Source organism: Cupressus sempervirens, chromosome 10 (assembly GCF_028749045.1).
Source record: "Cupressus sempervirens isolate cs-2001-9-10 chromosome 10, ASM2874904v1, whole genome shotgun sequence".
Lineage (NCBI taxonomy): Eukaryota > Viridiplantae > Streptophyta > Pinopsida > Cupressales > Cupressaceae > Cupressus > Cupressus sempervirens.
This window is the reverse complement of record NC_143127.1, coordinates 48,211,262-48,283,350: the sequence shown is the minus strand read 5'-3', so window position 1 is coordinate 48,283,350 and position 72,089 is coordinate 48,211,262.

Genomic DNA, 72,089 nt, shown 5'->3' with positions numbered 1-72,089 from the left:
AAAAGTCTATTTGTATTATGTCGGTTAATTTAGATGTTTCTAAATACAATTGAAGACCTCTATAAAAGAGGCACAATGTAATATTTTCTAGTATCAGGCAATGAAATCATTTTATAATTTCTATAAGTTCTTGTACTTTGTATTTTGTGTTTAATTATTATTGTGGATCCAATCCATCCACCCCTATCAATTACATGTTTGAAGTTATTAATATTATGTTGAGAGGTGACTATTCCATCATGCCTCTTCAAATGATCATCATGTACAATGAAAAGATCATATCATTTCAAGAAACATTGAATATAGATTTGAGAGTATACAATATAATAGATCCTTGTGAGTTTTCCTATTTAGAGCAATTGATTTTTAAAAGTAATCGAAGGTACAAACATTTATATTTATATAAGAGAAAACATCATCATAGAAGAATAATCAATTCAAGATAAATCAAAGATGTATTCATTAGTAGTGCATGAACGTAAAGATTGATTAGACACAACATGTACAATATCTATTAATTATTGTACCTAATAATTGTTGAAATGCATACAACATTGTCATCATATCAACCTATGTATTAGCATGGATCAATATCACATATCAAAGAACCATTCAGGTTATCACATTTCATTATCATATCAAGTAAAAAAAATTCCCTATTACATTCCTTTTATTAATGAAATGCTTGTAATATTAATAAAAAATGTTGTGAATTTAACCCATTTATTTCTTACTGTAGTAGACCCCCCTTTGGCATAGCAGCCTCGTGCTCCAAAAAAGATGATGAGGTGTCATATTATAAGATCAAAACCATAAGAGGAGGAGAATGCTGAAGATATTCATGATGTTCCTATTAGTATTTACCTTCAAAAATAAAAGAAAAAGATAAGAAAGAATTTATTATTGCATATTAATGAATTTTATGTCATGTTAATGAGTGTTATGTGATTATAATGATTGTTTTCTTAATGAGTTATTAATGAATGTTTTGTATTAATAAATTTTATGTCATGTTAATGAATGTTATGTGGTTATAATGACTAAATGTTATAGTTCATACATGGATGAATGGATGATTGACATGTGTAATTAGATGTTAATGAGTTTAGAGAGATTATGAGGGAGAGGGAGGGGCCAAATGAGCTTCCACCTTCACGTGGTTGACCTTGTTAAGTAGAGGAATATTAAAGTATTCTTAAGAATGTGTGAGGCTCAAACTAAATCAATCAACACCTTCCCATTTAGTTTTGACTACATAATTTGAAAGGTTAGATTAGACTAAGTCTTGATTTGAGGTACATCGTATTTTTGAATCAACAATCTATAATGAATTGACACCTCATCTAAGAAAAGAGTCACATCATCCCCCATCATCATCATTTTTAGATCAAGAAAAAGTCAAAGTTTAGTGCTTTGAATTAACTTTTGTAAATAAAAGTTAGAGGTAGTCCAACACAAGAACATCAACAAAAGCTTTCTATAGATCTAAACATGTATGTTTCCAAGACTAAAAATTAAAGTTATGATTGCAAATGGATAATTTTTTTAGTTATTCCACGAAATGTCATAATGCCAAACTTACCATAGGAGGCTATTATTTTACTAGCCTTATGTCATTCAAATGGCTCAAACCTTTGGTATTCATCAAGATGACTTTATAGGTTCTCCTATTGTGGTTTCATTTTTAGGTAAGGCATTTGGTTTAAGGGGATTGGATATAAATGATCCTTAACTATTGAGTTTCCTTGCACTGATGTATTAGAGTACTCAAGTTTAGAATCTTGTTCCTAATTATGAACAAAACTAATTGATTCTCTCATGTCAATTAAATTCTTATTACACTAACTGCACATCACATTTCTTAACAATGACTTTTGTCTAGGTTATTAAATTTGGATCTTTGTATTTCTATTGTTTAGCAGTTGACATTAGATATTGGTTGCCAATTATTTCTTTCTAAATTATGTTGCTTAGAGCTTCAAAAGGTGCCCTACCAAATATAGTGGTAGTTTTTCTTATAAGAAGCATTTATTGGTAGCAAGTTGTATTGTTGATCCTTGCATTTATTGCTAGCAAGTTGTATCATTTATAGGAACCAAGTGTGAAAACTTGTTAATTTTTTTACCACCACCAAAAAAATATCATGATTTAACATAAACACTTGTTGATAGAAATAGGGAATACTAAGGGGGGGTGGTGTTGAATCAGTATTCTAGAAACTTTACTCCAAAATTAGGTATTATTAATTGCCTTAACTTTCATATGAAAGAAAACTGATTATATTGAATAATAAACATAACCATGCAATAAGAGAACTCACCACACCATCTTTTTTTAACTAGGGAAACCTTGGCCAAGCAAAAACCCCACTAGAAATAATACCCACAAAATGATCCACTAATCAAAAGTATCTGGTTAAAGATATTGACCCTATTAAGAATCTATACATTTGTATAGTGGCCTTTTAAAAAGCCTCAAGCCTGTTAGAAGTTTCTTGAACCCTATTAGGAGTTGGTACATATACATATACAAAATGTTGTACAAGTTGAGCCCTCTTGCCAAACATGTAACTTACAATGTAATTCCTTGATACAAAAAGACAAATACAAAAATGTCTTGCTTGTTGCTAATGTCTCCAATATTTGATATAGCACTTGATGCTCTTCACAAAACTTGCAATCCTCTAGTTATACATCAAATTTTGCATCACATAAAGTTCACATATTCTTCCTCAGAAGCACAATTAACTTTGCATTTAAACGTTTTCCTTTATACCTTTGTAACTCTCAAAATATTGTCCAATCGACCTTCAAGCTTTCACACACTTGATAAAATATAAAATTAACTCTTTCCCTCTTAGAGTTAACATCTAGGATGTCATCCCTAATTAGTCAAGTAATTATTTTGTAAACAAAATAATTCCTTAACTCACAATTAACCTTTTCCTGGCATGCTCTGTTTTGTATGTATACTGTTGCAATTGGTAAAATTGTCATATCTTCTTCTATATAGACCGTACTAACTTGCACACTTGAACACGTCATCCTAACATCTTGTACTATCCTTATCTAACTACACATGTGCCCATAATGCCTCATTTAACTATACATTTCAAAATTGTATCTACTATGTCAAAAAACTATTATATACTTAGACAATTTTCTAAGTCTAATTGTTGAATCTTCATATGTATATTGTACCTTCTTTATACAAGATATATTTTTCTATAAATGAAAACTCCAACTTAAATACTTAGCCAAATTTCCAAAAATCTCCCCCTTTGGCATTGATGGCAACATATGGGAAAATTGGCTACATCCCAAAAATGTTGGTCAAAACTTTATAAAAAATTGGCCTTAACAAAATTTAGAAAACTTCAAAATTTGTGGATCATCATATTTTATGACCATCTTTCTTTATATCTTCTATTACATTTTAACTCCTTTTTTGACTATAATATTATTCATGATTACTCCTCCTCCTTTCTACATATATCAATACATCATACTATTACTCCTCATTACATTATACAATTTTTCTATATTACTCCCCCTTTGACATCAATGAAAAAGGTGTCAAAACTTATATACAAGTCAAAATTGTGGATCTATACCTATGTACTTAGGTAGATAGGCATGAAATAAAGTCATCAAAACTTGTCTTTAGGCTCTTAAAATTATTCTCCCATGAATCTTTTACTCCTTTAGATATGCTGAGAAGGGCACAAAGTCCATAAGATGCTACTTCCATTACATTCAGGTCTAAGTAGACAAAATTCTCAAAAGATTTCTTTGCCTTATGAAATTCCTCTATCTAATATTCCAGAGTTGTTATCTTCAAAGATAAATGTTCATTTATAAGTGAGAACTTGTTGGCTATCCTTTCTCTATTCATCTCAATAAGACTTATTTCAGTAGAATTCTTTCCTATCCATACCTCAATATCTTCAATCTTCTAGTCAGATTACTAAAGCTTATCTACCAATGCCCATAGTTCTTCAGGTTTTCTCTTTATCTCATCATCGCTATCCTTGGTAAACTTAAATGATACTTTGCACTTAGCACATAATGCTTTACCTTCTTGCTCACATCTTCTTAGCTTCTTGATTCATGTATCAAGAGCTCCAAGATCATTTGTGATTTTTTGACAAACAATGTCAAAGATTTGCACATCATTCTTTGTTTGAGCTTGAATGGATGTAATGTCAAACAAATTTGTGAACTTGTCATCAAAATCTTTTACTACAACTTTTTATTTGTCTTCCGAATTTGATTCTATCAAATTTACAATCAAGGTGCTCTAAAATTTCTCTATGATTTCCATCAAAGATCATTGCAAGCTATTCACCTTCCTATTTTTGTTAGTGATCTTACTTAGTGATGAGATTAGTTTAATCTAATAATCATCATTAGAACTTGTTAGTGTTAAAGGTGTGAGGGTTGTCTTAGAAGAACTAGGTACACTTTCCTTCTCTTTGACTTCCTCCTTTTTCTTCCTCTCCTCTTCCTCTTTTCTTTTCTTCTCTTCTTCCTTCTTCTTGTCTTCATCTTCCTTCCTCTTTTTATCTTCTTCTTTCTTCTTCTTCTTCTTCATTTCTTCCTCTTCCTTCCTTCTCTTCCTATTCCTTGTTTTTCTTTTCTTCTTCCTTTCTCTTGTTATCTTCTTCCTTTTTCTTTCTTTCTTCCTCTTCCTCTTTCTCTTCCTCCTTTATTCTTCTATGTTCTTCCTCTACCTTTCTCTTCTTTTCTTCTTCTCTCTTTTTTTCTTCTTCTTCTCTTTTTATTTTCTCTTCTTCTATCCTTTTTCTTCTTTCTCCCTTATCTTATTTTCTTCATTGTCTTCATCAAAGTTGGTGTAGCTAGTCAAATTGCCAATATTAGGGCCATAATACTTAGAAGTTTCAACAATCACCTTTTATCTATCAATCTATTAGCATAAATGTTGATAATATTCCTTTGGGGGAGTATCCTAGGAATTGGAAAGTATGTAGCATGATTGAATTTTTTTATTCATGACTATGTTTCTCATTGATGACAACATAGTATGGTTTCTATGAAGACTAAGAGAGTAGCAGAAAAAGATTGTGGTCGTTTGAACATACGTTTTGGTGTAGGCACACCTAGACAAGCCCTCATTTTGGTCTCTAGTTGGTGTGTATTTTTGGTATGTAATGACTCTACCCAAGTCATGGGTGTGAGTGAGTTTGGACCTTTTCAAGGTCATCTTTTTGGGTTCAAGTTGTTCCTAGGTAGTTGGTTTTGTTGTGTGTGAGAGTATAGCTTATGTTAGGTAGGCATAGGTCTAAGAACTTGAAAGTATGAGGAAAGTGTGATTTTAAACCATCTTGTCCTCCATGATGTTTTTTCATCCTCTTGCATGGGTTTGATATGAAAACATATCATTTGGGAGCTAGAATGGGAGAAGATGTCAAAAGATGTCAATTGTGCAAAAGTTATCAAGAAGGGAAAAAATTGCTTAAATTATGTAAAGTGAAACTCTAGAGGCTAAATCATGCCTCTACATCATTTATGGGTCAAAATAGATAGGTTTGGATGTTCCCAAGTGAAAGAGAGAAAATTTTCTTAAAGATGCAAAAAGTTGTCAAGGTTGTGCAACTTTTGAAAAAGTTGCTTAACAATTTTTTGGCAAAAAGTTGCAAAACACAAAGAAGAGGTTTATGGTTATTCCAAGTGCCTGCAACCTCTTTGGGAAGGTATAAAATCATCAAGTAAACATGTCCCAAGGGTTGGGAGTTGTACTTAGCAATTTTGTGCAATTGAATCCACGATTTTCTAGTTCAGTTTTTACAGTTTTTGGAGTTTTGACTACCTGTATGAAATAATGGATTGAAGCATTCAATCTGGTATTGAATCTTTTGTTTTTCATATCATTATAGTACTTTTCTATTCAGTTTGAAATTTTATAGGAGTTCATTTGATTAGGTTTTAAAACTCTTTTGTGGATACCCTATGTGTTGGTCTAGTTTTGACTACCTAAGCAATAATGACTCCCCCATGAGTTCCTATAGTGATTTCTTCATGGATTTAGGGGAAATGGGAGTAGAGACAATGTACATATTGTATATAATTTTTTCAGCCCTAGAAAGCATGGAAATATTTTTAAATGTGATGCCCTAGGCAAGTCTGTTATACTTGGTTAAGCAATCACAATATTGGGAGAGAGTTTTAGGGGTTTGAATGTATTGAAAACTTCAAACCAAGTGTTTCAGAATGAGGAGGGGTGAGTAGTGACAACACCTTCCAAAGGAAAAGGTTTCATGACAAGTTTTTTAGAGGGAAAGATCATGCCGTAATTAGACCTATCATCATTATTATGAAACCCTTAAATATAGGTTGAAATGTTTCTTTCTAGTGTACAAACATATTAGAGACCTGAGACTCACAAAATATTGGAGAGTTTCCAAAAGGGTACTCAAATCTAAAGTTTTTTTACCACATTATTCAAGGAAAATCAAGATTAAGGTCCAAAATCTCAAGTTGGAGGGCTAATTCTAGTAGTCCCATTTATGGCAATTTTGGCTTAGGAGTAAAGAACTTGATGATGACTTGTGAGATTGATGTCTATAATCCTAGGAGAAGTATTACACCACTTGTAAGAGCCCCTCCATCTATGAGGTTGATAAAATTGGTCAATAAATACTAAGGATGAAGGTCAGAAAGTGATTTTGAAGAGGTATTTAGAGAAAGAAGGAACTAAAACCATTGGTGTAACTAGGTAGTGAGTGGTGAGAGGATAAGATAGAGATCCTCTAGGGATTAGGGTAATAAAGGAACCCTAATAAGCTGAGAGAAAGCCTAAGAAAATCCTAGAAAGTAAGGACTAAAAGAGCAACCTAACCTAGCATTACATCATAGTGGTATTAGAGCAAGAAGATTTGGATTTGTGGGTATATATTTCAGCCTAGAGAATCAGTTGGAGAATCTAATAAGGTGACCAATATAGAATTGGACAAAGAGATGGGTAAGTATAAGGAGAGGAACATAATCCTTGAAGAAGCCTTGGAAGTAATGAAGACCAATTTGGAAGAAGTTGCTGAGGCAGTTAAGAAGAAAGACTAGGAAGGTGACAATAGGAATAAGGGTAAAGAAAATATGGATGAGGAAGATCTTAATCCTGAACTAGACCCTCATAAATGAAGAACCATTCCTAAAATTCATCAAGGCATTAGGGGAAAGGCCATAGAAGGAGTCCCTTTTTTTAGTAGAAAAATGGACCCTGAATTGGTAATCGAGTGGATTGAAGGAATGGAGAATCACTTTGAATATGAAGGTGTGAGTCAAGTACAAAAAGTCAAGGTAGCCAAGTCTAGGCTAAGGGAATTAATCCTAACATGGTGGAAGTGCCTCCAAGAAGAGAGGGAAAAAGTGGGAAAGAAGCCCATTTCCAATTGGAAAGCTAGGGTAACAAAGGTGGAGGAGCAATACCTACTAGAGGACTATGAGGTTCAGTTACACAAGAAGAGACAAAGTTTCAAACAAAAATACATGGATGTGGTAACCTATACTAAAGAATTTCAGAAGTTGTTCTTAAGCTCAAGAGTACAAGAAGATGAACCTATCAAAGTGGATAGGTATCTAGGAGGTTTAAAATTGAAAATACATGAATAAATTAGCCTATGGACTCCTACAAAAGTCCATAAATGCTTCCAACTTGCTTTTAAAGTGGAAGAAAAAAACAAGAAGAGGCAATATTCAAACTTCAAAGGTAGTTGTAAGGGAGGAGATGGAATAAATAAAAGAGGTTATGATGGAAGTAGATCAGATTCTAGGACCCAAGGAGACAACAAGATTAATGAGTAGTAGGAAGGCAATCTAGGAAGAGGAGATTTCACTAGGGGTAGAAGCTCTAACACTAGTTGGAGAGGAAGAAGCAACAACCAAGGGAGAGGATCCTACTTTGTCACCATGAAGTGCTATCATTTCCATCATCTAGGATACCCTATGTATAAGTGCCCTAAGAAAGGCTCAACTTCCCAAGGAGGCACAAAAAGGTCAATTATGTACACTAGGAATCTAGCAACAACAATAAACATTATGAGGTACCTCTAGAATCAGAGGAAGGGGAAAACCTAATGATAAGAAGAACCTTGATTAAAGAGCCAATCAAAGAAGAACCAAGTCAGAGGAGAGCACTCTTTAGGATCAAATGTAAGATCATGGGAAAGGTATGTAGAGTTATCATTGACTTGGACTAAACTGAAAACATAATCAGTGAAGAGGTAGTTAGCAAACTAAAGTTAAAAAGAATTCCCCATACCAGCCCTTATAAGGTCACATGCCTTGATAAAGGACAACACATTCTGGTTGGATAACAAGCATGGGTAGAGTTCACTATAGGAAGATACAAGGACATGGCACTATGTGATATTCTTCCCATGGATGCATGCCACCTTCTACTTGGAAGGCCATGGCAATTTGATAACCAAGCTATGCATGATGGAATTAAGAATGCCTACTCATTCAAGAAGGATGAGTTGAATTTCAAGATCCAATACTTGGTAGAAGGAGAGTTGAAGACTTTAGGTCCAAGCGTGCTCATGGTTTTTGAAAAAGAGTTCTTGGAGACATTAGAGGAAGGAGATGGAGTTTGGTTTGCATTGGTTTGAAAACCTAAAGATGAAGTTATTGCCAATAAAACAAAGATACCAAGGGAAGTAAAAGAATTGCTTGAGTACAAAGCTATTGTTAGCCACCTTACCTCCTAAGAGACTTGTTACCCAATAAATATAATTTTTCCCAAGAGCTACCCTACCTAACAAAGCTTCCTATAAGATGACTCCTCAAAAAAATGAAGAAATTGCCAAACAAATCCAAGAGCTTCTAAACTAAGGCCTAATTAGGAAAATCATTAGCCCATGTGTAGTCCCTATTGTCTTAGCACCAAAGAAGGGGGGAAATTGGAGACTTGTCATTGATTCTAGAGCCATAATAGGATCACCATTAGGTATAGGTTCCCAATACCTAGAATTGAAGACCTAATGATTGTTTAGGGTGAGCAAAGTACTTCACCAAGATAGACTTTAAAAGTGGTTACCATGAAATTAGGATCAATCAAGGAGATGAAAGGAAGACAACCTTCAAAACTACAAAAGGTTTGTATGAGTGGCTTGTGATATCATTTAGTTTATCCAATGCTCCATCTACCTTTATGAGGCTGATGAATGAGGTCTGAGAAAATTATATTGGTAAGTTTGTTGTTGTCTATTTAGATGAAATTTTAACTTTTAGTAAAACTAAAGAGGAGTATATCAAGCATTTACAAATATCTTCTAAGAAATTGCATGAAGAAAATCTAATGATTAATTTGGAGAAGTATGACCTCATGAAACAAGATTTAGTGTACCTTGGCTTTGTTTTGTCTCAAGGTAACCTAAAAATGGATTAGGACAAGGTGGATGTCATTCTAATTTGGCCTACTCCTAAGACTACATCAAATGTGAGAAGCTTCCATAGGTTGGCCTAGTATTATAGAAATTTTATCAAACATTTCAATGGTATATGTGCTCTTATGTTGGACACCATCAAGGGAGGTATGAAGGAAAAGTTTCAATAGACACCACAAGTTGATTAGGGGTTTGAGACACTCAAAGAGAAGATAGAAGAATTACCTAACCTATCACTTCCTAGCTTTGAAAAAAATTTCCAACTAGAATGTGATGCCAAAAATGTAACTATTAGAGTTGTCTTAAGCCAGAAAGGAAAGCCAATAGCTTTTCATAGTGAGAAACTTAATGATGCCAAGAGGAAGTACTCCTCTTATAACCTAGAGTTGTATGTTCTAGTATAGGCTCTAAGGAAGTGGTTGCACTATTTTCTTCCAAAATAATTTGTTGTACATTTAGACAACCAAGCTCTTAGTTTCCTAAATTCTTAGGACAAACTCAACAACAAGCATATGAAATGGGTAGAATATCTACAAGCCTGCATATTTACAATCAAGCACAAGAAGGGAGTGGAGAAAAAAGAATCCAATGATTTGAGTAGAAGACTCCTCATAGTCTAAGAGATTCAACTACAAATCATAGGTATTGAAATTTTCAAAGACTTATATGTTGATGATGAAAATTTTGCTCAAATTTACAAGGTGTGCAAGGAGTTTAAAAACAATTTTCATGGTGGGTTCTCTACTTATACATTGTAAAATGATCTATTGTTAAGGGAAGACAAGTTTGTGTCTGTAGGGGGTCAATGAGGGAGAATTTGATCCAAAGGAAGCACAATGGGGCACTTAGTGGCCATTTTGGAGTCAATAAGACCCAAACGTTAGTCACTAGGTTCTATTTTTGGCCTAGGATGACTAGAGACATTAAACAGTATATTGAGAGTTGCATAGTATGCCAAAAATCCAAGGGGACATCCTTAAATGCTAGTCTTTACCAGCCACTTCCAACCTGTAGCATACCATGGGAATGTGTAAGTATGGATTTTGTAGTTGGCCTACCTAAAACAAGGGAGGGGTATGATAGCATCTATTTGATTGTGGATAGGTTTAGTAAGATGGCTATCTTTGTATCTTGCAAAACTATACATGATGCTTTCCAAATTTCTAATTTTTTTCTTAGAGAAGTGGTTAGGATCCATGGACTACCTCTAAGTATTGTCTTAGAAAGGGACACCAAATTCATGAGCCACTTTTGGAAGACACTATGGAGAAGGCTTGAGACTAACTTGTCTTTTGGGTCTGCCTATCACCCAAAGACTGATGGCCAAACAAAAGTGACCAATAGGAGTCTTGGTAACCTACTGAGGTGTCTCACAAAAGAGTATGTTCATATATGGGACCAACTCATTGGATAGGCTGAGTATGCTTACAATGATACAGTAAACAGATCAACATGTAAGAGTCCTTTTGAAATAGTTTATGGTTTCCATCCTAGAGGAATTTTTGAGTTAAGAGAGTTGAAGGATGGAGTACAAGGTAGTGGGTATGCTGAGGAATTTTCCCAATCGATGAGGGAATTCCATGAAATGTGAGAAAGACACTAATTGACAATGCTAACAAGTTGAAGCAAAAGGTGGGTACCTCAAAGAAAGAAGTATAATTTTAGACAGGGGATCTTGTGATGGTGCATCTAGAAAAACAAATATTTCCAAAAGGGACACCACACAAACTCCAAATGAGAAGGTTAGGTCCTTGCAACATACTTGCCAAGTATGGCCATAATGCTTACAAGGTGCCACTTCCATTAGACTGTCCCCCATTTTCAATGTTGTAGATTTCGTTTTTTACAAAGGACCTACACATGATGCTAATCAAGATCTTCAAGAGGTCACCCAAGATGTAGCATACCTCCACCTAAGCCCTCCTCCACCTCTACAAGTAGATAGGATCAACTCTAGGGTCTATAAAATGACTAGGAATAAGGACTACTTGGAACATCTTGTCAAATGGCTAGGCAAAGATGATGTTGATGCTACCTAGATCAGAGAAACAACCTTTAAAAGAGTAGGCATTAATACCAACCTACTAAATAACAAGGATGGATTAAATTCTTTTTTTTTTAGGAATTATGGTGTAGGGACACCTCGAAAAGCCCTTGTTTTGGTCTCTAGTTGGTGTGGAATTTTGACATGAACTGACTCTATCCAAGTCAGGGGTGTGAGTGAGTTTGGACCTTTTCAAGCTTATTTTTTGGGTTACAGTTGTTCCTAGGTAATTGGTTTTGTTTAGTATGGGAGTATAGCTTATGTTAGGGAGGCATAGGTCTAGGACCTTGAAAGTATGAGGAAAGTGTGGTTTTAAGCCATATTTTCCTCCATGATGTGTTTTCATCCTCTTGCATGGGTTTGATCTCAAAACATGTCATTTGGGAGCTAGAATGGGAGATGTCAAAGGATGTCAATTGTGCAACAATTGTGCAAAAGTTGTCAAGAAGGAAAACATGGCTTAAATCATGTCAAGTGATACCATAGAGGCTAAATCATTCCTATACATCATTTATGGGTCAAAATAGATAGGTTTGGAAGTTCCCAAGTGAAGGAGAGAAAAGTTGCTCAAAGATGCAAAAAGTTGTCAAGGTTGTGCAACTTTTTGGCAAAAAGTTGCAAAACACAAAGAAGAGGTTTGTGTTGATTCCAAATACCTAAAAAATCTTTGGGAAGGTATAAAATCATCAAGTAAACACATCCCAAGGGTTGGGAGTTGTACTTAGCAATTTTGTGCAATTGAATCCACAATTTTCCTATTCAACTTTTACAGTTTTTGGAGTTTTGAATGCCTATATAGAATAATGGATTGAAGCATTAAATCTAGTGTTGAATCTTTGTTGTTCATATCATTACAATACTTTTCTATTCAGGTTGAAATTTTATAGGATTTCATTTTATTAGGTTTTAAAATTCTTTTGTGGATACCCTATGTATTGGTCCAGTTTTGACTACCTAAGCAATAATGACTACCCCATGAGTTCCTACCATGACTTCTTCATGGGTTTAGGGGACATGGTAGTAGAGCCAATTTCTATATTGTATATAAGTTTTGGGGCACTAGAAAGCATGGCAAGCTTTTAAAAAGTGATTCCCTAGGCAAGTCTTCTATACTTGGTTAGGTGATCACAGTATTGGCAAAGAGTTTTAGGGGTTTGAATGTATTGGAGACTTCAAACCAAGTGTTTTAGAATGAGGAGGGGTGAGTAGTGACAACACATGCCAAAGGAAAAGGTTTCATGGTAAGTTTTATAGAGGTAAAGATCATGCCCTAGTCAGACCTGTCATCCTTATTGTGAAACCCTTAAATATAGGCTGAAAAGTTGTTTTCTAGTGTACGTACAACTTAGAGTCCTAAGACCCAAAAAATCTTGCAGATTTTCCAAAAGGGTACTCGAATGTAAATTTTTTTTGCCACTTTATTCATGTAAAATCAAGATTAAGGTCCAAAAACCCAAGTTGGAGGGCTAATTCTAGTAGCCCTATTTGTGGCAATTTTGACTTAGGAGTAAAGAACTTGATGATGACTTGTGAGATTGATGTCCATAAGTCTAGGAGAAGTCATACACCACTTTTAAGAACTCCTTCCTCTGCAAGGTTGATAAAATTGGTCAAGAAATACTAAGGAAGAAGGTTAGCAAGTGAGTTTGAAGAGGTATTTGGAGAAAGAAGGAACTAAAATCATTGGTGTAATTAGCTAGTGAGTGGTGAGAGGATAGGATAGAGATCCTCTATAGATTAGGGTAAGGAAGGAACCCTAATAGGCTAAGAGAAATCCTAAGCTAGTCCTAGAAAGTAAGGACTAAAAGAGCAACCTAACCTAGCATTACATCAGGTTTGATGTTCAAGTGAAGCATAATTAAGGATGTGTTCTACATTGAGTCCTGATGACAAGGTTAAGTGTACATAAAGTAAGTTGAAGAAGTACAGAAGATATGCTTGATTTAGAGAGAGAAGTATGGACACAGACTACCTAATAAGAATTTTTTGATAATTGGATTGTATATCCTAACAGAGATAGAATTGGTATATGTGAAGTTATACAGTGACAAAGGATAGTCTGATGATGACATCAGTGAGTGTGCAAGGTTTGGAGTGGCACGTGTGAGAATTTTTAAAGACTATGTGCCAACAATGTTGTGTGATTGTGAAATAATTAATTATCTTAATGTGGTCCTAATATAATTAATTGGGAAAGCCTCAAGCTTGACTCAAGGAATTTCTTGGAGGACTTGGTATAAAGGAATGTATTTTTCTCGATTAATAAATGTGTATCAAGTGTGCGAACAAGAGAAGAGTGTTTGGTAAATGCGAGTAAGCAATCCAAGAGATTATTGGATATGAAGTTGTTGATCTGGTATCGAGATCAGAAGGAACATAAGTCCATTTGACAGGACAAAGGAAGAGGAAGGAAAATTACAGTTCACTTCTATTATTCTATAAGGAATAATACATAGGTCATTAGGATAGTGGGTTCATTGGTCTTTCCCTTGAAGCTATTTGGATAGTGGGTCCATCTGCTTTCTACAACTCCTAACATTGTTGGCATAACTCCTAATAGGGTTGGAATCTCCTAACAAGGATTCAAAGGCTCCTAATAGGGACTAATATGTACTAAATATTTTTATTGACTCTTATTAGGGTCCATCCTCTAACAAGGAATATTTATATTAGTACATCATTTTGTGGGTACCATCCCCACCGAGGTTTTCCCTCTAATAAAGGGTTTCCCTAGTTAACATATCTTGTGTTATTGTATATGAGTATCTTGTTATGGTTGTTGATAATATTGCTCATATGGTTAAGGATTAATAAGGTTGATAATTTTCATAATAGTTGGATAACTTTTTCACACCCCCACCCCCCCTTTTTTATATTGGTGGAATTTGTATTCTAATAATTGGCATCAGAGCTTCAGGTCCTCAAAGATAAAGCTTAACATCTTTGTGAGATAAATGGCAAGTCACTTTAGAAAATAAAGTCCTAAGTTTAATGGAGTTAACTATGAAATATGGAAGGAGAAATGAAGACTCATATTCTATGCCTGGGTCTAGGATATTGGCTTTTGAAAAAGAATGATAAAGATATTGTAAAAGAAGAGAACCTTGAAGAATGCACCAAAGCAAAAAGAGATTTGTTTATGTGTAATATGTGAGCAAGAGAAGCCTTATTGAAAACTCTTCATGAAAATGAATATAGTCAAGTAAAGTCACTAGAAACATCTTATAATATTTTTAAAGCTTTAGAATCTACTTTTGAAGGAGATAAACATACACAAAGAGTAAGATTACAAAATTGGAGATGCTTGTTTCAAGATGCTAAAATGATGGAAGATGAATCTCTAAGAAGCTATGTTGGTAGGATATCTAATATTGTTGCACAAATAAAATCAAGCAATGGATCCAAGGAAGAACATGAAATTGTATGAAAGATTTTGAAAACTTTGACACCACCATTCAAGCAAGTAGCACAGATGATTGAACTACTAATACCCTGTATTGAGAATTTACTAGGGAGACTTTTCTTGGAAGATTGGAAGTAGTAGAAGAAAGTTTGAGACAATTAGAAGAATTGACAAGAGTGGAGACAAATTTTAGTGCCTTAAGAAGTCATCTATGCTTATCTAGATGTACAAGACCCCATGGAGATTATGCTAGCAATAGCAGATCATGATCTAAAGATGATAGAAATATTGAAGGAGGTATGTCCTTTCTTGTAAGAAGAGGACCCATTGGTAAGAAAATCTTTAAATGCTATACTTGTAATGAAATTGGTCATTATGCTTCTAAGTGTCCTAAAAGAAGGAAAACATATAAGAGAAATTTTAAGCCTAGAAGGCCTAGAGATTGTTTGTATGCAAATAAGGATGATGAATCTAAGGAAAGAATTTAGAGTGAAAGTGATGATGAACTAGGATTTGTAGCCATAAAAGAAGATGAGCTTGATAAATAAATTAGAGAAGAAAAGGCTCTAGTTTCTCAAGTTGAAAAGAAATTTGATTAGATTATTAATAGTGTATGTTCACATCATATGACTAGTGATATGAACAAGTTTGTTAAATTTAAAAATCATGATGGAGGCATTTTTAGAGTTGGAAACAATGCAACCTATCACATCACAGGGATATGATCTATTACTCTTGATGGAAGACTAACACTGATGATAATTTTTTGAGTGTTGGACAACTAGTGGATAAAGGTTATTAGTTGTAGTTCATAGAGAAGAGTTGTATTATCAAAAATAAGGATGGTAAGCTAATTTGAACAGGTACAAGATCCAGAGGTAATGTTTTTCAATTTAATCCTACAAAGATGACATGTTTGGTTGGAAAAGTGGATAAAGGTTGGTTATAACATAGAAGGTTTTATCATATAAAATTTTATAGCATAGTGAAGGTTAGCACCACATTTGTAGTTAGATATTTTCATAAGATCATGAAGCATACTAATGTTGTTTGTAAAGAAGTTATTATGGCTAAGAAGAAGAAGGTATCATTGCCAAGTAAGTAGTTCACTACTATAGAGAAGTTGGAGATTGTTCATACAGATTTGAGTGGCCTTACCAAAATGAAAGGATTGTATGGAGAAATGTATTTTATGAATTTTGTTGATGATTTCACTATAATGATGTGGGTAGCATTTCTTAAAGAAAAATATGAAGCATTTTAGAAGTTTAAGATATTCAAGAATAGAGTTAAGAATGAATGTAGTATTACGATTAAATGTTGAGATCGTATAGAGGTGGAGAGTTTACTTCTAAAGAGTTTAACATATTCTATGAAGAAAATGGAATCAAGAGACAATTATCATCACCCAAGACCCTTGAGCAGAATGGGATAGCAGAAAGGAGAATATACCAGTATTAGATGCATCAAGAGAAATAATTTTTGAGAATGATGTATCCAAGAAATTTTGGAGAGAAGAAGTCAATACAACAGTATACACCATGAACAAAGTATAGATCAAAAAAGGTATGAATATGACTCCTTATGAATTGTGGTTAGGTCATACACCATAGGTGAAGTATTTTAGAATTTTTGGAAGTAAGTGTTACATAAAGAGAGATGATGGCATTGGTAAGTTTGATCCAAGAAGTGATGAAGGTATTTTCTTTGGTTATTCATTGAAAAGAAAAGCTTATAGACATTTTAATAATATAAATAAGAATATTTTTGAGTGTGCAAATGTGAAAGTAGATTAAAAGTTTGGAATTAAGGAGAAAAATATGGCTTACAATTATAATGAGGAAGAAGATAGTCCTACAATTGTTAGAGAAAATATGGAAGTATTCTTTGAGATTAACAATGACTTGCAAAATGATGTACAAATTATTGAGCAAAGAGGAGAACAATGATTTGAACCAAGAGAAGAGATAAGAGTTGAGATAGAAACTCCTACACCTAACAAGAACTTGGCAAAGAATCACTTGTTGGGCCCATTTGCCGTTGCACCAAAAGCCATGACTGTTAGTGAACATGGAACACCACATAATTAACCACCTGTGGGCAGGGGAGCGCGTCGCATCACCCAAAAATCTCCCCCTCGACGCGCATACCAGGTGCTTACGCGGGTCAGGAAGGCACCGGGGAGATTCGAACCCATGACCAGGCCAAAACCAGGCTTTGATACCAATTGTTGGGCCCATTTACCGTTGCACCAAAAGCCATGACTATTAGTGAACATGGAACACCACATAATTAACCACCTGTGGGCAGGGGAGCGCGTCGCATCACCCAACATCACCCACTAGAGGAGATTATTGGAAGCAAAGACAAAGGAGTACTAACAAGAAATAGAGTAAATTAGGAATTATGTCTGATTTCTCAAGTGGAACCTAAGAGTGTAGATGAGGAATGAAAAGATGATCATTGGATTCAAGCAATGAAGGAGGAACTAGATCAGATTGTGAAAAATGAGACATGGGAATTGGTTCCTAAGCCTAAAGACAAGAATGTTATAGGAACTAAATGGGTATTTAGAAACAAGATGAATGAACATGGTTAAGTTGTGAGAAGGAAAGATAGACTGGTATGCAAAGGTTATTCATAGTAAGAAGGAATAGATTATGAAGAGACATATGCCCATGTACCCAAAATGGAAGTAGTGAGAATGTTTTTGGATTATGCAGCAAATAAGAAGTTCAAAGTGTATCAGATGGATGTCAAATCAGCTTTTCTAAATGGAGAACTTGAAGAAGAGGTTTACATTGAGAATCTTGAAGGATTTCATTTGACAGTAGACAAGGATATTGTATGTAGATTGAAGAAAACTCTATATGGTCTAAAGAAAGAATCTAGAACCTAGTATGTAAGGTTGGATAAGTATTTGACAAAACTTGGATTTTCTAAAGGTATGAAAAATGCTAACTTATATTTGAAAGAAATTGAGAATGGCTTATTGATTATTGTGATATTTATTAATGAAATAATATTTGGAGGTAATGATGAGGCAAGTGATAAGTTTGTTGAAGAAATGAAGAATGAATTTGAGATGAGTATGATTGGTGAGATGAATTTTTTCTTAGGTTTATAGATTGTGCAAAATAATGATGGTATTTTCATTTCACAAGATAAGTATCTAAAAGACTTGTTGAAAAGATTTGGTTTGGAAAGTTGTAATTTTGTTGGTACACCAATGATAACTAGTCACAAGTTATCTAGCAAAGATGAGACACCTATAGTTGAGCAGAAGAAACACAAATCAATGATTGGAGGTTTGTAATATCTTACTCACACCAAACTAGATATAGCAAATGCAGTTGGGATTGTAGCTAGATTTCAAGCTGATTCTAAGGAATATCATTAAGAAATAGTAAAAAGGATATTCAAATATTTTAAGGGAACATTTGATTATGGGATCTTGTATGATAGATCAAGTAATTTTACTTTATGTGCTTATACTAATGTGGATTGTGCAAGCGATATGGATGATTGAAAAAACACTAGTGGTGGAGTATTTTTCCTTGGAGGAAGATTGGTTTATTAGCTAAGTAGGAAACAATATTGCATTTTATAGAGTTGAACTAAAGAAGAGTATGTAGCAACATCAAATAATTGTAATTAGGACATGTGGATGAAGCAGATGTTGAAGGATATTGGGATAGAATTTTTAGATCCTATCATTATACATTGTGACAACACAAGTACAATGAGTATGCCTAAGAATCTTGTATTGCATTCTAAGACTAAGCATATATCTATTAAGTATCATATTTTGAGAGAGAAAGTTGCAAAGAAAGAGATCAAATTGGAGTATGTTAGTGAAAAATATTAGATTGAAAATACTTTTACAAATCCTTTTCCTAAAGATACATTTGCATACTTGAGAAGTATTCTTGGGGTCATACCCCTACTTACTTCTAAGTAGATGATGTAGATACTGCATCAGTCCAGTCATACAAAGCACTATTTTTTGAATGGATTGAATGTTGATGTTTCCTATACGGGGGAGTATATGAGATGAGTAGATTCATCAAGGAATCTTGCTAATTTTTCATGAATAGTGTCTTTGAACACTAGAGAAAGTTGAATACTTGGAGAAGATGATTGACATAATGAAGCCTTTGTCATTGATGTCGATGGGGAAGAGAAGTGTGCATGAAAAACATCTCCTAAGTATGAATGGGGAGAATAGAAGCATGCATGGAAAAACATCTCCTAAGTATGTATGGGGGAGAAGATCCTCTAATAGGGGAGAGATTAATGTATGGGGGAAATATTGAGATATCCTATGTATAAGAGAAAGTATTATGTCAATAAGGAGTAACATTGAATGCGGGAGAAGCTAAGAGTTGTTTAGTGTGTGAAGAAATCATGTGAGTTGTTTAGTGTGAACAAATGATGTCAATCCTATAGAAAGAGCTACTAAGTAGAGTAGTATTCTAGAGGATTTCAAATTTGATTAATGAAGAGGATTTGAAAAGTTGAGAAAAATGACAGTTGCAACAGAGAGTTGTTTTGGTATTCTTGGAACTTAGATGTTTTTCATCTATGTTGTCATCAATGCCAAAGGGGGAGATTCTTAGCATGAATGTTGATGTTATTCCTTTGGAAGAGTATCGTAAGCATTGGAAAGCATGTAGCATGATTGACATGTTGCATTCATGACTATGTTTGTCATTGATGACAACATAGTATGGTTTCTATGAAGACTAGTAGAGTAGTAGACAAAGATCATTGTCATACGAATAGAGGTTTTATGTTTAGGTGAGGCACAATTAAGGATGTGTTCTACACTAATTCCCAATGATGAGGTTATGTGTGCATAAAGTAAGTCAAAGATGTACAAAATATATGATTGATTTACAGAGAGTAGTATAGAGATAGAGTACTTGATAAGTAGTTTTTGATGATTGGATTGTATCTCCTAATAGAGATAGAATTAGGATATGAAAATTTATACAGTGACAGAGGACAGTCTGATGATAATTTCACTTAGTGTGCAAGGTCTGTAGTCACATGCATGAGAAGTTATAAACACTATAAGCTAAACGTTTTGTATGATTGCAAAATAATTAATTGTCTTAATGTGGTTCTACTATAATTAATTAGAAAATTCTCAAGGCCGACTCAAGGAATTTTTTTGAGGACTTTGTATAAAGGAAAGTGTTTTCCTTGATTTAGAAGCATGTATATCAAGTTTGCAAACAAGAGCAGAGTGTTTTTTAAATGTGAGTAAGCAATCCAAGGGATTATTGGAAGCAAAGTTGGTGATCTAGTATCAAGATCAGAAGGAGAAGTCTAGTTGATAAGATAGAAGAAGAGGAAGGAAAATTATAGTTCATTTCTATTATTCTATGAGGAATAATATGAAGATCATTTGGATAGTGGGTTCATTGGTCTTTCTCCTGAAGCTGTTTGGATAGTGGGCCCATCTACCTTCTACAAATCCTAATAGGGTTGGCACAACTCCTAATAGGGACTAATATGTACTAAATGTTTTTATTGACTCTTAACAGGGTTCATCCTCTAACAAGAAATATTTATATTAGTACATCATTTTGTTGGTACCATTCCCATTAGGATTTTCCCTCTTATTAAGGGTTTCCTGTCATGTCCCCTTTTCAAATAATTAAAAATAATAATCTTTGCTAAGGCAGGCAGGCCCAAAAAGGTGAAGTTTTGGAAAAAGAGGATAATCTTTGGAAGCTAATGGACTAATAAATGAATATTATTTTTAAAATATTTTTTATTAACCCCTCTTAGACATGAGTTAGGGTTATACCCTCTTTTAAGGGGTTTGGAGGCATTTTGGGCTGATTCCAGAACTTGATTTTTGCTCATTTCTTTGTTATTCTTTAGAGGCTGCCAAACTTGTGGGGAAGGAGACCCAAGAATGGGAGTTTGTAGGTTTCCAGGGAGACCCAATAATGGGAGTTTTCAGGTTTCTAGGAAGGCTAAGGATGGGAGTTTGAAGCCATTCCATGTGCATGCTCATGCAGAGTTTGCCTTTGTGCTGAACAGTGCAGATTTGTGAGTTTTCGGGTGTATTTTTTGTAAGAGTTTGGTGTTTTCGGTTGAGTATTTCATATCAGTTTGGGTTGCTGCTCTATATCAGACTTTTAAATGTTAAAATAGATCTGAAAATATGTATTTGGATATGATTATACTTCTGTGATAGATTATTAAGTTTTTGTGGTAATTTCGAGCTATTTTGTGCTATTTTTGGGAGGCCGATGAGCATTGTTTTTGTCCTCCGTTTGGGAGCTATTGTGTGCATGTTATAAAGATCTAGAAATTTAATTTTATAGGCTGTTATTCTGCTCAAATTTCTGTAAAAATTTCCACTTTCAGATTTATTAATAATAGGTGAAGCTGTGAAGCTTTTTGCACTATTTCTGGCATACCCGATTTGGGGTTTATTGAGAAATTGGTGGATCTTTGAAATATTGGTTGTTTGATCTTAAAGATCTGATTAGAGGTTGGAAATATCATAAAAAACTAGTAAATGGACATTTCAGTGGTATCAAAGCCATGATCTTGCCAGCTTGAGGGTTTGTAGAAGTTTGCATGTCAGTTTTGACAACTACCCAGATCTCGCATGTCAGTTTTGACAACTACCCAGATCTTGCGTGTCAGTTTTGAAAATTACTTAGATCTTGCATGTCATAATTTATGGTTGCATGTTGCTTCTAATGAGTTTCATGTCAAAATCTATGGTTGCATGCTACTTCTAATCATTTGCATGTTAGTTCTTGGTGTATTTGGTGGTTGCATGTTGCTTCTAATCAGCTGCATGTGGAAATCTATGGTTGCATGCTACTTCTAATCAATTGCATGTTAGTTCTTGGTGTTTGAAGAAGTTATAACCTATTGGGGTTACACTCTACTTTATCAACAATGGACAGGTATAGTACAGAGTCTCAGAGGACACGATCTTGGACAATTGATATCCAGAGTCAGAATAGTAGAAAGGATGGTTATTTAGACATTCGAGATAAACTTAAGAAAATAAGCCATGACATGTCTGAATAGTTGGTTGAGCACCACTGTATAATGAATGACATGTTTTCCAACCCAACTAAGGTGGATAAGTTGACTGGATTTCTATTTGGCAGATTTTCTCACACGACAGATGACACAATTACCAAGAACTTGCATGAGGATTTTGAGAAACTAGCTTATAGCCAAGAAAAGGTCTCAAATTCTACTCTACCACAGGAGGTAGTGGGTTTAGATGATGATTATGAGGATTTTGTTGTGCATGATGGTGAGATACTTGGTAGAGATGAGCAGACATTGAGCATTCATGACTTTGCTGAGAAAGAGTACCAGGCACAGTTAGATGCTTCATCACATGAGGTTGAGGCAGGTAGTACTCCACATGATTTGTCCAGCCAGCTGAAGGTGAACAAAGATAGTATTGTGACTTCATTATCTCATCATGACAGTATGCAGGATATGATAGAGGATCACATTCAGATGATTCAGTTATAGGGTAGACATAAGGGAGTTCAGGCAAAGTCTCCTTGTGTTGACTTACAAGTGATTAGGGAAGGAATGAGAACGATGAAGTTGAGTTATTTACATCTTCTATCAGATCGTGACCATCTTCTTAGCCTTGTTGGAGACTATTCAGATGCCTTGAGAAGGAAGGAGGAGGAAGTTGACAGGCTTTCTCACGAGCTTGAGGACACTCGAGCTTCTTTGGTGAATACTCCATTGGCATTACAAGACTGGGAGAGACATGGGGATAAGCATGGCATGGAATTGAGATTAGTTTCATCTTGCACTCCTAATACTCAGCTTTCTGCAAATGGTAGATCATATGTGGACATTGATAATGTTGCGAGTTCATCTTGCATTCACATCTAGGATATAGGGATAATGTCAGACAGGTATGTGGAATTAGTTGGTATTGGTCATATTACTCAAGTGAGGATTTTGCTTGAGTTACCAGCTGATTCTAGTTTATAGATATGGACTCAAGATTGTTGTATTGGCATTTGGGATTCAATTGACTGGAGATCTTTAACACCTTTTGGTAGCAGTGTTCGTTTGGGTGCTATCATGGATTTGATTAGCAGATTGCATGGTGTTGTTTTTTCTTGTGCTAACAGCTTGTTTGATGTTGGTATTAGTTTTTATACACTGGTGTTGGGCTTTGTTCATATATCCAATTGACCATACTTGCTAGAATGTGTTGATGATATTTCATATTTGGCAGTGTGTACAGATGAGTCCCAGGATCATATTGGCATTGATGACATCCAGGAGGATGCAGTGGGCAGTTTTGAAGACTTAGTTTCCTTGGGTATAGAGGAGTTGGATAGTAGTGCTAATGTTTTTGATACTCTGTATGTTGATATGAGCTTTAGATTTGATTCACAGGATATGGATTGTAATACTCTAGAGACTAGTGACTTTGAGGATACTCCTTTAGACAGTGCATCAGAGGAGGTTTGTAGGAGATAGTCAAGCCAGTACCATCATGTGTCTAATCAGTTGAGAGTTAGTAACCGAGACATTGCTATCACTTGCCAGCATTTTGATGTTGCTCATCAGTTGTTAGCAGTTTATGGATGGGGTTCTCCTAATAGTGATGAGCAGGAAGGCAGTTATCTTTCCTTGACAAAGATCCACTCTTTATGGGAGGCTATTCAAATTTTGAGACAGAATTATATGCAGTTGGTAGCTGATAGAGATTATCTTATGGAGTGGGGTAGTACAACATATGATGCATTGTTTGGCCAAGGAAGATGAGGTGAGTGAGCTTACTGAGCAGCTTGAGGTGACTTTTGAGATTCTTGAGAGTACATAGTTGGCTTTCAAGGAGTCATAGTTTCATTTGGCTAAGGTGACCATGGAGTTAGAGTGATTACAGTCTTTACCTGATTCTATTCAGTCACAAGCTATGGTGTTTGGTGATCCGAGGATGTCCATGGCCGAGATTGTCAGAGACAGTGGAGATGGTGATGCATCCATCCTTGATACTAACATTGGCATATCAAGTTCATTCCCACTAGAGTCAGGTTCAGTTGAGTTGGGTGTTGTAGCAAATTGTTGTATGCCTGACATGGTGGTGGCCTCTAGTACTAATGGCACAGAGACTAGAGATGTATCAAAGATCATGTGTGATGTTGGTGAGTCAGCAGTTGGCATGGTTCCTCCTAGTAATACTACTCCCTTGGTGATATCTTCAGAGGTAGTAGTCAATTCCAACTTGGTTAGTGATCGATTGCAGTTAGTTACATCTGGATTGTAGTCTAAGCCACTGACTAAGATTGGCACATTATATCAGCATTACATTGTGAGGTATCCTCATCAATTTACCTTTGATGACCATGTTGATGAGATGATGATACAGAGATGTACTTTGGTTCCTAGTGCTTATCATCAATTATGGGATAGTTTGACACCTCACGATGAGAGTCGTGATGGGCATGACATGATGATAGGTTCTACAGTTTACAGCTTGATAATACATGACTTAGAGTAGGAGTTTTGGAGTGATGCTTCAGCAGGTGTTGTTATTGATTCTACTCCTTTGGCTATGACATCTCCTGACTTAGCTGGTGATCAGTCATAGTGGGTTGTATCACTTGTTCATGGAAAGCTATTGACTGAGGTTGGTTTTCTTTATCAACATTATATTGTAGGGTATGTACATCAGTTAGCATTTGATCCTTGTGTTGAGGAGTTGATGGCAGAAAAATTTGGTTTGGGTTCCAATTCTTGCTATTTATCTTGTGAAGGCTTTTCACCATCAGGGGCTCATGGTAGTTATGGTTATGAGACAATGGTCAGTGATCTAAAGAGTTGTGTTGATTGCAGGCATTGTATAATGTGTGGATTCTCCATACTTGGTACAGTTTCATTCGGGAGCATTCACCATTGTTGCAAAGTTGGATTGTACATTCCGTATAGGCCAGTGGAATGCATTGATGGTATTTACTGTGTTGGTTGTCCACTTTACTTGGGTTTTGATGTTCTAAGAGTTTGTGTCTCGTGGGTTTCTGACTGTGGAAGTTGTGATTTTGGAGTTTGGTTGAGCTATAATTGTCAGTTTGATTATGGATTCCTCTTGGTCATATTGCAGAGGATATTGCAGGAGCCTATGTTAATTGGTAGTAGTATAGTTCATGACTACATTTGGGATCCAGGTGGATTGATTGGTTTATTGTTTAGCCATTTCTTGAGGACAAGCAATGTTTGGGAGGGGAGGATTTGTCATGTTCCCTTTTCAAATAATTAAAAATAATAATCTTTGCTAAGGCAAGCAGGCCCAAAAAGGTGAAGTTTTGGAAAAAGAGGATAATCTTTGGAAGCTAATGGACTAATAAATGAAGATTATTATTAAAATATGTTTTATTAACCCCTCTTGGATGTGAGTTAGGGTTATGCCCTCTTTTAAGGGGTTTGGAGGCATTTTGGGCTGATTCCAGAATTTGATTTTTGCTCATTTCTTTGTTATTCTTCAGAGGCTGCCAAACCTGTGGAGAAGGAGACCCAAGAACGAGAGTTTGCAGGTTTCCAGGGAGACCTAAGAATGGGAGTTTTTAGGTTTCCAGGAAGGCTAAGGATGGGATTTTGAAGCCATTCCATGTGCATGCTCATGCAGAGTTTGCCTTTGTGCTGAACAGTGCAGATTTGTGAGTTTTCGGGTGTATTTTTTGTAAGAGTTTGGTGTTTTCGGTTGAGTATTTCATATCAGTTTGGGTTTCTTCTGTATATCAGACTTTTAAATGTTAAAATAGAGCTGAAAATATTTATTTGGATATTATTATACTTCTGTGATAGATTATTAAGTTTTTGTGGTGATTTTGGGCTATTTTGTGCTATTTTCGGGAGGCCGATGAGCATTGTTTTTGTCCTCCATTTGGGAGATATTGTGTGCATGTTATAAAGATCTAGAAATTTCATTTTATAGGTTTTTATGCTACTCAATTTTTTGTAAAAAATTCCACTTTCAGATTTATTAATAATAGGTGAAGCTGTGAAGCTTTTGGCACTATTTCTGGCATACCCGATTTGGGGTTTATTGAGAAATTGGTGGATCTTTGAAATATTGGTTGTTTGATCTTAAAGATTTGATTAGAGGTTGGAAATATCATACAAAACCAGTAAAGGGACATTTCATTTCCCTAGTTAACATATCTTGTGTTATTATGTATGAGTATCTTGTTATGGTTTTTTATTATATCTCTCATATGGTTAAGTATTAATAAGGTTAATAATTGTCATAATAGTTAGATAGTTGATTCACCCCTCCTCTCAGTTATATTGGTTGACTTTATATTCTAACACAATATGCATTGTGTCCTTTCTAATGGTGACCTATGGTGCTGCTACTACCTTATTCAGATCTATCATCATTTGTACAATGGCCTTTTCTAGCTCTTTACTGAATTCCTAATAATTACCTCCCATTATTAATATGGATCTTGTATTTTTGTTAAGATAAGGTTCAAGAATTTTCATTAGGCTGGTTAAGTGCTCATCACTGTTGATCTAGCATAGCTTTCTGGTTACTTTTCTCTTATGCCTTTGTCTTTGTCAGCTACCCTCTTTCTTCTATTCATTAGCCTCTCATAGAGATCCTTAGGCATGTCATCTTCAACATCTTGAAATTTCTTATTAGACAATTTTTGGAGACAATTGATTAATTGTGTGTTGTCTTTGATGTTACACAAATGTCATATCAGTTTCATGTCATTTCAGTGTTAGTTAGTGCTTGCCAAGCTCTCTTAGGTAGTGAAGATAGTTTATAGTATCTATTGAGCATATTTGTGTTTGCAAAGTTTAGTTTGTAGTGTCTACTGAGTTCACTCGGGCATCAAAGGAAAGTGTGCTAAAGAAGAGTGTTAACTAAGCTCACTCAGGCATCAAAGGAATTCAGGTAGGAAAGAGTGTTAATTGAGCTCACTTGGTCAATGAAGGGAAAGTTGGATAGAGTTAGTATTCACCAAGTTCACTTGGTTGCCAAAGGATTTTTGCAAGTTCACAGTGTTAACTGAGCTTTTGTTGGTTAACACAAGAAATTTTTCCAAAGTTTCTACTAAGTAGGGTCATATTACAAAGTTATATTTCTTATTTTGGCATATGAAGCTTTACTATTTTATGTATTAATTCTAGCCAACTATGATGATGAATATTGGTTATTGTAATTTAAAATTGGGTCGACCTGACAATCTAAAAGGTATAAGTAAAAGGTTAAGTTGAGATTTCTAGTGTGTGTGCAAGTATTGTTGATTGAATTGAGAAGAAAAAGAGAGGAAGAAAACTTGAAGGATAAGCAGGTATCCTTGTGGAGCAGAAAAGTAATATTCAATCAAGAAGGATCAAATTTAAGCAAAAAAGAGATCTGGAATCAGCAATTCAGTTGCATCACAATTAGGTTATTTCATTGTTACTCTCTAACCATTATAGCAGTGATCTAAAATCTCTTAACCAAGTTGGTTTAATAGCTAGTTAAAAATCCTCTAACAAGGTGGCAATTCCATTAAATTGTTTTAAGACCTTTTGTGAGTCCACTCCTAGAAGGGTGATTAAATCCTCTAACAGGGTCACACCTAACAGTGTGTTTTGTAACCTTTAACCAAGTTGGCTCCTAAATGGGCTCACTTCAGAAGAGTGAAAAATAGAAACTAGTTACATTGGTGGTTTTTCCTAAATTAGGTGTCCATGTTAAACCCTAGTGTCTCATGTGTTCATGTTATCTCTCTTATGCTTTTAAGTTAATTGCTAACAATTTAAGATAAGCTAAAAGTAATTCTCTTTGCATTTACTGAGTTACATCAATTTGTGTTTGTTTACCGAGCATCAACAAAAATTAGTTTTCTTAGTCTAAATTTTATTGTTGACATCTAAGGGATCTAGGATTTATTTTAGTAGTAACTGATTGACCCCCCTCCCCCCCTCTTAGTTACTCCTTTTGTATTTCCAATAATTAGTATAAGAGATTTTGGTGCTTGTAGGAAAGGTTTTAAGGACCTAAGCTAAAGATAAGGATGTCTTACAAGAGAGAGATTCCAAAGCTAAATAGAGACAAATTTTCAGCATGGCATGGACTCATGAGACTTCATCTAGCCACCATTAGTGATTCAGGCTAAAAACTCTTTGATGAAGAATAAAAAACTCCTACTGGCACATTATCTATTAGAGATCTTGTTGATAAAAAGAACCATAACATCGTGATGATTGATATTGCATCTTCTCTTAGCTATGATGAATTTGATGAGATCAAAGACTGTAAAATTGCTTTTGATATGTGCAAGAAATTAAAGGATATATACGGTGGTGATGAAAATGTAAAGAGAGCCAAAGCAGAAAGCCTTAGAGGAAAATTTGATGAAATGAGAATGAGAGAAGATGAAAATGTTGCCAAATATGTGGAAAGAATCAAGGCTAGTGTCAATGCAATTAGAGCATCTGGAGGAGAAATCAAAGGAGAAACTGTTGTAAGTAAAGTTCTTAGAACATTGCTTCATATTTATGCAATCAAAATATCTACTATTCAAGAAAAGAGATGTGATTCAAATAGCAAGCTAGGCTTGGACACCTTAGTAGGAAGATTGACAGCTTTTGAGCTAGACAACTTTGACAATTATGTTCAAGCTTCCAAAAATGTTGAGTCTGCATTCAAAGCTAAACTTTCACTCAAAGAAAAAGATAAGAAAACAAAGGAAAATTAGTCAGAAAGTGAAGAGGAAATAGAGGAAAGTTCTGATAGTGACCTTGAAGTTGTTGAAGCCTTACTTGAAAAGAAATATTCTAGAGGTAGAGGAAAGTACAAAGGTAAATTTCCTTTAATCTATTTTTCATGTGAAGAGATTGGTCACATTATTGTCAAGTGTCCAAATAGAGAAAGAAAGGATGAGAAGAAGAACCACAAGTACAAAGGAAAGAATGAATTGAAAAGTCACAAATCCTTCAAAGACAAAGGTAAGAAGACTTGTTTTATTGCTAAAGATTTTGATAACAGTTAAGATGAAATAGTGAACATTGTTGTAAAAGATGAATCTAATGAAGAAGAAGATAAGATGGCACTTATCTCTCATGTTAGTAAAAATGACACATGGATCATAGAGAGTGGATGTTCACATCATATGTCTGTAGACAAAACAAAATTTGAACACTTTGAACACTATAATGGAGGTAGTGTAAGGTTTGGAAACAATGAACCTTGTTGCATAAAAGGGAAAGTCAAATATCATTCACCAAAGAACTTGTATGTAATAATTCCTATTGGGTTGAAGGACTGAAGCATAATCTACTAAGTGTAGCACAACTAATGAACATTGGATTCAAGGTAGAATTCATGCATGGCAAGGCAAGACTGCTAGATAGCAAAGGGAATCTGATTGGATTAGGCAAACAAATAAGAGGTAACCTATTTTATCTTGATCTTGGTGATTTCTCATGTTTTATTGCTCAAATGGAAGAAAGTTGGTTATGGCACAAAAGACAATTTCATGTAAACTTTGATAATATGGTCAAGATAAGAACATTTAGAAAAGTAAGAGGAATCCCTAGTTTGAAGAAACCAGATGTTAGTTTATGCAAAAATTGTCAGATTGGCAAAATGCAAAAGACTAGTTTTAAAAGAAAAAAATATCAATCTAAAGATGTCTTAGAAATTATGCATACTAACTTATGTGGGCCTATTGGTATAGAAATTTATAGTGGAGAAAAATTCTTTATTCTTTTTGTTGATAACTACTCTAGAATGATGACTGTTATGTATCTTAGAGAAAAGTTAGAAGCATTTGAGAAATTCAAATGGTATATGGCAAGAGTAGAAAAAGAAATAGGAAAAAGATTAAAATGCTTAAGATCAGATAGAGGTGGTGAATTCATCTCCAATGAATTCAATAATTTTTGCATTCAAATAGGAATCAAAAGGCAAGTATCAGCCCCTAGCACTCCTGAGCAGAATGGAATAGATGAAAGAAGAAACAAATCTATCATGGATTGTGCAAGGACTCTAATGATTGAAAATAATGTTGCTATCAAATACTGGAAGGAAGCCATCATGATTGCAATTCATACATTGAACTGAGTACAGTTGATGGACTCAAATAAAACTCCTTATGCATTATGGTATGGCTACAAACCTAATGTAAGTTATTTGAAAGTATTTGGCAGTAAAAGAATCTAGAAAAGGAAAATTTGATGTGAAAGGTGATGAAGGTATATTCTTAGGATATTCTTATAGAAGTAAGGCATATAAATGTTTGAATTTGTCTACTCATAAAATTATAGAAAGTGCACATGTGAGAATTGATGAGTTTGTAGAAAAGACTGAAGAAGAAAGCAAAAAGGAACCAGAAGATTACAAAAGATTTATTTACTTTGAACCTGATACATTGACAGATAATAAGACTTCATCTCCTAAGTCTTCCATAGTTACTAAGTTGCAAGAAGTTCAAATCGAGTCACATTTTGAAGCTACCGAGTAACATTCTGAAGCTACCGAGTCAATGCCTACTAGGTTTGAATGACCCGAGTTAGAAGTTGAAATTTAGAATGAATATACGAAAAATTATTCAAAAGGAAAAGAACCTGTATTGGCCAAGTATGTCAGAAAGCATCATGCACCTAATCAGATTATTGGAGATAAATCAGAAGCTACTATAACAAGAAACAAATTAAAAGGTACATGTTTAGTTGCTAATTTTGAACCTAGAAGTGTTAAGGATTCCATAGAAAGTGAAAGTTGGATTGAGGCAATGAACGAAGAAATTGAATAGATAGAAAATAACAAAACTTGGACTCTTGTTCCTAGGCCTAAAGATAAAAATGTAATTGAAACAAAATGGGTATTCATAAATAAGCTGAATGAAGATGGACAAGTATCAAGAAGCAAAGCTAGCTTAGTCTATGAAGGATATTCTCAAGAAGAAAGAATTGATTATGGTGAGACTTTTGTTCTTGTAGCAAGATTAGAAGGTGTTAGGACCCTACTTGCATGTGCAGCTCACAAAGGATTCAAAGTATATCAAATGGATGTTAAATCTGCATTACTGAATGAAATTCTTGATGAAGAAGTCTACATTGAATAGTCAGAAGTTTTTGTTGATCTTAACAAAAGGGAAATGGTCTGTAAATTACTAAAAGCACTATATGGTCTCAAACAAGCTCCTAAAGCCTAGTATGAAAGACTACATAACTACTTGATATAGATTGGTTTTTAGAGAAAAAATGATAGTAGTAGCTTGTACATCAAGGAAGGACCAGATAAAAAATTTGTGTTGGCAGAGATATTTGTGGATAACACTCTATTTATAGGAAACAATGACCCATGCAAAGCATTTTTAGAACAAATGAAAAAAGAGTTTGAGATGTCCATGTTTAGAGAAATAAAATTCTTTGTTGGATTGCAAATACAACAGAACAAAAATGGTATCTATATCACTCAATCTAATTATATAAAAGAGATACTCAAGAAGTTTGGAATGGAAGATTCAAAACCAGTTGGTACCCCCATGTGTACTGGACACAAGCTTACCAAAGATGATGATTCCAAAGAAGTAGATTAGACCTTATATAGATCAATGATTGGAAAATTATAGTATGTAGTTCACACAAGGCCTAATATTGCCTTAGCAATTGGAATAGTGGCAAGATTCTTAGCTAAACCCAGAGAAAATCACATGATGACAATCAAAAGAATCTTGAGATATCTAAAAGGTACTAAAGATTATGGTTTATGGTACAAACTTGGAGGAAACCTAGACCTAAAGGTATTTATTGATGCTGATTGGGCAGGAAATCTTGATGATAGAAAAAAAACAAATGGTGGAGCTTTCTTTCTTAGTAAAAGACCGGTATCTTTGGCAAGCAATAAGCAAAACTGCACATCCCAATTCATAGTAGAAGCAGTGTGTAGTAGCAACAGTAAATTGTTCTAACATTGTTTGGTTTAAACAATTATTGGAAGGAACAAAGGTTGAAATCAAAGAACTAGTAGTAATGTATTGTGATTACACCTATGCAATTAACATACCAAAGAACCTAGTGATACATTCTGAAACAAGGCACATTGCTATAAAATATCACTTTGTCAGAGAACTGGTACAGGACAAAGAAATTAGATTGGAATATGTCCATACAAAAGAACAAATTGTAGAGATATTCACCAAGCCATTACCTAAGGATACATTCTTGTATCTAAGAGGTAAGCTAGGGGTCATTCCCCTATCTAAAGCTCGCTAAATAAAGTTTAGTGATGCATCAACTAGAGCACACTGAAGATCAATTAGTTGTAGAGTTGCCAAGAGATTATTGCATATGAATCAGTACTCAAGGTACACTGATACAAATTTTTCATGTGTTGTCAAAGAGGGAAAAGTTATACTATCATATCTCATAAGAAATTTATCTAAGAGGGAGAATTTTTTAGTAAGAGGGAGAAGTTATGTTTATCCAAAGATAGATAGAGTTCACATTGACATAGGGAATTCTCATGGATGAGATTCAGAATGAAACTAAGGATATGTTCCTTACTTTATGCTTGCTTTGAAATTTCATTGTGCTATGACATGTTGTGTTGCCATCAATGCCAAAGAGGGAGATTGTTGGAGACAATTGATTAATTGTGTGTTGTCTTTGATGTTACACAAATGTCACATTAGTTTCATGTCATATTAGTGTGTGTTAGTTCTTGCTGAGCTCTCTTGAGTAGTGAAGATAGTTTTTAGTGTCTATGTTTACCAAGTTCAATTTGTAGTGTCTACCAAGTTCACTCGAGCATCAAAGGAAAGTGTGCTAAAGAAGAGTGTTAACCAAGCTCACTCGGGCATCGAAGGAATTTAGGTAGGAAAGAGTGTTAACCCAGCTCACTCGATCAATGAAGGGAAAGTTGGAAAAAATTAGTATTCACCAAGTTCACTCAGTTGCCAAAGGATTTCTACAAGCTTGCAGTGTTAACTGAGCTTCTGTAGGTTAACATAGGAAATCATTCCAAAGTTAGTTTCTACCAAGCAGGGTCGGCTTGAAAAGGATTTTTCTTATTTTGGTATATGATGCTTAATTATTTTATGTATTGATTCTAGCCGACTATGATGATGAATATTGGTTATTGTAATTTGAATTTGGGTCAATTTGACAATCTGGAAGGTATAAGTAAAAGGTCAAGTTGAGATTTCTAGTGTGTGCACAAGTATTGTTGATTGAATTGACAAGAAAAGAGAGCAAGAAAACTTGAAGGATAAGCAAGTATCCTTGTGGAGCAGAAAAGTAATATTCAATCAAGAAGGATCAAATTTAAGCATAAAAGAGATCTTGAATCAACAATTCAGTTGCATCACAATCAGGTCTTTTCATTATTACTCTCTAACCATTGTAGCAATAATCTAAAATCTCTTAACCAAGTTGATTTGATAGCTAGTTGTAAATCCTCTAACAAGGTGGCAATTCCATTGAATTGTTTTAAGACCTTTTGCAAGGCCACTCCTAGCAGGGTGATTAAATCCTTTAATAGGGTCACACCTAACAATGTATTTTGCAACCTTTAATCAGGTTGGCTCCTAACAAGGCTCACTTTAGAAGAGCGAAAAATAGTAACTAGTTACATTGGTGGTTTTTCTCAAATTAGGTTTTCACATTAAATCCTAGTGTCTCACATGTTCATGTTATCTCTCTTATGCTTGTAAGTTAATTTCTAATAGTTTAAGATCAGCTAACAGTCTAATTTTTATTATTGACATCTAATGGATCTAGGATTTATTTTAGTAGTAACTGATTCACCCCCCCCCCAGTTACTCCTTCTATATTTCCAACAACAATATCATAAGTCTAATAATGGTATTCTCAATCTTCAATCTATCAATTTTAGTGTAGAGATGATAAAAATTGTTTAACTACACAAAATTACCTTCATCAATGATATCATTATTTATCTTCTCAATTTTAGGCTTTCGTGCCCTTCTTCACGTGCTCGCTACTTCTGGTTGCTTCTCTGCTGGCTTCTCAAGATCTTTTTGACCTCACATCTTCTTAAGTATATTTGGCATTATTTCCTTGTGCCTCTTGCCAATTCTTGTTTCCATAGCTTTCATCATTTTCTTTCTAGGAGAATTAGGGGATTCTTTTTTTACCTCAACCAATCCAAATAACTTCCTCTTCAATTCAACCACTTCCACTTCCTCTTCTTCTTCTAATGGTTTGGTTAGTAGAATAGTAGGTGTAATAGGTGTCTTCTCCTGTGACACTACTACTTATTTTTCTATAGTTGTTGTTGTAGATGGTGTTTTTATTGTGACTCCCTTAGATGGTCATGTTGATACCAAGGGTGGTACATACATTATCTCTTGTTGGCCTATCTGCCTCATATGTTGCACTTACCTCTTCTATTTTCATCCTTGCTTGTTGTATGTTATTCTTCATCACTATTTCAACCTTTTTATTTTTATTTTTTTCAATATGTGTTTGGCTGACTAATTGCATCAGCTCTTCATAAGTCCAAAATCTATCAAATTCTTCTTCCTTGTATGATTTAAGGATTACCTTAACATATACTTCAATTTTTGCCTCAAAGACTTCATAGCCCAATGGCTCAACATATAACATACTTGGTTCTACTACTGTAATGTAAGAGTAATCAATATCTACCATAAAATAAATGTCATTTTAAAAATTTTCTACCATGGAGGGTAGAATTTTGAATCTTTCTCTTAACTTATTCTAAATTTCCTTCATAATAAGATATGCACTATGTTGACCTTTTCAATAAGGTTCCTATGTGAATTTCTTATATCTTTTCTATTGTACAACTATCATTGCTAATTAATTTAGATATTAGCATGAATGGAACCTCTTAATCAAGTGGAAAAACATGTGTGTAATTAAGGATCAAAATCTAAACTGACCGTTCTTGACCTTTTTTATTCTTTCAAGGTTATCAACCAACTGTGCTCTAAGAATCTCACTCAAATTAACCTTTTCTCTTTCAATAAAAATCTTACAAGCTACTTGTACAAATCCAGTTGCCATGTCATCTTCTCTTAAACTAGAACATATCCTTGTTGGAATGATTCTACTTAGAAATCCAACATCATCTTACTTGATTTTGCTAATGAATATTCCTCTACCATTGTAAACTGACTTTGTGTTATCCAAAACTACTTTCTTGACATTTTTCTCATTAAAAGATACACTACCCTTATTTCATAAACCAATAACTTCATGAATTAGGTTGGATGAGATCTCTACTACATTGTCACCCAACCAAAAATTTCCATCATGAATTCTTCTTAGTATAATCGTAGTCCATTCTTCATTATCTTATTTGTAATAGAAAAAAAATTTCACTAGGTCATTGTAACAAACAAATTTTCTTAACTAAAAGATTAGGGATAAAATCTAATTCCAAATGAATATGAAAGTAATACTTCAACTAAACAACCAAAATATAATGTCTTTAATTCCATTTCATGGGATAATAACTAAAATAACATTCAACTGAAATGACTACCAACTAGAATAACTATTTTCTATCATCTTTATAGAAGTAAATTAAATTGTCACCGTTCATACTATGATACTCGATATTCAAAAGAGAAAATAAATGCAAAGAAAAGGATAAGAAAAGAACATACAAAGCTAACTAGAGAGTCTTGAACTAGTTATGCAAGCCTTGACTTTCGAGTAAGAGGTGAAGCATTGGCTTAGGCTTAACCTCCCAACTGTGGACCATATCAATCCCCACAAAATCTTTTGATAAGAAAGGACCTTCCTAACTTGAGTCTTGGCTTGGGGCACTATTAGTCTAGCCATTTGAGCAATATCGATGTTTAGAATGTCTGCTCAGTAATAAATGAACATGTTTGATTAACTGGTGTCACCAACATCTTGTGATCAATAAAATGCAAGAATGCCTTTAACAACCTTGGCGAAGGTTTTTGGATGGGTTCTAATACCCAATCACCACCACTCAACTTGACAACAGGGTAACTTAAATGGACATGCATGAGCTATCAAATGTTTCTTTAAAAGTAATAAATCTTGTTGTATCAAAACTGATTCTATTTTCAATACATACATACATACATACATATATATAGATCAACACTCGTACAATATAGTCCTTAGAGACTTCAAGAAACTTTAAAGGGTATAACTCAAATTTGAAGGACCAACTTAATCAAAGAGGAAAACATAGCATGAAATGTGTAAGTGATTCATACTTAACATGGTGAAATGAATTTGGTGTTCATGTTTGAATGTGTTATTTGATAGACTTAAGTTATAGCAAGGTTGAGCATTATTATTTCGAAATCCTGATACTATTCATGCATCTATTCTTTCGAATGCATTACATGTATAAAAAAAAAAGATTAAAGGAAACTGATCACATGACTTGATCAAAGGAAGGAATGGATTCTTTCTCTACTCTAGATGGCCAACTTTCAATGTCGGCTTCTCAAATACAAAAATCAAGTTTGATGACCATACAAAAAAAAATACGAATAGAAGCTTGGACTTTCAGCAATATCAATTGTAGGAATATGGAAAAAGAAGTAAAAAGAGAGAACAAGAGTAAAAATCCAAAATTGGCTACTTGCTCCTTAACATACATTTTAACACAACCAACATATGGAATAATATAAAGACTTCCCCGAAGCCATGGCTCTTGTAGTGGTTATAAAAAGAAGTTGGCTTCTTGGTTTACTGATAAAAGAAACATATGGCAAGTGTACTCCTCATCTCTTATAGAGACTTATAAATATGAGGAAGAATTTGAAAAGTTTTCTAAACAAAAGAATAATTTATAGATTTATACACACACACACATAGATATAAATAAATAAATAAATAATATATATATATATATATATTCACATATATATATTATATCGAGTGGTGGCATCATATTATAATTATTTGTCCAAGGTTATACCTACTAAGGTATGCATATCTAAATGTGTGTATTACTTGGAAGATTATTTTATCTTCATATCTTCTCAAGGTATGTGCATGTTTAGGTATACATATTTTAATAGATACGAGCTTGTATAAATTAATACTATAATGGCACCATACTTTTATACCTATGTGCACATACATATATATGTATTAATTAAAGTGATGAGAATGTCAACATAAACCATTAAAGGTATGTACTTCGATTTAGTCAAAATAATTAATGTTTTAATGATTGTCCAATAGCTCATGCGTATCCAATGAATGTACCTTGTTATGCAAGTCATTAGGTCCTTATCAAGATAGTTAGAGGTCATACCTATCAATTAGACAAATGGACTAAGGTAGTACCCTATTCCATATATCCATAATAATAACAAGTTCCCATGATAAATCCATATCGGCATATAACATAGATAAAATAAATTAGGTAGTAACCATAATTTAAAAACCAAGCAACTGCTAACTACCATCATCATCATATGACAAGTAATGACCAACATCATTAAACAATTATACATAGTAATTGATAACAACAAATTTCAAATGAAATAATGGTTACAAATAACTACCCTTTTCACATGAACAAGAAAAATAAATCCAATAAACTCAATGACTATAATAATTTTAAATAGGTCAAAATTTTGGGATGTAATAATCATTATCCTTTAGATACTTAAAATATTGTTTATAAATCATGAGCTGGTTATAAATTAGGGTGAATTCCTAAGAGACATATTCTTCTCCTATTTTTTCAAACTCTCTTATGAGATAATTACTTACATCCTCTAGGTGAATGACATTTTCCAAAAAAATTGAAAATGTGACACTAGGATCATCTGCCAAGGGTTTCATAGGGTTTAACTTCAACACAGGCCTTGCTTCTTCCTCAACATTATGAATCAGACATTTGTCCATTTTAAATATTGAACTCTTAACTTAAATTTCTTCTCAAATGCTTGTGTGAAAGTAAAATACCTTGATTCAATGCGTAACTAGGGCTTTCTGAACTTCACACTTTAATTCGCCTTGGACTAGCTTTTAATTCACTTTCACTTTATACTTTACTACTCTTTAACTCTTCACACAATCAAATGGTACACAAGATCTTGTTTGCATCCCTTAAATATTCCCAAATTGATCTTCACATTAATTGTTCAAGTACACAATTCGCAAAAAGTTGTTTCTAATTACTAACAAACTTGTTTTCTTTTGTGCACTCATATACGACCTCCAAATGGCATGCGTTCTAAACCATAGCTTTGACTCATCATGCACTACCTCATACTAACTATGCAAACCTTAATTCACCATTCACTATCTTTTCTATCTTTCTAATACTAATTCAATTATAAAAGATGCTTAAATTAATTCAGATGAATAAAAAATGATTGTTGACTTTAGTCTTCCTTCTGGTGCATCAAATGAATGTTCTTCCATTACTACATACAAGCTTGGTAGATATTTTTCTTTAAAAATACTTCTTTGAATTCTTCCACATGCTCTCTCAACTCATATTTATGACTATTATTGCTGCTATCATTTCTCCTAACATTTATGTTGTTTTCCTTTTGAAATTTGGGTTCATGTCTGTGTTCCTCATATCCATTCTACAAAATCTTTCTATATGACCAAAATTATTGCATAGTTGGCATACTGGTGCATTATTTTTGTAATTAAGTCTAGATTGGTTAACAAGTGCTCTACAATTTTTGGTGATGTGTCCAAAGTTGTTGCATTTGTAACACACAATGTTGTTCCTTTCTCCATTAGTTTCTTCATTGGTTCTCCTTCTTTCTCCTACATGATTAGTACCTCTAAAAATTCTACTATTTCTATTATTACTATCAAATTTAGGATTCTTACAATTAACTTTTATGACCAAAACCATGATAATTGTAACAATAAAAATTAGAAAAAGGCTTGAATGAATTTCTAGTATAGTCCCTTTTCATATGACCAACTTCATTACATGAAAATAATCTACCTTTAAATTCATATCTCACTTCCTTGGGTGATTCAGCTTGCTTAATTTGCTTAGGCTCATCAATTCTCTCGAGTTGATTTTCTTGCTCAACTTCTTTTGATGTATCTTCAAGTTGACTTGATTCAATTTTATTCTAGTTATATTTCTTATGTTTAGGATGCTCAACAACTAGATCTGGTTCCTTTCTTTCTTCATATCTATTATCTAATTTTTCTCCAATAATGTATCCAAGACCAGTTTTATCATAGGAAGGTATCTAAAAATATAGTTGTTCATCAATTTTCTCACTACTAGAATATAACTCCTCTAATTGTTGCTTAGTCTAGGTTAACTCTCCTTTCACAATAGTATTATACTTCTCAAGTTCTGCATGCTCTAACTTGGTAGATTCAAGTTCTGATGTAACTTTTGTAAGAAGCGATCTTAGATTTGCATTATCAAATTTCAGATTTGACTCAATTTTGGTATCATATTTCTTCAAGCTTAGCTTCATTTTAGTGATTTTCAACTCATGTTTCATAATCTCATTTTCTTTCATTAATCTTGATTCTTCATCAGTAACTTTTGTTTGATATTTATGTTTCTTTCTGGATTTGAGATATTATTAATTTTCCAAAAATAGATATTATTAATTTTCTTATAATGTACATATAAAAGAAAACTAATTATACTAAATAATAAACATAATAATGCAATAAGAGAACTCATAACACCATATTTTGTTACCTAGGTAAACCTTCGCCAAGGGAAAACTCTAGTGGGGATGGTACCCACAAAATGATCCACTAATCAAAAGTATCTGGTTAAAGATGTTGACCATGTTAGTAGTCTATTAAATTCATAAAGTTGCTTGGTCCTTGTTAAAATCCTCACCCCTATTAGGAGTAACTTCAACCTTGATAGGAGTTTATACATACACATTTACAAATTATTGTACAAGCTAAGCCTACTGCCCAAACATGTAACTTACAATGTAATTCCTTGATATAAAAAGATAGATAAAAAAATCTCTTTCTTGTTTACATTAAGGTCAAATTGTCTATTAGTGACTCACACTTAGTCAATATACAACTGCTACTGAGCTTCAGAACCTATGTACAGTTTATGCTGAGTGTAGCAATGTTTACCGAGTTGTTTAGTGCAAGTGATGGAGACTCTAGTGTTAACCAAGTTCCATAGTGATAACTAAGTTCCATAGTGTTAACTGAGTTTCATAGTGTTAGCCATGTTCTCTAGTGTCTACCGAGCTAGAAGAATTAGAGATTTGAATCTAGCATTGACCGAGTCATGGAGTGTCAACCTAGTGATTTTGTATATGCCAAGTTTTGTAGTGTTCATCAAGTCACACATTATTGATCGAGTTCAAGCTACTTGGAAGTGATCAGTATGAACAAAGCCTCTTCGTTGATCGAATGATAGATGATGTCAAGTGTTGATAGTGGTTTTTGAGTATCAGAACATCATTGAGTTTGTCTTTAAAAATCATATTATAGTAGTTGGGCTGACTTTTTGGATTTTGGTGAAACATGTATTGTAGCCAACTCCAATTAGTTGTTATTTGGATTTATATATATGTAATTCATTGTAACATATCTAAATAAGAAGTGAAAGCATATGATCTACAATAGTATAAGGGACAATAAAGCATTATATATCACAACAAGGTGATCATTACAATTCAAGGAATCTCAACCAGAAAATAAGAGTTACAGATCAGAGATCAACCACTGCTTCATCCTAATAGGTGCATTAGTCAAATCCTTTAACAAGGTAGACGTAATAGTCTTTGATAAATCTCTTTACTGAGTGCATACTTCACTATATGTTTTGTAAATCCTCTAACAAGGTGGACCTCATAGTCCTTATTGCTCCTAACATGGTAGATCATTAGAAGTGATCAATTGTAAGCCTTAACAGGCCAACTTTATACTACGGTACTAAAGCTTGTGGGTATTATCCCCACCCTAGTTTTACTTTCTATTTGGAAGGTTTCTGGGTCACCATATCTTGTGTCAAATTGCTATGAATTTTCATTTTCTTTCATATTTCATGCATGCAATTATATCAGAATATTACATGAAGGATTAATTGGTGAAATGAGATTAAGTTTTATTGATTCTTGGTTTACCCCTCCCCTCTCAGCAACCTTTCCTACCTCATATTTCCAACATTTGGTATCAGAGCATTGTGGTTCTCATAGAAGAATTTTTACAACTTGAGCAAAGATCAGAGGAAATGGAGGTATACAAGTTAGAAAAGGCTATTGACAATGAAAAGTTGGATCTTGAATTAGCCATTGGTCAACTAAAGAAAGAAAACAAGCAACTCTCTCAATCATTGAAAAGAAGATCTTGCAGTACAAATGAATGACAATCTCTACATTGAAGAAAGAATTGAAAATATTTGTCCAGAAAGAAATTTAGATGAAGTTAATGAAGGAATTAAAGACCTATGAGAAAATAATTACAATCTTCAAGAAGAAGTTAGAAAGTTAAAAAGAGAACAAGAAATCCAGTCTGTAAGATTATGTGAAGTCATGAAAGAAAAATACAAAGCCAAAGAAGTGATAGAAGAAAAGAACAATGAAATTCAACATCTATCCCTTCAGTAAGAAGACTTCATTGATCAGCTCACTAATGCAAATGAAGAACTCATGAATCTAAGGTTAGAAAATAAAAAATTGTAGAATGATCTAAATGCTAAAAAGAAAACCAATGAAAGAATGTTGAAATCTAAAGAAAGCATGAATTAGTTGAATGAGAAAAGTTAGTATAGACACAAAGGAAAAAATAGAATAGGATACACAGAAGAAAGTGGATCGTCCAAGAAAGGAGCTCAAAAGAATAAAAGGCCTACTTACAATCATTGTGGTAAGATAGGCCATACATCAAACAAATGTTGGAGTAATGGTAAAGCAAAATTCAATGGAAAGTGTTACAACTACAATAAGTATTTTCATAGAGAAAGTGAATGCAAGGAGAAACCTAAGTTGGAAGGTAAATGTCATAATTGCAAGAAACAAGGACACAAATCTTTTGAATGCAAAACCAAGATATTAAATCTAGCAGAACAGATTGTGAAAGCAATATTTGGATGAGACTACAACATGTGGTGTAGATGTCACTATTGTGGTGAATTTGGGCACATTAGAGAAAACTGTGTAAAATATCATATGAGGAAAAGAGATACCACTAAAAAATGCTTTATTTGTATAGAACTTGGACATTTTGCCAAGAATTGTATGAACACAAGAAGAATTAAAGATGAAAAAAAATCCAAAGCTAACAATATCAAAAAGTAGATGAAGCAGCAATGGATTCCAAAATCTTATGAGAATGCAAGTTCGAGTCATGAAGTAGATGTCATGAAAGAGTTGGGTGACACAAGCATCTCAACTTGAATCCCTATGGGAATAATTAGAATTGAAACTCTAAAGTAGACATCTCACATCAATTTCAGTTAGCAAGAAGAAGAGATCCATATCAACATTTAAGATGCACAAGGATCACTGAGTGGTCATAGAATTCATAGACTTAACCAAGCTAGGTCGAGTCATAAAACCTTGCCAAGCAAGGTTGGGAGACACTAAAGTATTGTATGTGGATACAAAGTGATAAAGACTCTATTGAGCTATGAATCTCTACCAAGAATTCAAAGCTAAACCAAGTGGAAGACATCTTGTCACTGAGTGAACAAATGAACCAAGCTTTAATGGTGATTGTAAAGAGGAAATTCGTTAAAAGGAAAAAATTAAATGGAATGTTTCACCACAAATTTCCAAAGCTAGTTAAAAAGAGTAATTTTAGAACTTAAGAATGATTTGAGTGTTTGTGGTTGAAGAAATTTTGATCTTTCCAAAACCCTACAGAGCATGGTGTCTTCTAATAGAAAAATAAAAAATGGGTCTGAAATGTTGGTTGGAGGAGTCGATTACAAGGCACCAAACTTCAAATTGAGTTTGGCAATTGCAAAAGTGCTAGACCTAACTAGTGCACAATCACAAACTCCACCCAAGGTATTTCTCATACACGATATCCATTCATGTTATAAATGTTCTATCCAAGATCTAGGCACTCATGAGATGAGTGAAGCATTGAATGAGTTATGTGTGAATGGTGTTCTAAAACCTAAGCATTAACATCTGGAAGCTAAGGACTTAACACATATTTCTAATGTAGTGCAAGGAAGGAGAATCCCCAAAAGAGATTTCCTAGCCCCCAGAAAACAACCACATAGTAGAAACACAACAAAAAAGTAACAATAATGCAAGATCTAATACCAAATCACAACTCTTTATTCATAGAAGCAACAGATTACATGCAATATGACTGGCTGTAAGGCCTTCTCGGTTAGGGCCAAATACAAACAGTAATTACAAAATCAATTCTGCAAGATCTAACAAGATCCACTTACAAACCCAATCCTAGCTAGTCCAGCTCCACAATTGGATAAGAACACCAAGAAGAATCCACACTTGTACCCTCAGGTCCACTAAGAAATCCTTTGGTTCCTAAGCCGCAACCCTAGCTCTTCAAAATTTGCATCCACTTTAGTCCATCCCCAACTGAATATTCCTAAAAGACTCCACAAGAACCCTACTTATACCCAACTAAGCCACAAGTTAGCCCAGTTCATTACAAACAAAATTAAATTACTTACATTTAACATAGGTTGAGCCACAAGTCAACCACAACATAAATTAAGTACTCATAAATTAAATTCCATCAGTCAACTCACATACAACTTAGAACCAATAGAAACCAAGATCATGTCAAGCGTTAGCAAAACAAAGCTGACCACCAGTAAACCCCAAGCAATGTCAAGCTTAATAGACCATGCTGAGCTCCCAACCATGCCAAGCTCTAGACCATGTTGAGTAAAAAAGACCATGCAGAGAAAAAAATATCATGCCAAGCTCCAAACCATGTTGATCAACCAAAGACCATGTTGAGCTGCTAGAGCATGCCGAGCTCCTAGAGCATGTCGAGCTCCATAACACTTAACCAAAACTCATCAAACATGTAGGATTGCAAGCAAACCCAAGATGCTCCTACATCAGACACCCCAAGTTTAAAAAGATGTTCTAGTAACTGGAAGAACATCTTTTGGGATTCAACACATAAATCCCAAACTTGTTCTTCACATACATATCCTGCAAGTCTTCAACTTGTACACTCTTTCCCTAATTCTTCACATCCATCTTAGGTGTGCTATAGGTCTACTTTCCATACTGATCTCCAACCTTCTCAGAATCTAATAACTAAACTTGACTGCCAATACTCAGGTTCCTCCTATCGAGCTCTTCATTCTACAAAAGAATCAGGGAAAACTTATTGCCACCTTTCTCAATAGTAAATAAATTCTTGACACAATCATGCACAACCATACAATCATATTGCCAAGGTCTACCAAGCAACACATGACAACTGTTCATGCCCACAATATCACACAACACTTGATCCTTATACTGCCCAATCTGGATATCAACAAGGCATTGCTCCCTCACTTCCAAAGCATGTTCACCTTGTAACCAGCCAATCCTTTAAGGATAAGGATGTCTCACTCTCTTCAAACCAATTTTTTGAACCATCTCCTCAACAACAAGGTTATTGATACTACTACCATCCACAATCACCTTACAAACTTTACCACCAGACTTACAACAAGTCTTGAACAAACTAGTCCTTTGACAAGTGTCCAATGTCTGCTCACCAACCAGTACTCACCGAGCGAACAAACTTTCTCCTTTATCAGGCTGATTATCTTGGACTTCAACCTCATTAACAATAGTAGTTTTCCTACCAATTAGACATTCAAAAGATCTATGCCCTTCTTTACCACATCTGAAACAATTACCTTTGAATCCACCTCCACCTATTCTCCTTTTTTGATTAGTAGGTTTTGGTTCACTTTCTACACTTGATTTAGCTTGTGTTGAGCTATCCTACTTCTCCTTTCCTCTAGCATTACCTTGACTTTTTCTTTTCAACTTATCTTCTACCTTCAAGTCATACTAATAAGCATCATTAACTGAGGAAATATTCAGCATACCAACCTCATCTTGAATATTGAATCTCAAACCATTAATGTACCAAGCTACCTTTTTTTTTCACAATTCTCTGTGACCAGACTGAATAGTCAACTTGTAGAACTCCTTGGTATAATCTTTCATAGAAATATCTTTCTATTTCAAATTTTGCAATCTCTTAAACAATTCAAGTTCATAATCAGAAGGAATAAACTTAGCCTTCAACTTAGTCACCATCAATTTCCATCTAGTGATCCTCATTTCACCTTTCTCTTCTCTGTCTCTTTGCAGTTCTTTCCACCAATCCAATCAATTAGGTCTTTACAATTCAAAGTACTTGAGAAATTAGAAACCTTCATTTTATGCTTCAACTTCAACTGAGATCCATGTCTAGCAAACTAACGAACCCTAGTTCCAATAGGTCTTTCCACATGATTAGTCTTATCCTCACCACTAGATCTAGCAACTTCAAAGTCTTCAACAACTTACTGATAACTACCTTTAGTACCCACATGCCTAGGTACACCACCTAAAGCACTTACAATTTTAGCAATCATGCCACTCTTCATCAATGCATTCTCAGATCTGAACTCTACTCTTATCTTCTCTAAGATCCTCTATTCCACAACATCACTAAGATCATTAATTTCCCTAGGGTCCAATCTTCTTAGAGGCATCTTCCAAAATTTTAGCAAACCCTAAGCAACAAATCCACCAATCTAGAAGATCAATTAGCCACAAGATCAACCTTCTCTACAAATCCTAGTGTAAAATACCTCAGCTTCGGTGATCTATCAACACATTTAGGAACAAACCTTCTACTTTGATACCATCTAATGTAGGGCAAGGTAGGAGAATCCCCAAAGGAGATGTCCTAGTCCCTAGCAAACAACCACACAACAAAAACACAACAACAAAGCAACAATAATGTAAGATCTGATACCAAATCACAACTCTTTATTCATAGAAACAAATGATTACATGCAATATGCCCTATTATAAGGCCTTCTAAGTTAGGGCCAAATACAAATAGCAATTACAAAATTAGTTCTGCAAGATCCAACAAGATCCACTTACAAGCCCAATCCTAGCTAGTCCAACTCCACAACTAGATAAGAACACCAAGAAGAATCCACACTTGCTCCCTTAGGTCCCCCAAGTAATCCTCTGGTTCCTAAGTCATAGCCCTAGCTCTTCAAAATTTGCATCCACTTTAGTCCATCCCCAACTAAATATTCTTAAAAGACTCCACAAAACCCCTACTTATACCCAACTAAGCCACAAGTTGGCCTAGTTCATTACAAAAAAATTAAATCCCTTACATTTAATATAGGTTGATCCACAAGTTGGCCACAACAAAAATTAAATACCCATAAATTAAATGCCATAATTTGGCTCATAGACAACTTGGAACCAATAGAAATCAAGATCATGCAAGCATCAACAAAACAAAGCCGAGCACCAGTAAACCCCAAGCAATGTTGAGCTCAATACACCATTCTAAGCTCCCGACCATGTCGAGCTCCAAACCATGTTGAACAACAAAGATCATGCTAAGATATAGACCATGCTAAGCAACCAAAGACCATGTCGAGCTCCCAGAGCATGCCGAGCTCCACTACACTTAACCAAAACTCATCAAACATGTAGGATTGTAAGAAAACCCATGATGCTCCTACAACAATTTCACATATACCAAGGAAATTTCAGTCAAAGTGTATAAGATTTATGTTGAGACAAGTTCATAATGGAAAGGTATGGTTAGACTAACCTATTCTAATCACAAGGAAAATATTTCATAGAATTATTGGTCTTCCAATGTTGGACAAAGCCAAAGTGACTAAAACCCTAGGTTGGGTGCAACTGGAGAAGAAAACTCTTGCCGAGCGGGATGACAAAGGAATGAAGATTAGCAATGTAACTAAAATTTGGCATCCATATCATTGCTTATAAAATATATAGCTCTAGTCATCTCAACAGTGTGTCATGGGAAGCAGTGGATCTAACTCTCAAAGTAGTGAAGAATAACATGTCATTTGACCTTGTCGAGTTGTTATTGAATCGGTTCAATAAGAACATGGAAAGCATCAGAGGTTCCAAGAACAATCCATGTAATTTTAGTTCACTCTTGACTTGTTTATTTTTCTTTGTGCAAAAATTCTTCCCTTCTAAAGGATCAATAGTATGGAGAAAAGATGTCCCTATTTTATATCAAATAAATGAGTATATAGCAAAAATGGGTGAAAACTTTGATAGCATCATGGATAACTACTTTGAAACATTCAAAGAGAAGATGGATAATAGATATAGGATACATGTGAAGCTTGTAGAAGGCTACAAGGATGATATATATTTTATGGTAGATTGTTACAAGGTATATATTCAAGTAGTCAGGCCTAGAATAGCATGGGTTAAACCTCTGGAGTATGAGGTTAACATAGATGAGACCAGAGATATCATTGAAGCTCTACTGAATGAGCTTGTGGATCCTAAGGAACCATATTTTGGGACTTATGAAGAAGCCAAGGCAAGAATAGAACTTGAAATCAAGCTTCCTCAAGTAGTTTTCAAAGGAAGAAAGAGGATAGCAAAATTGAAGCAAGCAAGTTCTACTCTCCTACTAACAAAACGAAAAGGTGATGATGTGGAAGAAGACAATGCAGAGGATGGAGATGAGGAATCCAAATTTGAGGAAGAAGATCCTATAAGAAAGAAAGGTAAGGTTATCATAACCAAAACTACTAAGTCATCCACTATTGTATTCACAAGAAGGGCACCAAGATCCAAGAAGAAATTGAAATTAGGTGAGGAGAATACCAAAAAAATTATTTTCAAAAGGTTTGCACCTAATTTTTAGGAAAAGTTAAAGGAATTGGAAGAAGGAAGTGGCATGGCATGTTTCAAATTCCTCAAATATGAATCAAGGAATGCAAATGAGAAAAGACAGATCAAAGACACCATTATGACCAAATTGGTAAAATGGAAGTATTCTCCTAATGAACTTACTTAGCAAATTCCAAATGATCTTATGCAAGAAATCAAGTTTAGATGGGAGCATGCAAAGAAGACTACAACATACATCTTTGAACAAACTTTGAGGCAACTCATGCTGAGTCTCAATGAAAAAGAGGTGAAATAATCTATGAAGAAGAATGAATAGAAGTTCACTCTCAAGATGAACACTTGCATGATACTTCTCAATAACATTCAATATGTTGTGAAGGTTGCTACATCAACATGGAAGAATATTTATAAACTATATCAAACTAGTGATTTTATTGTTTGTGTTAATGAAAATGATGATGATGGTGATGAGGAAGAGGATGTGGAAATAAAAGATGATGAAATAGATTATGTACATGTGGATGATGAGGAGGAAGAACATGAAGCTACTGGAGGAAGTCTTCCAGAAGATATTGATCTAGATGAGGATATAGTTATTCTAAATTGGGATATCTCTACAATGAATCCTTATCAAATGAACATCATGGGTGAATTATTGCAAAAGAGAGCTAAGAATTAGAATCTTAGAGAAGAGAAGAAAAAGGAAACCCAAGTGCTTGAAGACATAAAGAATATATTTTTAGATACACTAAGTATTGAGGTTGATAGTACTCAACCTATTTTGGATTAGTTAGCAAAAGTAATCCAGAAATTCAATGAAGACTTGAATGGACATGATTGTTAGAATCAATAGTCCACCAAGTTAATTGAGAGAGGGGGGGGGGGGGGTGGGGGGCAGTGGGGTGAATCAGTTATCCAACAACTAAAACATTTATCTTGCTTAAAAAAACTTAACCATTCAACCAAAGTAAACAAAAACCATACAAAGATGCACATAGAAAATTACACTAGAAATGTTGACTAGGGAAACCCTTGATCAGAGGGAAAACCCTGGTGGGAATGATGCCCACAAGATGATGTACTAATATAAATATTCATTGTTAGAGGATGGACCCTGTTATGATTCTATTACAACATTTAGTATAATGAGTCCCTATTATGAGACTTTGAATCCCTATTAGGAGATTCCAACCCAGTTAGGAGTTGTGCCAACCCTATTAGGAGTTGTGGTATAATGTATGCAAGAAGAGCCCACTACCCAAATATGCAATTTCAACTACAAGAAGAGCTCACTTCTCAAACAAGTAATTTATTGGTATCTTCTTATTCCCTCTATACTTTCCTCTATCCTATCAACTAGACCAATCACTGTCAGACCTTGTAGACTAGGTCATGAACCTTAGATCCAAATATCAAACTTCAAATCACTCAGCAAAACATTAGCAATAAAGTTTCTACACTGCTCTGCTCAACTTCGCATTTTGCACTCTTTGCTTCTTTTCGTACATTCACAATTAGCATCTTTGATCACAACATATCTCATGATAAAGGAAAATGTCCTTCCTTTATATTGAGTCCATAAAAAAATTCCTTGAGTCAATTGTTAGTCCTTCTCAATTAATTATTATAGGACCACTTTAAGAACATGTTACACAGCGATAACACAAATCTTCTGCCTTGCAACTTGAATAACTTTTTGTACACACAATATTATGATGAGGAAGCTTAGATATCTTCTCCATGTCCTCAACCTTTATCCTCAAGATATTAACTTTGCTAAGAGATATAACAAGTTTACTAGAACATGCCTCTATAAACCCTATCTCAGAATAGACATCACAAAACTTACATAACTTATTCTAGACTTATCCTTTATATTTCTGATGTTAATTGCATATACTAGATACTCCAAAGTATCTCCCATAACCTCGAGTGGTTATCATGCTCAACTAGACGTCCTTACCAACTTAATCTTTCTACTATTCTTCTATCAAATACCACAAAAGACATCAAACATGCTATGTTGACATCAATGAAAAACTCAATGACAAGCTTGATCATGAATGAAACATATCATCATCAAACCAATCTCTCCAATCTTCCAACAATGATAAGTTTCTACAAAGAGAAAAACAAAAATTTGAGTACAAGGTATTGGAATGAGTGGCGCAGAAAATTGCAGTAAACCAAGTACCATTGTTTACTACTCTTACTTCATTGGAGACATCTGTAAATAATATCACTTCATTATTTGTTAAGTTGTGTGACACATATATCTTCACACAAGACATTAAAAGTAAACTATCAAAGATAGATGAAGACATGAAGGCAAGTGCACACCAACTTTCACTTGACCCAAGCTACAATTCTGCTCATTATTCAAAGATCATATTTCTAACAAATTTGCAAGTAGAATTACTAAAGAAAGAAGCTAGGATCAAGGCCACACTTGCAAAAATCCAAGGCATGATTCTTCCAAACATGGATGGATTGCAAACACACATTGCACATGCTAAGACACTCATCCATGACAATAACTTCTCCATAGCTGATCACATGATGGAGTTATTAGCAGAAGTTCAGATTGCATTGCACGGAAGCAAGGTGTTATAAAAAAATTGGGACAAGACAATGGCATTAATCCTAAAGGTACACTCTAAATTCTTATCACATTTTGGTATTAACATATAGTATACACCTTTGGCATTTATGTCAAAAAGGGGGAGAAGTAAAGTATAGATGCATATATGTATAAAGATGGATATATATGTAAAGATATGTAAAGGATACATGTATGGGGAGAAGTACTTCAGGTATATGTATGGAGAACAATATTTTACAGATAAGTAGAAAACATCCTTTAACAAAAGAAATTTTGAAAAATCTAAAAAATAGAGTATGTTATCGAGTTGTAGACATAGAATGGAGATAAAAGAATGTTTTGACTTATAATTTTGAGTATTCAGTTTTTGAATGAAAAGTGTTTTTCGTTAGGAATAAGGTGTGTCAACCTTGGATAATTCCTATTCTTATTATTTGTTTTGTAAATTTATTTTTTGCAAATAATGTAATTAAGTGTGAGTGTACATGTCTAGTTGGCATGTTGATGTGTCACTCCACTTGTATGTGTCTGCATCTAGAATTGTATGTAAGGAGATCATGGCTGAAATGGTTATGATTGATTCCTATGATGCGTAAGAGCTATCTCTGGAAGATTTGATGATGGGTGAAGACATGAATACATGTGGCAATTGATCATTGAGTATTGTATAGTCAAGTCTCCAACTCACTTGTGAGGTTTGGGGCATCGCATCGAAAAAAATTGGATTCCTTTTTTTTTGGAGAATGGTAAAACCCTAATATAGTTGTTCATTGGATGTTTCCCTAAAAGAGAAAGCACATGATATAAGAATTTTTAGGGTTACAGATAGGGGAGAGAGAGAGAGAGAGAGAGAGAGAGAGAGAGAGAGAGAGAGAGAGAGAGAGAGAGAGAGAGAGAGAGTATATAGTTGGTATGGTATGTTGCTACTAAATTGGTCTTCTATGTTGATGTGGGAGCATCATGGGTGCAAGAGCAATCTTGCATCACCCAAAAATATTTTCTTTTTAGTCTTTTCTATTTTAATAAGGACTAGTAGATAGGGTGGTTACTATTTATGGGAGCTCACTATTTTTAGTAAGTCTGTCATATGAGCTCAGAATGTTCTCATTTTCTATAGGAAGGTTCATTTTAGAGATATAAGCCTGCCATTAAAATTTTCTCATTGCTCCAACTTAAGTATTGAAGAAGTTATTGCAGATTTTTGGTGGAAAATTTTGTATAAAAATATTCAGGCTCACTATTGGAGGCCTTAGAGTGCTTGGATGAGGTCTGAAAACTCAACAAAAGGGTACTTGTGCCATTTTGAGCCTGTAGATCACAAGCTGGTGTTTTCAAAAAGTGGTTATAATAGCCAATCAGAGCAACAGTTCATGAGTTATGGCCTTTCAAAGTTAGGCTACATGAAACATCTAAAATAATTGTCAAAGATATATTTAGTTGACTCTATATGTTTTGTTAGGGTCTGTCAGTCCTAAGTATTAAGTTTCAATGTCTAGAACCTTCCCGGGTGGCATAAAATTGCCTATTTAAGAAAGGCGCAAACATTGTCTAGAACAACTCTGGGTGATAGTTTGTAGCTTGTCTTGCAAATTATTGTAATGAAGACACCCATGTGGGTTAGCATATTGTACTTGTGAATTTTGTAATACTACATTTGTAGTGCAAATAAGAAGTCCATATTTTGTTCTCTCATGTGTTGTTGTTTTTTTGTTTCTATTATGAGTTTATGGTATTAAGATGAGCACCCTTCATCATGTGTCCTAAAAGAACTTGCACTAAAAGTGTGTTGCAACCTTTTGTGTTGAAGAGAGTACATTGTGCAAGTTCTAGAGGGGTGAAGTTGCTTTACCGAAAGGATTTTCCCCACCAACATATCTTTATGTTTATGTGTTTTCTTTCTCTATCTATTTTTTGTATTCATGGTTGACTATAATATTATTGTTTACATAATATCAAATTTGAAATTGTAAGGATTTAATAGGAATTTGCACAATACCTTCCTTAAGGGATTAGTGTAGGAAGTTGTTTCTGCACCTAAGTTTCCTTGCATTTTTGTCACCAATGCTAAAGGCAAAGATTGTTGACATTAATGTCAATTTTTCTATTTGTTACTCACACTTAGTCAATATACAGTTACTACTAAGCTTCAGAACCTATGTATAGTTTATGTTGAGTGTAGCAGTGTTTACTGAGTTTTTTAGTGCATGTGATGGAGACTCTAGTGTTAATCAAGTTACATAGTGATAACTAAGTTCCATAGTGTTAACTGAGTTTCACAGTGTTAACCATGTTCTCTAGTGTTGACCAAGCCATGGAGTCTCAACTAAGTGATTTAGTATATACCAAGTTTTGCAGTGTTCACTGAGTCACATAGTGTTCACTAAGTTCAAGCTACTTGGAAGTGATCAGTATGAATTGAGCGTCTTCATCAACCAAGTGCCAGATGATGTCGAGTGTTGACAATAGTTACTGAGTATTAGAACATCATCAAGTTTGTCTTCAAAACTCATGTTATAGCAGTTGGGCCAACTTTGTGAATTTTGGTGAAACTTGTACTATAGCCAACTCCAATTAGTTGTGGTTTGGATTGATATATATGTAATTCATTGTATCATATCTAAATAAGAAGGGAAAGAATATGATGAGTATAAGTGTGAATAAAATAAGGCTACAAACAATATAAGGGACAAAAAAACATTATCTATCACAGTAAGGTGGTCATTACAATTCAAGGAATCTCAACCAACAAATCAAAGTTGTAGTTCAGAGATCAGCTACTAGTTCATCCTAATAGGTGCATCAGTCAAATCCTTTAATAGGGTAGACTTAACAGTTTTTGATAAATCTCTTTACTGAGTGCATACTTCATTGTATGTTTTGTAAATCCTCTAGCAAGGTGGACCTCATAGTCCTTATTGCTCCTAATAGGGAAAATCATCAGAACTGATCAATTGTAAGCCTTAACAAGCCAACTTTATACTATAGTACTAAAGCTTGTGGGTATTATCCCCAGCCTAGTTTTACTTTCTATTTAGAAGGTTTCTGGATCACCATATCTTGTGTCAAATTGCTATGAATTTTTATTTTCTTTCATGCATGCAATTAGATTAGAATATTACATGAAGGATTAATTGGTTAAATAAGATTAAGTTTTATTGGTTCCTAATTCACCCCTCCCCTCTCAGTAGCCTTTCCTACCTCATATTTCCAACATATCTAATATATCACTTGCTACTCTTCACAAAACTTACAATCTTCTAATCACAAGTCATAATTTGCATCACATAAAGTTTTCATAGTCTTCTATAGAAGCACACTTAACATTGTAATTACAAATCTTCCTTTATACCCTTGTAATTCTGAAAATACTATCTAGTCCTCCTTCAAGCTTTCACATATTTTCTTTAATTCTTTCATGTATGAAATTAAATCATAATATTACATGAAGGATTAATTGGTTAAACAAGATTAAGTTTTATTGGTTCCTAATTCACCCCTCCCCTCTCAATAACCTTGCCTACCTCATATTTCCAACATATCTAATATATCACTTGCTTCTCTTCACAAAACTTGCAATCTTCTAATCATATATCATAATTCATATCACATAAAGTTTTCATAGTCTTCCATAGAAGTGCACTTAGTGTTGCAATTACAAATCTTCCTTTATACCTTTGTAATTCTAAAAATATTGTCCAGTCATCCTTCAAGCTTTCACATGCTTGACAAAATACAAAATCAACTCTTTCCCTCTTAGGGTTAACATCTAGGATGTCGTCCTTAATTAGTCACTTGTAATTATTATGTAGACAAAATAATTCCTTAACTCACAATTAACCTTTTTCTTGTCATGCTCTATTATGTTTGTATATTGCTGCAACTAGTAAACCTATCATATCTTTTTCCATACTTAGCGTACTGACTTGTGCACTTGAACATGACATGTTGTACTATCCTTACCTAACTATACATGTTCTCATAATGCCTCAGTCAATTTTACATATCAAAACTATATCTACTCTGCCAGATAAACTATCATATACTTAGACAATTTTCTAAATCCAACTATTGAATCTTCATCTGTACATTGTACCTTCTTTATACAAGATATATGTTTCAATAAATGACAACTCCAACTCATCTACTTAGCCAAATTTCTAACACTTCTATCCTTTCAATAAACTTCATGTTGATGACCTACCATTTATACTTAGGAATCTTGTTGAATGTATAAGTTCCAACTTGTAGCCTTTCAATAAACTTAATGATGATGAGTTGCCATTTATACTTAGGAATATTGTTGAATGTATAAGTTCCAAGCCTTGATTTTTAGGAAAGAGTAGTTTCATGTGATATATCATGTTCCATGTTATGTATAATTTTATAATGAATACAATAATCCCATATCTTTTCAATAATCTTTTCTAACATCCTACCCTTTCCTTACTTGGGCCAATACTTTTAACAATATAATTCGTAATTAATCATTTTGAAAAAATTTTTTCACTCCAATATCTTTGTACTTCACTTATTTTCATCTCTATCTTTGTACTTCACTTCTTTTCATCTCTATGAATAAACTACAAAAAGAGATATTGTTGTTATACTTGTTAACCAATATCCTCACTCTTGAAAAGAGTAGTTGTATATCCCCATAACGCCACCTTGATTCAATCTATAGATATTTCATAACTATCCACCTTCACCTTATAAATAAAAACTAGTAATTAGGCCTTAGTTATTTGACAATGGTGTCAAAATATGTTCTCTAACATCTACATAACCATTCATTCCCTTTGATTGGATTCCACGCATGTCCAACACCTTGAATGCTCCACTTGATTATAGTATCCTACTAGCCTTGGACTAAACTTTTCCAACTTTAGTTCAACATGCTCTAAAGGACCTTGAGACATTTTTAGAAAATCTCAACACACTTATTCATGTAGCACTTTTGGAAAAGTGGAAAATTATAGAATGTTCAGTTGATCACCTAACCATGAAACCTGCACTTGGCCTAAATAGGCCTAAATCAGACCCTTAAAGAAGGAACTACCCTTTTAATTGAGTTTTTCACAAAACTAACCTTTGGAGCATCACAAGGCATGCAAGAATACCTTATATCTCCATTTTTGGGGTTTTAAATATTACCCATCAAAAGTTATGGGGATTTTACTTGACAATGTCCATGTTTATTTGCTATTCACATTGGATTGCCTAGCAAGGGTTTGCATCTTTCTCATAGATCCTGTAACCTTCAAATTTAAAATCTCTCATATCACCAGGTTTTAGATTTTTTCCATGGTGACAACAAGAGATATGGAGAGGAGAATGCAATACCCTACTTACACATGAATTTATGACCTTCTTATGGTTGTTACATGTTTTCTCCCTTGTTACATGAATTTGCTAACTTCATATGAGATTCATTCCTTCACATACATCTGTACATATCGGTAGTAATAGAAAAACTAGTAAAAAATAAGAGAAATTTTCAATTTTGTGTATATTTCTTCCAAATTTGATTGCACCACTGAACTTCATGTTCTCCATTCAAGTTGTGCTACATATTTATGACCAACCAAATAGCTCAATCTGACCCCAAGTGGTTACGAACATTGGAGAACTAAAATTATAAAAGGTGCCAATAGTTAACAACATTTTTTTCAATATTTTATTGACAACTTTTAAAGTTTTAACTTCTTAGCCATCCATCAGATTAACTTGGTAGTGGGATTATATATCTAAGTGCAGTTACACATCTCACCATTGAATATGTTCTTTAATATAGCTACATCTTCAATCATTTTAGAGGTATGTATTATTTGAATTCTTTATTTTTTTGTCCATTTAGACTAGGTGAGCTTAGTGCATGACTTTTATGGTGACTCTTTGAATCAATATGCACATGCCTATCTATTCTACTACTAGAAAAATTTTAGGCAGCCTACAAACCTCAAAGCCACTTCATCGACTCCATAGAATTTGTGCTTGAGAGCTAGTACAAGCATGATCCTTTAAAATTTCAAGTAGGCATTGAAATTGCTATGTTGAAGGCTATGTGAATGTTGAAGATAATAATATATTGTGTGAGGTTTATCTAGATTGGGGTAGAGCTCAGTGTTCATTACTATTTCATTTTTTTTTGGATGAGTGAATGAATGATGCATTAGAATACTCAAGATTAAAACCTTGTAGGTACTAAGGGCCTATTCATTAGGGGTAAAAATTGCAACCCAAGAATTGCATGTTGTTGAAGAAGAAGGCCATAAATCAAATTGAAGAATGTCTTTTATCCAAACAATTAGAGGCTAATGGAAACATATCAAAGTGCCTCTAGTTGTTTCAAACTCTTCCATTAGCCTCGAGTTGTTTAGACATAAGCCTCTCTTCAAGGTGCATTAGCAAGACATTTGAATCACTGAAGATCACTATGAAAAAGAGTAGTTGTATCTACAAGAAAAGGACCCTACATAATAGAAAAAATATGTAGCAATTTCTCCCACAATTATACATTTCATAAAAAAAGGTTTAAATTTATGAAATTTCTGAGAAAATATGTCCAACATTAGATAGCCACATTGCATTATTACATGAATTATTTTCTAGACAAGTACTTTGATTATGCCTCATTTGAATTTGTGAATATCCAACTGTATTCCAATTAAACAGGTTCAAGATGTAAAACATTATGCACCAACTAGATTGGATCTTTACTTTAGTGGAGCCACAAATATTCTTTACACTATTGGAGGTTGTTTGGTTATAGTGTAAGTTCTTCAACACTTATCAACCTTCATTTGTTTTCATTTTGTGGCTTAATCATATTCATTGTAAAATGCTTATTATAAAGAAAGACCATTAAGTGCATATGAGTAGTACTAAGATTTCAAATTATTTTTATGTAGGTTCAACTAATGTGAAATAAACTTATGTGGGTAGTAATCAAAAGATTCCTAGTAGGTAAGGAAGACAAGTGTTGCATTTTGGAGACCCTAGTAACCAAGCTTTTGTCAAATTACTGTGTAGTTCATAAGTTGGTAATTTAGTCTTGCAATGTTATTTCGTTGTTAAGGCTACAAGTTCAATTTAAATCAACACAATCATGGGTGAGTCCATTTTCATTGGCTCTAACCTAATATAAATAACCCAAGTCCTTTCCCTACTAATTGCCTTTGCTAGAATTGGGATGTCTATTTTATTAGTTTTGTTGTCCTATTATCTATTAATATTGATTTTGTAGAAATCCAAAATTACTTATTTAGATTGCATAGATGATCTGATTGTAATTCTTTCTTATATTGGGTTACACTGACATAACTCTCCTTATGTGACAAGGGTGTATAGCCAAAGAAATTAGCTCTCTTAGTTGCCCTTGGTCTTACCTTGGGCATATTTCGCATTCATGGTAAGTGACACAATTAGATTCAAAGTATTTGTATAGTTGAGAACATTGAAATATTTTCTTGACAATTCACATTTATTTAAATGCTAAGAATACTATCAAAATTTTTGCACCTTTAGTCAATTAAAACTGTCTCACTAATTGAGATCAGTGGAATTTCATACTATCCCTATAGGGCTCTACACTAGCTGATCTAATTTTTCACACAACATTAAATTCTAAATGATGAAGTAATCTATCACACAAGTTCTGCCAAAAGAAAGAATAATATTATAATAGTGAAAAAAATTACTTTGAAAGATCTATAGAAGGGCCTTTTCTCTAATTTCGCATTGTTAATGTATTTTTGGAATAGACAATTGAATGTGCATTTTTTGGTTGATAAATGAACTCTTTGATTTATGTAAGAAAGAGAAAATTTGAATAATTCATAATGGAGGTGCACTCATTGTAGTTCATAAGGGGTTTCAAATGAGGAACCAAAAAATGAGAGTTGAAATGCTTTGAATTTCTAATTATAAGCTTTAGGCCTAGTTGATAAGCATCTAATCTACAAAAGTCTTTATATAAGAATGTAGCAAGTATGCTTAAAGATATTTAAGAGAACATGGGAAGCCCCTAGGGTTCTGGTATGGTTGTACCACCCATGCATATCACTGTTTTAAAAATAATTCACTATCATCAAAATTTAGATAGATAGTCATTTTAGTTTTAATGATGGTTGTCATCATGGACAAAGCATCCTTGTCGAACCTACTATTTTTTGACGCCAAAACTTGTCAAAATTTTGACATAGTGTGGAAAATTTCAATAAGATTTTTGATGACTACTTCATCAAACTCATAAGATCCTCATCAAATTCTATGATGTAAGATAGAATTTTTTCGATGACACATTTTGAAAGAAAATAACTTCTTTTTTGATGCAAAGGTTCATCAAAATTTAGACACAAAACATTGCATGTCAAACAATTGAAAAAATATTTACAACAAAAAAATTGGTCAAAACATCAAGTAATGCGCATAGAAAAATTGACCTATTAATGTCAATTATTGGGCCTATATAGTGTTTCAAATCACCAAGCGACCTTCTTGTTTCCCAAGCCCACACCTAGCTAATAGCTCTTCTCAAATTCACTCTTCTTAGCTACTCCTTGCTGAACTCTATGATTCTTGGATGTCTCAACACAAAACAAGACTCCCTACTTATACTAATACAAGCCAAAAGTCAACCTAGAATAATTGACATTAAATAAATACTCATATTAAATACACCCTTAAGCCACAAGTCATCTTTGAAAAAAACATTAAATACATTAAATAACTAAATACTTAGGACAAGCCCCAAGTTTACAAAGAATAACTAACTTGTAAGACTAAATAAGAGTATGCACCCTTAAGAATAGGTCCACGTGCCATCTAACAATAAATATTTAAGAGCACACACACCAACTCCCTCAAATTGAATCTCACAAAAATAATCTCCAAGATCTATCTGTTAACTTCATTGTGGTTTTGACATTGTAGTGATAAAACACTTAGTCATTATCTAGCAAAGAATAGTGTGAGCCAAATGCATAGTGCATGCCGAGTGAATGGAGTGAGTAGAGTGATTAGTGCGAGCCAAGCAAACAAAGCATGTCGAGCATAAGTCTCTAGACAATACATGTCAAGTAATATGACAATTAGTGTCAAGCACTAGTATGTGACGAGCATCCAGTGTGTGTCAAGTCACTTAGGTGATGAGAAAATAGGAGGCCATAAAATAGAGTGTACCAAGTGATTTAGGTGCTGAGAAAAGAGTGAGTGTCGAGTCATTCATAAGCCAAGATTCAATATATAGAGCACAATGAAGGTCAAGCATCAGAGCCTATTGATGTCAAGTGAACAGTCTATGTCATAGGTATTTGTAATGGATGTAAACCTTTTTTGGATGACATGAACATGAATTTCCAATTATAAGAAATAAGGAGGGAGTCATATTACACATCTTTATGCTATACATGCAACCAATCAGATTGATGGAAGCATTAGGTAGCAATATGGACCAACCATAGTCATTGATTCTAAAGTAATTTTGTCTCCATGATGTTTATAAAAGAAGTAAACCCTAAGGGTAACATATATTGTGAAGGAGGATACTAAGGAGAGTATATGGTGTTAAAAAAAGATGGAGAAGATGGCTAAGATAGAGTTTTGCAATGAAGAATCAATCTAAGAAGAACAGAGACAAGCAGTGACAGGTTAGAGAAGATAGATCTAATCAGGACGATCAAGAAATAACTAGTACAGAGGAGATCTAACATCAAGTAGTAAGGTGCTAACTAAAGGATCAGGTGCTTAATCATTCTAACAGGTGATACAGAGTAAATCTCTTAACAGGGTAGTCTTAATAGGATTTTATTAATCTCTTAACAGAGTGCTTACTTCATTATGAGTTTAAAACATTTAGCAAGGTAATACCTAATAGTCTTTTTAAGCCTTTGATAGAGCATACCTTTCATATGGTATTTCATAGTTCATGATCAAAACTTTGTATCCATAATAGGCCACACTTTACAATTGTAGTAGTGAAGATTTGTGGGTGCCATCCCCACCCCAGTTTTACCTTCTCCTTGGAGGGTTTCTTGGTAACCAAAATCTTATGTGTTATGTGTTGATTTATTTCATGCTTTGGATGTGATGGATGCTTACATATTTTAGTTTACATGTTAAGTTATGAGATGGATGTATGGTGAAATGTTTTAGAGGTAAAAGTTTTAAGTGTTGATTCACCCCCCAACCCTCTTAGAATTTGATAGCTTTGGAGGTAAGATCTTGAAGATGGAAGTCTACAAATTGGGAAAGACTATTGAGAACCAGAAGATTGAAATACAACTTGTCCTACATCAAATCAAGGAGGCAAGAGATGTATTGCAACATTCATTGAAAAGAAGAAAGAAATTGGCTATTCAACAAAATGAAACCTAATGTCAAGATGAAGACACTACTATATTATTTGAGGACAAAAACTCAAATGAATTTGATGCATCTTTTGTAGATTTGATGGAAAAGAATAGTGCCCTAAATCAAGAAGTCAGGAATCTAAAGAGGGAACAAGACACTCAGTCAGAATTATTGTGTGAGACAACTGAGCTGAAAAAGAAAGATGAAGAAGACAAAAGACTACTAGCTAATAGACTTGAGGAGAAATCATAATATGTGCAAAAGTTATCAAGCATTCAATTGGATCTAATGAATCGGTTGATGATTACAAATTAAGAACTGAATAAGAAAGACATTGAGATCACAACTTTGGAAACATAGAATACCCTACTATAGAATGAATTGAAGACTAGGAAAGTGAAAGATCCCTGATGGATCTCTTCTGCTGATCTATTGTAATTTTATATTTTTAAATTTGTTTTCTTGTTTATTTATGTTTTCTTGTAGAACTAGATAGAAGTGTAGAAAGGTTTGTTTGCTTTTTATGGTTTTATAACATAGAAAGGAATAGGGAACAACAATCATGAAACAAGAGTGAAATAAATAAGGTATTCAGTAAAAATTAGAATTATTACAAACTGTACCAAGCATATTTGTCTAAATTATAGAGCCAAGCAATAAATTCAATGCATTTCCCAAAGCTCACATACAAATTTGATGTCAAACTAGAAGGTGAAGATTGTTCTTAAATATAGCATACATTTGGAGGTGAATACAAGCAATACTTTATATACCATGTGGTGTATCTGCTGCAAATGGCATCCCATAGGCTGCAATGAACCATATCCCAACTAGAAAGATGATACACCATGCTGAAACCCCAATGAGAGTTGATGCCTCTATCCTTAATCACCTTGCACAATGCCTAAGAGATTTGGTGCCAAAGATTGTTGAGGGCTACATCCCAACCAATCACTAACCTAGGGTTTGCATCCTAGACTAGAAATCACCCATTGAGAGAAAATTCATAAACAAGTGGTCAAATATGCAAAAAATGATCTTATAATGAATCTTCTATCTCCTTATAACCCCTCTCAATTGCAAATCAAACCCTAAGTTCTCTAAGTGGCATTGGGTAGTGAAAGTGTTATAATTTCTTATTTTAAAGTAGTTATGTTCCTAGAAAATGACCTTTTTCCTCATAGACAGAAATCTATTCACTAAATTTCCCTAAGACCAAAGAATATTTAGAGAATTTTAAGACCTTTCCAATGAGCTATTACAGCATAGGATGCGCATCCAGATGAGGCCAAAAACCCCTTATTACTCCAAAATGGCTAATAACTTGGCCTTATTTAATAATTAAATGCTAACTTAGAAAATATTAAAAATATAACTCAAATATCCACAAAATGCCCAACTGACATCACAAACCATAAAATAATCCTGTAATATGTCTATGACTGAATTCAAAAATCAAGGATCCACTAGTAGTCTCATCCCTAAAATCTAGGGATGCTCTTAAAATTTAGGAAACAAGTCCTATCCCTCTAAAACTAAACCCAAAGAGTAATCTCATGGAGACCCAACCTTGGACAAGATCATACCTCCTAAAAAGTAGGAACTGCCTCCTAAAAACAAGAAACATCTCCCAACTAATCAATAACTGCCAGAACATCAAGTCCCCAACACTAAATAACCATACTAAGTCTCTATCCAACCCTGTCAGTCTACAAGACCCCATAATAAGCTAACTCACATGTCTTTTTTGGACTGAGCTAAAAGAGGGGACATGACAAAAAGAAAATCTTAACACACCAAGTGAAGCCATAAATTATTTTGAAAATTTTATGGAAGTGCCAAGGTCAAACAATGACACTACTGGTTTGGGCTAGTCTATTACTAAGAAAGGAGAATCATCTAGAAGTGGTGAACAAAGGAACTATAGGGGAAAAATCAAAAAGCCCACTTGTTATCATTGTGGAAAATTGGGTCACATAAAATGTCTATAGGAGCAACATTGGAAATCAAAATCCTAAGTAGAAATTAAAGGGACATTGCCATGACTACAAAAAGTAAGGACATCAGGCACATGAATGTAGAAAAAATACCATCAACACTCAAATATTTGAAGGATATTGTTACAACTATCAGAAGTATGGAGACAAGGTATATGAATGCAGATCTAAAGCCAAGTGGACATCAAACAAGAAAACCAAGGTACATCATCATGGGATTACAATACAAGGTAGAGTTGTTATTATTATAGTTAGTATGGTCATGTTGTTGTAAATTTCATTAGGACACATTTTAGAGGTAATCACAACAGATGGTTGAATGAGGTTGTATGCTTTAGTTGTCTTAAGACCAGTCATGTGAGCAAAAATTGTCTAACTCACTCACTTACATCAAGCAATGAATTCAACAAAGGAAAAGCAAAGATAGGTGTTGAAAATACAAAGATGTAGATTAACAAGACATGGAAAAAGAAACAAGATTGTAGCACATCAAGCCAAGATGAGGTCACTTCATCCAATGGATCAAGTGATCACATCACCCCCAACTAGGCAATCAAAGGTATGTGTAGAACTAACATCTAAAATGATATATTTTGCATCAATTCCAAGTATTTAAGCAATGTAAAGGATCATTTAGCATATATTAAAATGTAATTAAGTGATTAGAACAAAGATAAAATCTATTTTTTTATTACTTTCTTTGTTCTTGCTGAGAATTGAAATTTTTGTAGTTGCTACCGAGTAATGAAGGTATGGTAGTGATAGTTGAGCTTGCTATGATAGTTGAGCATACTAGAAAACCCTATAGCGATCAAATGAACAACTGTATATGCACTAAGCATTAAATGGGTTTTGAAGGCTATATACTCAATTTTACAAGTCATTTGCACTTATGAGGGTTTGAAGAGAACAAAGGAGAGTTGCGAAAGGAGATTCAAGCATTTGCAAACCAGATTCTACTGCAACTTGACATCATATAATGGATTTGAAAAGTATTTAACTTATGTTGAGTTACACTATTTCATGTTTTGCAAACCCTAGAGAGTCAAGATGGCAGCAAGTTCTTTAACAACACCTAGGAAAGAGGGGAAGGAAGTTTCTAATGTTCAATTAATTAACAATGATGTGAAACAACCTCCATTTTGTGTCATTCCTAAGATTGCATATAAAGGAGATCCATCTGGTGCACTATCAATGATACCACCAAAGGTTTTAATGATCCAGCATGTATGATGTTGTTATACCTACAAGGTAGGTGGGGTTTAAGATTTAGAAATTAGAGAATCTTATTAGAAATTGTGCAAGAATGATGTGTTGAGGGAAGAAAACAAGATTGTAGAGAGAAAAGGGTTAACACGAGCCCTAGATTTCAAGAAAATGTTCAAGACACTGGATAAAGATAGTGTGGATCCATATTCATGACAATAAAATATGGTTATAAGGTGGGCCAATCAATATATCTAAGCATATCATTCATAGAGTCATAGGGTATCCTACCCTAGATAGGCTGAAGACATTGAGGAGCGATGCAAAAGAGATTATTAAGAAGAGCACATAGCCATGTGGAACAAAAATAAAATGTCAATTTGCACCATCACATACCATATTATAGTGTTTGTAGTAAGAGTGATTTCACATAGATTCTACTAGTCAAGCCAACTCAACAATGTGTTGTGCATTGCCATTGATGAAGGTTATAAGATTATGAAGAGAGATCATAGCTATGGCTTAGCTGAGCTACAACTTTAGCAACTATCAAAAAAGTTGGAAGCTATCGGGAAAGCAAAGAGTGCCTCATGTAAGTTTGGATAGTTTATCATTTTCATACTCTTTTATGTGCAAAATACATTTCCTAAATTTGGCAAGGTTGCATGGAAGACAAACAGATTTGTCACTCAATAGATAGGAGAGCTCATTTAGCAATTAGGTGATATTTTGAATCAATAATGACCAGTTATTTTGAAGAATTTAAGAATTCTATGAAGGAGAGGTCAAGAATTCATGTGTCACAAGTTGAACAACATTATAATGATGTTTTTTTTTCTAGTTGATGTCGACTACACATATGTACAGGCAACAATTCCAAGGGTAAGATGGTTAATACCTTTACCATATGAAATTAATGTTGACAAAACTTCAACAGCTATTATTGTATTGTTGGTAGAAGAGATTGATAAGGATGCTACATCCTTTGGGAACTATGATGAAGCAAAGTCAAGGATCACCATAGACTTGAAAACTACCATAGTTGTAAGGAAGAAGAACAAGATGGTGAAGAAGCTAAAAGAAAAAATTGGTGAAGGTGAAGAAGAAGAAGTTGATGATGATGATGAAGGCCAAGCACCATTGGAACTAATTCAAGGATTAGGTGAGGAAAAATATGATGATGAAGAGGATGTCGAGAAGGAAACTAAAGAAACTGGCAAGAAGAGGAAAGCACAATAGAAGGTAGTGCATAAAGAAAATAAAATATCAAAGAAAATTGAAAATAAGCAAGCTGCACCTTTGACAAGGTCTAGCACAAGGGTTGCCACTACAAAATCCAAAAAGACAAAGGCAAAAGGAAAAAGATAAAGTGCTACAGTAGAGCCAAGTCAGCCTGCTAAGTAGCCAAGGAGAAAGTACAAACCTCAAGGTCACTTAGATGATGAGAAGACATAATCTGATGACTTAAGTCAATTCAAAGTGGTAAGCCACAATCTCTCATCTAACATTGACAATTTATGTGAAGATGTAAAGAACAATGCAAATTTATATGGTTTTTCACATATTGATTTTGATAAGTTAGGGAGTAAAGATAAGAATAATCTAGAAGAGGCTATTTATGATATGATGGCCACATTTAAGACCACTCCAATAGAGATTGTTAACTCTATTCCTAAAAGCCTATATCAGAGAGTGGAGACTGAAAAACAAATCAAAGGGGCTACTTTAGCAACAATTATGCTTGAACTTGAAAAAAGAATGATTACAAAGGCTATAGAAAAACACAAAGGGATATTTTCTCCCAAGTATTGAGCATTTAAAATTTTGAGAAATGAAGTAGAAGAGGTAGTAACCCAGAGAAAGTTACTGTGGAAAGTTATCTATGGGTTACCCACCAAAGCTATCAAAGAAAAGGAAAACACAACAATAGTGGCTAAGGAGAAAAGAAGGATACAACAAAAGAAAATAGTGATGTAAAGGATGACACAACTAAGGAAAATGCACAAGATGCATAGGATGCTCAAGTGTTGAGCACCAGTCCCCCACATATAGGGAAAGAGTCTGTAACTATTGAAAACATACTTGATAACTTGTCATAGAATGTTAATCCACTGAGTGAGGAGGACATAAATTCACTACAAAAAGAATCCACCAATATTATTCTACCATGCACAAATCCTATATTGGTAAGGATTGATGCATCTCAACAAGTTGAGGTTGCATCCACTGAGAATGAGCAATAGAAAGATACATTATCAGTGCCATCAAGTGTTTCTAAGGTGAAAGAAAATGAACCATAAGAAAAGACCATAGATCAAAGTGCAACTCATGAATATAAAGAATAGCTCAATCAAGCACCATATTTAATGAAAACAATTGTCATTAAGATGAAAGAGAAGGATGTAGTACCATCTGTCACATCACTGCCAAATCTACTAAGTTCAATATTACTAACTATTTTGGAAGTTGATGAAGAGTGAAATGAAATAAGAAATGATAAGGAATAAAACCCAACAGTAGCCCCACTAAAACCTAGTAAAGAACAACAAGGTGAAGAAAAAAAAGAAGATTAGAAGAAAAAAGAGGATAAGATGATTGTTGAGCCAGAGGAGAAAATTTCCATTCAAACATTGGTTACCTTACTAGTCACTACACCTCCTCCAAGTAGCCAAACTCTTTAGAGGCTAAGTACACAAGCTACTCTATTGCAAATTTCATGGCCAGGTTGTACACCTAAGAGTTTTGAAGCTACATTAGTTGAGGATATAAGTTTAGATGAAGTGATTATATTACCAACATTTGATGTGACAACAATCACACTTGAAGAAATGAATATTCTTCAAGAGGCTCTACAAAGGAAGAAGGCAACAAATTTTAAGGAGAGAGCACAAGCAAAAGAAAGTTTTGTATTAAATTAAAGACATTTTCATTGATGCTTTTAATCTCTCAGATTCATTATCTGATAAGCCTATTATAGAGAAACTTGTCCATATAGTTGACAAAATAAAAGATGAAGATATAGAGACCGATGTTAAATTATTGGAATTTTCTAAGCAAAAATTTCACACCAAAGTTATGGATAAGATATCTAGTGCCATTGCACTTAGTCAAGTTGATTTAGAAACCAAGATAGAGGGTGTAAAGATAGTTTTGGGGCACATTTATTCTCTATACACAAAACTATGTGATGTTGATATCTTTACCCAAGAGACTCAACGGTCAATTGACAAGTTGCAAGGAGAGTTGAAATCAACTAGAAATTCATTACAGGTATCTCCTGCAACTAGGCAATTACATTTTTAGAGATTGATGTTGACATAGAGTAGGCTTGCTAACTTGAAAGAAAAAGATACAAATATCAAATCCACTCTTATCAGTGTATAGTCCATGCTGACTTCACACATGGAAGTTTTACAAAAGGAACAAGCCCAAGCAGAAGCATTGATTAAGAAAGATTCACATCTTTCTACTCATAAAGGCTTAGTTGATACAGCTACTGGACTAGAAATTCAAATTCAAACACAAAATGCAACAAAAGATAATTGGGATTCCACATTGGGAATCATAATGCAAGTGCATAAGCCATTTTTGGAAAAACACACTATAAGTGTACCACCCAAAATACATAAGTGTCAAAAAAGGGGGATTATACCAATTTTTGAAAATTTTGAAGATTTTTTCAAGGCAAATATCTACTCTGAAGGAGCTACATAAATGAGATGAAGTATTTACTTAGGGGGAGTAATAAGGTATGGGAGACAAAAACATTTTTAAGAATTTTGGGATTTTGAAATTTTGTATACAAGTAGAGCAGAGAAGATACATTGTCTGACTTATGTATGAAGGAATGTATATGTCATTGTTGGATACAATTGATTAATTGCGTGTTGTCTTTAATGTTACACAAATGTCATATTAGTTTCAGTTAGTGTATGCTAAGCTCACTTGGGCAATGAAGACATTTTTCTATGTCAACTAAGTGTTCCTGTGTTTGCCAAGTTCAGAAGGCAATGTCTACTGAGTTCACTCAAGAGACAAAGGAAAGTGTGTTGAAGATGAGTGTTAACCAAGCTCACTTGGTTAATGAAGGAAAGTTGGATGGAACTAGTGTTGACTGAGTTCACTTGGTTGCCAAAGGATTTTTGTAAGTTTGTAGTGTTAACCAAGATTCTGTTGCTTGACAAAGGAAATCATTTCTGAGTTAGTGTCTAACAATCAGGGTCGGCTAACAAAGGATTTTATTTGTTTTGGCATATTAAGATTAATTGATTTACCTATTGGTTCTAGTCAATTGAGATGATGAATATTGTTTATTCTAAGTTGTATTTGAGCCGACTTGACAATATGAATAATATAAGTATAAGGTCAAGTTGTGAATGTAAAGTGTAAGATTGTGATAGAGCATGAGCAAATTGAAAATTTAGTGATGAGCAGAGGAAGCAAAGGATAAGAAGAATATCCTTGTGAATTTGAAGAGATTTATTTGATTAGGAAGGATCAAGTACAAGCCAAAATAGAGATATGTAATTACCAATTTAGTTTCATTCAATTCAGGTCATCTCATTGTTACTCTCTCGCCATTATAGTAGTAATCTAAATCTCTTAATAGAGTTAGCTTAACAGTTATTTGTAAATACTCTAATAAGGTGGCAGTTCTATTGAATTGTCTTAAGACCTCTAACAAGGCCACTTCTAATAGGGTGATTAAATCCTCTAATAGGGTCACACATAAGAGTGTGTTTTGTAACCTTTAACAGGGTTGGCTCCTAATAGGGCTCACTTTAGAAGAGTGAAAAATAGTAACTAGCTGCAATTGGCAGTTTTCCCAAATTGGGTTTCCATGTTAAATCTCGATGTCAAAGGTGTTCATGCTATTTAATTTTATGTGTCTACAACTAAGTTAAAGTAGTGGTATTCATAGATAACATTTAAAGTTCTACATGTTAATGTTTATCGAGCAATCATAGTGTTTACCGAGTTACAACATTTTCTTTGTTTGTCGAGCATCGGTAGTATTTAGTTTCTAGAGTTTATTTTTGTACTGATATCTAAGGGATCTGGAATTTATTTTAGTAAGTAACTGATTCACCCCTCCCCTCTCAGTTATTCTTCTAATATTTCCAATAGCCATGACAAAGTGTTTTTTCTACTCATGTCAAAGGGGGAGATTCTTAATCTCATTGTGGCTTTGACACTATTGTGATCAAACACTTAGTCATTATCTAGAAAAGAATAGTTCAAGCTGAATGCTTAGTTCATATCAAGTGAATAGAGCAAGCCAAGTGATCAATGCCAGCCGAGCAAACAGAGCATGTCGAGCATAAGTATCTATAAAATACATTCTAAGTGATATGATAGTTAGTGCCAAGAACTAGTATGTGTCAAGTAGTCAGTGTGTGTCAAGTCACTTAGGTGTCGAGCAAATAGAAGGAGCCAAGCAAATAGAGTGTGCCAAGTGATTTAGGTGTCAAGCAAAGAGTGAGTGTCGAGACATTCAAAAGATAAGTATCAGTATATAGAGAACAATAAAAGGTTGAGCATCAAAGCCTATTAATGTTGAGTAAACAATCTATACCATAGATATTTCTAATGGCAAAAACTTCTATGTAAATGATTTTTGGCTGTCATGAACATGAAATTTTGATTATAAGAAATAAGGAGGGAGTCATATTATGCATCCCTATGCTATGCATGCAACCAATTAGATTGAGGGAATCATTAGGTGGCAATATGGATCAACCACAGTCGTTGATTCTAACCTAATTTCATCTCCATGCTGTTTAGAAAAGAAGTAAACCCTAAGGGTAACATATATCATGGAGGATACAAATGAGAGTATCTGGTGCAAAAGAAATATGGAGAAGATGGCTAAGATAGATTTTTTCAATGAAGAATTAGTCTAAGAAGAACATAGATAAGTAGTGAAAGGTTAGAGAAGATACATTTGATTAGGAGGATCAAGAGACAACCAGTAAAGAACATATTTGACATCAAGTAGTAAGGTGCTAATGAAAGGATCGAGTGCTAAATAATTCTAATAGGTGATATAGAGTAAATATCTTAATAGAGTAGTCTTAATAAGCTTTTGTATATCTTGTAACTGAGTGCTTACTTCATTGTGAGCTTAAATCCTTTAGCAAGGTGAGACATAACAATCTTTCTAATCCTTTAACAGGGTAGACCTTTCATAGGGTAGATCATAGTTTATAATCAAAACTTTGTAGCCATAATAGGCCACACTTTACAACTGCAGTAGTGAAGATTTGTGGGTGTTATCCCCACCCCAATTTTACCTTCTCCTTGGAGGGTTTCTAGGTAACCAAAATCTTATGTGTTATGTGTTGATTTATTTCATGCTTTGGATGTGATGGATGCTCACATATTTTAATTTACCTATTAACTAATGAGATAGATGTATGGTGAAATTTTTTAGAGGTAAAATTTTTAAGGTGTTGATTCACCGCCCCCCCCCCCCCCACCCTCCCCTTCTTAGAACTTAGTCTCCCATTCTTGATTCCAACATCGTCCAAGAGATAGGAACACACAACCAATAGTCATCAAAATGGCTCTAACTCCAAGATGATAACTCTAAAATCTATTTGTACTTAGGATGAGGTATCTTAATATGCCTCAAAGACATCTCCAAGTGTATGAACCATAACTCCACAAACACAAGGTCTAAGCCCCTGCATATAGGATTGTTAACTTCCCTAGTATGCTCAAGCATCATCCTTAGAAAGATCTATTCCATGTAACATTGGAACAACTAACTACCTTCAATATTTCATGTTAAATTTATAGAACATAGAATTTACATACTTCCTTTGGCTCATTCAAATATTTATGCTAGTTCTATCTCTAATGATCTCAATCCCAAGAATATATCTAGTTGCACCTAGATCTTTCATTTCAAACTATACTACTAACTAAGACTTTAAATTTGATATCATTCTTTTACCATTCCCAATAAGAAAAATATCATCCACATACATGACTATGCTAAGAATGTGACCATTTTAAGATTTATAATACATACAATGGTGAGATTTAGATCTCATAAACCAAAGGACAACACATAGGTGTCAAACTTTTGATACCACATTCTAGGAGACTACTACAAACCATATTGAAATTTCTACAACTTACAAACAAGATTTTCTTTACCTTTTTCAACAAAGTGCTCTAGCTATGACATATAAATTTCCTCCATCAAATAACCTTGAAATGTTGTCTTCACATCCCTTTCCTCAACTTCAAAATCATAAGCTACTAAAAGTTATGGAAACAATCGAATGAATGTCAATATTTCTATAGGAGATTATATTTTACCATAATCAATTCCATCCACCTATGAATACCCCTTTGTAACCAACTGTACCTTATACTTCTCAACATTATCATCTAGACCCACTTTCTTCTTGAATACCCATTTACATCCAACAGTTTTTGTCATCCTAGCAAAGGTACCAATCCCATGTAGCATTTTTCTTTAATGCTTCCATCTCTTCATTCATGGATTCTATCTAGGAATCTACATCATTCATACCCATAGCCTCTCTAATAGTCCTAGGCTCATCAATGTTAGAAACCAAAGAAAATATATAGCTAGAATTCAACAAAGAATACCCAAACCTCTCAGGTGAAAAACCAAATCTATTAGGTTATTATCTATCATGAGTAGACCTCCTCAATTTTTTAGGTTTAGGTTCTTTCTCTTCTTAAGAACTTTTAGAGTTCCTTAAGCTCTCCTCATTCTCAAATCAATCAAGAGCTCATAGTTCTTCTTCCTTAGGGGTAGTAAGAATATGAACTACTTCCTTTTTCTACATCTCTTTCTTCTCTAGATGAAAATTAATTGTGGAAGATTTCATCTCACTAAATATAACACTGCTACTATAGGAAACCTTCTTCGCAACTGGATCCCAAAGCTCTTAACCTTTCATACTGACCCCATAGCCAATGAAGATACACTTAACTACCTTGTTCTCCAATTTTGATCTTTTTACACTTGACACATAGCATATGCCTCACAATCAAAAACTCTGAGATGTCTCAAAGAGGGCTTCTTTTTATACCACATTTCCATGGGTGTCTTCTCAACAAGTGTTGAAGTAGGGGATTTGCTAATTAAATAACATGCAGTGGCTATAGCTTCAACCCAAAAAATTTGTTCAAGACCAACACCACTCAACATACTCCTATCCCTCTCCATCAACATTCTATTCATCCTCTCTACAACTCTATTTTTTTGTAGATGTATGAAGTTGT